Raw genomic sequence first — 59,506 nt, 5'->3', positions numbered from 1 at the left:
AAGTGGCTGGCGAGGCCCGCGCGAGACGGAGGGCGTAGCCTAGAGGGCGATGAGGATTGGCTGCGACGCTAAAGACGGGCAGGCCCTGCGGCCGGTGGCAGGGGCCGTCGGCGGTGTGCCTCCCGGCAAGGCAGCAGAACGCGGCGGCCGTAGGTGGCCTCAGACGGCCCGGGCGGGGTAACCTGGTGCTGTGTCGTAGAGGCTGGCCCTTGGACCTCGCAGCGTAGAAGCAGGACCTCCAACTCTGGCTGTGAACATGGGCCATCGCAGCTGAAAGACTCCTGGATAATTTTACATTCCTTCACTCCCCGCTATTTCCTTGCCAATGACACGGAGAAGGCAGACTCTCTGAGGTCACTCAGGCTCGTCCTCTGAAGCTCCAGGTTGTTGTGAAGATGTGGACACAGGTGGAATTCTACCCATGAGCTTTGTGGCTTTCTGGAAGTGTTGGACTTTTCTGATTTCGAGCTTTCTCCTTTACGGGATCCAGTGACATCCCCATCCGGCCTGCTCCCGGATAAGCCTTTTGTGAATCAACTGAAAACTAACCACTATCTCATGAGGTCAAAGCGACCACTGGCCATATTTTACTGAAACCAGAGTGCAGAGAGGTCTAGGTCCTCACCCACAGCGCTTCAAGTGGCTGAACCTGGAGGTGAATTTAGAGCAGCCTGCTCTTCGGAAGTGGGGTAAGACAGTGTCAGGGAAGAGCCACCAGGGGCCTGAGCGATCTGGGTCAAATCCATGTCCAGCCACTGGCCCACTACATAACCTTGGGCAAGGTGGTTGTGGATCGGTTTCCTCAGGGACAATGATCCCTACACCTTGATCTTTCCTCTTTTGGGCTGCTCCCCTGGGAGAACTTATATCCTAGCCCTTGCCTTGACCTTCTGGTGAAAGCATTTGACCCTCTGCAGGACCATCTGGCCTGTGAACCTCAGCTTCTCCATGAGGTGAAGATCATGGGATTCTTTGCAGACAGATGCCAGCAGTTTAGAGAAGACACCTGCCATCCAGTGCCCCGCTGTGTCACTAGCACTCCTCCCAAGTCCACCCACTTCTCTGACTCACCAAGTGCACTCTCTTAATCTCCAGCGCAGAGAGGGTTACAAATGTTCCCAGATACTGACTCTTATTTCCTCTAGGTGCTGGCTAGGGTTGGTGGAGATCAAGTTCAGAACCAGGGAATGCTGGGAGGGAGCAAACCGAAGCTAGGCCTTAATAAGGGTTCACATTTCAAGGCTGGGCAAGCCCCCTGTGCTTAATCCACCACATCTCGAAGGGCTCCCGGTATGGAGGACTGGAGAACAGGGAAAACACTGAGGCTCACACTGTCGATGTCACTAGACTGAGGCCACCATCTGACAATATTCCCATGATATTCCCACCTGGGCCTCTCTCCCATACCTCCCTGCTTCCCAGGTTTGCTTCCCAGCCAACTTCCAGGCCCTGGTCTCCATTCTGCTCCCTGGACAAAAGGAGGACACTGAAGTCTGCTAAACACCTAATGGGTGTCAGGTCCTTACTGGGCCAAATACCATCTCATGACCTGATTTCCAGATGGTGGGGGGAGGGGACAGCACCTACTCTGCCAATGAGAAAACTGATCCTCATACTATAAGTGTTTCTTGCTCAAAGGGCCGGAGGCTGGGTTTGAATCTCTGCTGTTTTTTACTTGCTGGCCACCAGACCTTCAGCAAGTGACTCAAGTTCTTTGCCTCAGTTTCTCCAACTACCTCCCAGGGTTGAAGGCAGCACTAACGAAATGAATGGAAGTAAAACACTCACAACTTCACTGGTCCACAGCCAGCACTTGCTGAGTGTTGGTGATGGATAAACTGTTCTCGGGGCCTGGTTTCCCTTTCTGTAAATAGCGCTTCATGGAATGTGGACATAGACCAACTATGGGTGGGGTTTGCCACCCAGAAAGGGAGATATGCTACAGAAGTCCCTACCCACAGCACCCACCTGCCAGGCCCTGGGAGGGAGGCAGCAAGCTCCTGGAAGGTCCCATGGTACCCCTAGGGACAGTGCCAACTGAGGCAAGGGTCAGGCAGCAGCCCAACACCAGGCTGCCTCTCCTGAGGGTGCCAAAGACACTGCCTGGGCTCTGGCTTCTGTTTGCTTGTCAGCATGCTGGCGCCGGTCAAGCTCCCTGCTGCCTTCCAACAATGGCCAGTAATGCCCCTTGGCATCAGCAACTGACACCCCCACTGTGGGCACTTCAGCTGTGCCTGGCCAGGGTGTCTGGGATCCCAGCTCTTCCGAGTCAGCCTGGCTAGCTGTGGGCAGGACACTGTCTCTCTGCCCCCCAGTCTCCTCTACCTCTCAGGGATCCCTGGAATCATCTGACATGATGGCTATGGGCCAGGCCTGGGCAGAATGACAGGGCTTAATCAACAGAGGCCAGAGAGCCATTTGCCCAAGGTCAGGTTAGCAACGTTGGCAAGAGAGGAGGGGCGTGGAGGCAGGCCAAGCTGGGTTCTCATCCCACTGTGGCCCCTCAAAGGCCGGCGAGTCTATTTCTCATCTGGAAAATGGGGTTCGTAGGCCCTGCCTCTCAAAGATGTGTTCATAAGCCAGGACTCTGGGTCCTTCCCTGGTTGGAAGGATACCTGCTGAATTCAACAGTGATGTCAACCAAGCCCAGCTGGTTTCAAGGCAGTTTCACTCAGCCTCCCAGAGACTCAGAGAGGCTGCGTAGCAATAGAGGCACAGCCTGAATGTGCTGGCCCCTCCCTTGCAGCGGTTTTCTCCTTGGCCCTAGTTTCCATGTCATCAATGAGGATGGCAAGCACTCAGAGAGGGGCCGTGTGCCTTGCTGGGGGCTGTGGCCCTGTGTAGCAATACACTTAACCTATTTTCAGGAGAGGCTGAGGTTCACCTGAGGTGGCAGAGCAGGGACTGGAACCCAGGTTTGGCCAACCTCAATGATATGCCCGCAAAACCTGGGGATTTCCAAGCAGACCCTGAGCCACGCCCACTGACGAAGCCCCATTCTTTGGATTAAGGTGGGAAGGACTGATAAGCTAGAGCCCTGCCTCCCCAGAGCAGCCTGCAGCTGTAGGAAGGCTGGCCAGGAGCTCAGGGGAGCAGAGCACTTGGCCTTCCCTCCAAACCACCCCTTTATTATTTAGGTGTATATTCAAAAACATTTACAGGAAGCTGGAGCAGAGCAGGGAGACAGGATGGGCAACTGATGGGCAGTAGGGGACAAACACAAAAGCACACAAGCAAGGCGACTTCAGATAGGCTCAGAGCTCAGAGACACAGCACAAGAGGTGATGGGACCAGAGCACCAGTGAAGGGGAACAGAAGAGGATCTCCCCATGGAAGCAACATGTGAGCTAGAACCTGGTGCCAGGGAGGAGCCTGCCATGGGGAGGGCTGGGGGAAAGGTGGCTCCATGCAAGGACAGCATGTGCAAAGGCCTTAGCAGGGGAAGCTGGTGTGGCTAGAAAGACAACTAGAAGAGAATGTAGGGAAGATGAGGTTGGGAGGTGGGCAGGGCCTGGAGGACAGTTGGTTTTATGGAGAGGGCAATGGGGAGCCTTGGGCAGACTGAGAGCAGAGCTGGGGCAGGAATTACAGGAAGAGCACCTCAGGCTTCCCCAGAAATGGGCTGGCACCCCCCCATCCCATGAGACAGAGGATGATACATGAGGCTCACAGGGCTTACAGACTACCCTGAGGTCACATGGGTGGCAGAAGTCAAGGCAAGGCAGCCTGAAGCAGGTGCAAGATCCTTTTACAGGCTGGGTGAGTTCCTGGTGGGGAATGACTGGGTCAGAGGTTCATGTCAGCCCCCCTGAACTGGCAAGGCCCTCCCAGCCAGGAGTAGGGAACAATTTGCCACCACGGGGAGTTAGGACCAGGGTGATGCTACCCATCTCTGCCAGCTATTCACATTAGCCACGGAAATCAGGAGCCTTCTAGGAAAGGGCTTGAGCTGATATCAAGGACCATATTCAGGCCCTCCTCAAGCTAGGGGAGATGAATGACAAGCAGCGGGCTGGGTATTCCAAAAGAGGTGAGGGGCTCCCAGTGTGTGGGCTGGAGAGGTCAGGTACCGTGCCTGGAGCCCACGAGGACTCTTGAAGCTACCCAACCCTGACTGGGCCACATGGGATGCACAAGCTGCCAGGTGACCACATGACCCCCAAGTCCTGTAAATGCAGTGTAATGCAGAGGAGCGCTGGGATTTGCCAGGCACAGCTGCCTAGGGACCCCCAGAACACTTTGGGGGTACAGCGGGGGTATCTGGGGCAGCAACAGTGATGCCCATACTACAGATGGGAAACTGAGGCTCAAGAAGGAAGGCAGGCTGCCCAAGCCACCCGGTGAGCAATGACCTCAAGCAGCCGGGCAGACAAGTACAGGATAGTCTTTTTAGGGTGAACGGAGGTGGTGAAGCTAGGACAATCGGGTGCCTCCCATGGGCCCAGCTCTGCTTGCACACCCCTCAGAGCAGGTTCTATTTCCCCTCTCCCCATTTCACAGAGGATCAAATCAAGGCTCAGAGAGATTACGTCACTAGCTCAAGGCCACAGAGCTGAGTGACACATAATCAGAAACAGTGGCCTTGGGGCTGAGGCCCCAGGTGTGAACCACAGCCCCAGCAGACTGCCTGTCTGGGAGTGACAGCAGATCATATATCCCAGGCTGTTCTCAAAACCCCTTTGCTTTCCTCAGCGACCCCATGGCCTCCCCAGACGTCTGCCCCTCTCCCATTCTCTGAGGCCACTTGGAGGCAGCACCCATACTCCACCGCGCTATGGAAGAGATCCCTCCATTGTTCAACTAACAGAGTCTTTTATTACTGGGCAGTACTGGCTGGCCTGGGACCCCTGGAGGCAGAAGAGCTTGGTCCCTGCCCTCTGTCCAGCAGAGCAAGGCACCTACAACCCATATTACAAGTGAGAGATGAGCAAGGGAGAAAACAGACTTGTAGGAGCCGAAGCAGGGTGGACCCATCCTCCTATGAGACCGGCCAGTGTGGATCCCACATTTCAGTTAGCATTTTGCTCCCAAGCAATACTAAGGAGGCCCCTCTGGTAGGAAAGGGAATGGGGTGGTAGTGGGAGGGCAGGATGGGTAATGCCAATGCTGTCAGCTGGCCTGGAGAACAAGGCGAAGGGAGGCCAGGACCCAGGGGCTGCTTTCTGCTGTGTAGACACTTCACCAATGCTCCTTTCCCACCCTAGCCTGTACCTGGTACCCATCAGAAAACACCCCTCACTGAGTGCGGGAGGAATCCAGGGACTAGAGTGGCAGGACACGGACCTCCTCCCTGTTCCTGAGTCACATAACTCACCCAGAGCCATGGCCCAGACTGAGCCTGAGGTCACGGCGCCAGGTTGCCCTTCTGGCCAGTCCACAGCTCTCGCAGCTCGACACAGCAGCCAAGGTCCCGCAGGGCAGCCTTGGCCACGTCCTCGCAGTCACGGTGGGTGGCACGGGCCCGCAAGATGAGTGCTTCAGCCCCCAGGTCCAGGATGGGCTGTGAGAAGGCCTGGCTGCGGGCCACCAGGTTACGGATCAGCATGCAGGCCTGTTTCTGGGAGGGAGAACTGAAGGTGAGGGGCTGTGCACTGGTGGGTGGGGTCCACTCTGACCTCAGGGCCCCCATCATAACGTAACAGGTAAAGGTGATCACAACCAACATAAGGTAGGCGCTTACGCTGTGACTCATCAGGCTAGATTCATCTCCCCACTTTACCCTCTCAGTCGCCCTGGGAAGCAGGGCTAATTTCCCCAACTCCTAGGTGAGGAAACTGAAGCTCAGGGCAGTCAAGTGCTTGGCAGGTGCGGCTGATCACTCAGGTGTGGGACCCTCAGTCTCAGAGCAAGATTCCCCTGTGGCTGGCAAGAGCCTGGGCAGGGGTCCCAGGAAAGGAGGGCAGAGAGACAGTGGGAAGAGAGGGTTGTGCACAGGGCCCATCTGTCAATTACATCATCACTCGTTCATCAACACCTGTGCCCTGTTTATCTGCCGTGTGTGGGTGCCACAAAGCACCCCACCATTGGGAGACTAGAAGAGAAGTAGGTGAGGTGTGAGGGGCTGCCCAGCCAGGGTGGTGAGGAATGGGCAAGGTGATGGGTGAGCCAAGAGCACAGTGTTCCAGAGGAGACACCATCAGCAGCAGAGACCCCTAGTGGGACAGAGCCTGGTGTGTCTGAGGACCAACAAGGAGGCCCCTGTGCTGGGAGGGTGTGCGAGGTAGGAGTAGGGGAGGCAGCCCACGGATGGCAGGGAATCTTCCACAAGTCCCAGCAGATCTCCACCTGCTCTCCTCCAATCTCCTCCTCCTCCTCCTCCTCCTCTGCTTCTGAAGGAACTGTTAGGAGAGGAAAAAATCAACACCGCAAGAGCAAAGGAACAGGAAGACAGCCGTGGGCAGAACTGGGTGCACTTTCAAGGATGGAAAGTAGATACCTTAGGGGGCTGGGAAGGAAGAAGACTTCGAGAGAACTGGGCTGGGATGGGGACAGGGACAGCGACAGGGAGGGCTTGGGTCCTGCCCCGCCCTCCTGCCCCCAGGCCCACCTGCACTCCACCCTCTCGCGGGTGCGCCTTCATGGCCTGCAGTGCCACCAGGGCCCCGCCACCCTCCACGATGACCCGGCTGTTCTCCGGCTTTCGCAGTGCTAGGACACACAGGGCCGCACAGCTCTGCTCGCAGACCTGTTGGGGGGGGGGTCACAGGGATGGAGGAGACAGTCAGAGATGCCCATCACCCGGAGGGCCTGCTGTGGCCACCACCGTTAATTCCCCGGGTGAGTGCCCTGCAGTTTCCCCTGGAGAGACCGCTGCCAGCCCGTGTATAAACCAGATCAGTACTAATAGGAATGATAAAAACCTCAACCATGCTTAGGGGGGACGGTCTCCACCGAGGCCTCTCGCAGGCCCCACCCCAGCCCTAGCCCTGCTTGAGGAAATGGGGAAGAGCACCAGGAGAACCCACATACTGATTTGGGACTCCAGTCACTGTGCCCCACTTCATGCGCCCCCTGCCTGGGGTAGGTACCTGGGGGCTGGCCAGGTGCTGGGTCATGGCAGCTATGATGGACTCTGTCCCGCCAGCACGGACAATGGCGTCCTTCACATCATCGTTGCCTGCGATGGCCCGCAGGGCACTCAACACTTGCTTCACAAGGTCCTACAGGAGGGTAAGGTGGGGGTCAGCTCTGGCTAGCTCGTCCTCCTGCGCTGTGCCAGACACTAACTGCTTGGTTGCTGGTTTGTGGGGGTAGGGGTGGGGTCTTGAGGGAGGGTCTGTTGTTCCGCTGTCTGAACAACAGGTGGGGCCACCCTGGGGCATGCGCGCAGCCTGTGACGCCAGGAGAGGCTCAGGGAGTTGGACCCTGTGGATTAGTACACCTGTGCCCAGCCCAGGCATTTGGACAACCTTGACACCCACCCCTCACGCACGGAGGGGGCATGCGACTCAGGCCAGGAATCAAAGCCTGGGGTCCTCTGGCCATAGCTGAGTCCCCAGGTCCTGAGCTGAGGACAGTTGACCAGATGCTGCTGGGACTGCCGACCGCCCCAGTGAGGGGCAGAGCTATGAAAGAGAAAGAGAAAGCGGTGGGAGGGAAACCAAGCCTCCACCCACCCCCAACTGTCCAGGAGTACAAACAAAATGCATTCCCTCGTGAGCTTAAGCCAGTTCAAATGCAGCTTCTGGGGTTGGGGGTAATAGAACCATTGCTGCCACAGGACGGGGAGGTACTCCCGCGCTAGGCCAGGCATGTAGAGGGGATTAAGTGGCTGCTAAATGAAAGAACAATGAATAGGGGTCCCTGCCCCACTTTATGGATGGGGAAACTGAGGCACTAAGGATTTGTCTCACTCAAGCATCACACCCCTGAGCTGGGGGCTGGGCCAGCTCGTCAACACCCACTCGCATTCCTCCCACTGCTGGTAGAAAATACAAAGGTGTTAAAGGATAGTAAGAGAGGGTGGGTGGATTTGTTTTCCCCCAAAACTTTACTTCCTGCCCTGGGGTCAATGAGAAGTGAAAACTGCACTTTGCTTCCAGGGTCAGCAGACAGGGCGGGTATGTTCTGATTCAAGCTTGTCTGGGTGGCTGGGGCTCAAGGGGGGCAGAGTTCACTGGGAAGTCTGGAACCTTCCTGTGGCATCGAGAGAAATGACAAATTGAAATCCAAGTGAGGGGCGCTTCACACCCTAAGACAGCTCTGGACACCCACCTGGTGGTCGCTGCAGTTGGCCAGTAGAGCCACCAGGACACCGAGGCCCCCAAGGTCAACGACCTCCTGGCAGAATTCATTGCGGACGGCCAGGCGGGATAGGGTGCTGCAGAGCTCACTCAGGACACTGGGGTTGTCAGAGAATGCTGCGGAGAGGGAGAGGAACCACTGGGGGCAGGACAGGGAGAGAACCAGTCCCAGCTCGGAACCAGGAGCCAGCGGTCCTGGTACAAATCCTGTTCCACCTGGGAAGCGGGGCCCTTCTGCCAGGCAGGGCGGCCACACGCACCAGGAGAGCCCCACTGAACACCAGGGCCGCCCGGGCCTGCAGTGCTCCCTGCTGGCCGCAGGAGAAGACACGCGAACTCGCCCTCCCCCACGCGGTGTCCCAGATAAATTCCAGACCAACTGATGATCTCAACTAAAAAAAGAAAACCATAATAGTGCTATAATAAAACATCCAAGACTATTTTTATGTTCTTGGGGTGGGAATGACCTTTCTAAGTGCAACGGGAAACCCAGAAACTGTAGAGGGACATATGGATAGAGTTGATCTGGGCAAAATTGAACACAGATGCGGAAGATGAAGCTCAGAGGCCCCTCGGAGGAGAGGCCTACACTGAGGCTCACATGTGGGGGTGGTAGGGGGTGGAAGGGTGGGGGGGGAGTGGACAACGCTATTTTATACAGAGCTCTGTGACAGTCAGCTGGTATGTCCCCCTGGTCAGAGTACAGCCCCCAGCAATGCCATGAGCACTAATCTGGGGGGAGGTATTCTCTAGATGTGGTGACATCTATGAACAGCTGACTTCAAGATGACCCTTGATGGCCTGAGTGTGGGCCTCATCCGGTCAGCTGAAGGCCTTAAGAGGGAAACTGAGGTCTTCCTGAAGAGGAAGAAGCTCACCTGAGGACTGTGGTGTTGGCTCCTGCCCAAGCCTGCTCCATGGATTTCAGACTCACCAGGCCCTTGGCCACATGAGCCAATTCCTTGAAACACACACACACACACACACACACACACACACACACACACATCCCACTGGTTCTGCTTCTCTGGTAGAACACTGACTGATAGGAGCTCCGTCAACAAACGAGAAAGATGTAAACTCCCCCTCAGAGAAGCAGCTCAACTTCGAAGATGGCTGGGCCTGTTTTCACCCCCTCTAGAGGCAGGCCTGCCTCTCCGGAAGACAGGGCCAGAGTCACACAACCAAGCCTAGCTATATAGAGCCAGAGCCACAGGTAGGCTGGGAAGAACTCATTCTTCTAGCACCTGCTGTGCACCAGACCAGAGTCAGGCCTTTTCTGGTGGGTACAGTGGACAGGGGGCAGGGAATTTCGGGTCTGAACATCAGCGCTGTGATCTCCTATGGCTGGCTTACCTTGGTCATCCCAGTCAGGAACATGTACGTGCATAACAATTTGAGGCTAAGTATGAACCAAAGTGTAAACCTCCACCAGGGACCAGCCACACTCCCCCATCTTTGGGAAACACGCTTGTCCCTTTGGGGAGCTCTCCTTTCCGTGCACTCTCAGCCTGTGTGGGTGCACAGAGCCAAGCCCCTTCCTCAAATGGCTCCAGAGATGGGCACAAGATCTGGTCTCAGCCAATGAGCCCTGGCTTGGAACTCTCCTAGAGCAGCCAGAAGTAAGGACACCGTTCCACTAGGGCTGCCATGTGGGTGGTAGTAAGCCAAAAGAGGCAAGTGGAGCCTGGAGCCAGCCATGCCTGAAGCAGTCCTAATACCCAACTCTCATTCTCACACCTGCTCCTACCTTTGGTGGCCTCAATGAGCACCTTCAAGCCTCCATTCTCCTGCACAATCATCTTGGCATGGTCGTGGGCATGGCCAAAGGGCACACGGATATCATCGTCGAAGGTCATGACTCGGAGGGCCCAGCAGGCCTCCCGGACCACGTCGGCACAGCGACCATGCCGGGTGATGGCACCGGTCAGCAGGGGCAGCACACCAGCCTTCACCAGGCTCTGCCGATTCTGCTCGTGCTTCAGGCTGGCATGGCACACACAGCGGATCCCAGAACAGGTCAGATCAGCCGCGTCAGCATTCTGGGCCAGGGTGACCACCAGCAGCTGCAGGCCCTGGGTGTCTAGGAGATCGGGCTGGCCATCGGTCAGGGCTGACAGGGCGTTGAGGGCCTGGAGCAGGAGGCCCTGGTCACTTGCTATAGCAAGCCTCCAGGCAGTGAGAAGGATGGGGTAGGCCCCCTTCTGGGCTGCCAGGAAGCGGCAAGCCTTGTGCTGCTTGCACTGCTCAAAAAAGCGGGCAAGGTGCGCGGACACCTCCTGGGGGCGAGAGTGGGCCACGGACTCCTGCAGGTCATCCAGGGCCTAGAGGACACGGGAGAAACTTCAGTGTCAGCTCAGCCCAAAGAGGATCCACAGTGACAGTGCTGCCCCCCTGTGACATTCCCTCTCCTGGGATCTAGGCCTGTGGTGGAAATGCAGTCCAGCCGTTGTAGCTTCCACACTTGGGCTTTTAGGAGCTTCGAGCTTCAGAGGCCACATAGAGATGGAGAGACCCAGATCTCTCAGGGTCCCTCCACGGAGCGACACACGTGAGGGCAGACACAGTCAATGCTCCGGCCCTAGCAGCCATGGCAAGATGCTCCAGGCCAGACGCGCGGAACCATCTGGCTCAGCTCAGTCCACCCAGCCGAACCATAAGGAACAAGAAAATGGCCATTGTTTTGGGTTGCTTACCATGCAACTATAACTAATCAACATACCCTCCAGCGGCCACCTCTCCAAGGAAGGTAAAAGTTACCTTTGCCAGACCGGCCAATACCAGATGTCTCCTGTTTGTCTCTCTCATTCATTCCACAAATATTTATCTGCCAAATGAAACCACACCTCACACACTGTTGATTTACCCAAATTCAATTCAAAGTCCTTGGGGGGAAGAACAGTAATAACGAGAGGAAACAATCTGAAAAGAGCATCCAAGTCTAGCTGCCGTTCAATTCCATGCTCCAGACCTGCCTTCAGCAATGGGCCCAAGATGAACCCAAGCCTCCTGGGGCTTACAAAATCACTGGTCCCGGGCCCCAGGAGGGCAGCTCTACAGATGCCATCAACCCAAGCCAGAGGGCTGTGGTTTAGCCACACTGCCCTGAATGCAAGGATGCCTGTTGGCTCACCGTCCCTGAGCTGGACTTAACTGAGTATATGTTGCAATGACACAGAATATTAATAGGCTAAAAGCAGAGGATGTGCCTTGAATGGACATTTACCAAAGAAAATACACTGGTGGCCACTAGGCAGACAAAAAGATGGTCCACATTGCTAATCATTAGGGAAATGCTCGAAAAAGTAAACATGGAATTACCACATGATCCAGCAATACCACTTCCAAGCATCTACCCAGAAGAACTGAAAGCAGTCTTAAAGAGATGTCTGTATATCCATGTTCATAGCAGCATTAATTCTAGTAGACAAAAGCTGGAAGCAACCCAACTTTCCATTCATGCGCGAATGGATAAACAGAATGTGGTCCATCCACGCGATGGAATATTATTCAGCCACAACAAGGACCACAATTCTGACCCAAGCTCCAACATGGATGAAGCCTGAGGACATTATGCTGAGTGAAAGAAGCCAGCCACAAAAGGACAAATACTCTGTGATTCCACTTATAGGAGTCCCTAGAGGAGTCACATTCACAGAAGCAGGAAGAAGAACTGTGGGTGATAGGGATTAGGGGAGGGGAATAGGAAGTTAAGTGTTTAATGGGGACAGAGTTTCAGTTTGGGAAGATGAGAAAGTCCTGGAAATGGATGGTGGGGATGGTTGTGCAACAATGTGAATGTACTTCGTGTCACTGAACCATCCACTTAGAAATGGTTAAGATGGTGAATTTGTGTTATATTTTACCATAAACCAAAAACAGAGGACGTGGCATTTGAGCAGGAACCTGGCAAGAAACATGAAAAGCTGGCCCAAGTGGCCCAAGTGCTGTTAAGACGCACAGTGCTGGAGTTATAACACTATGGGTTTAGTTAGGTAAGAGAGGAAAAGATAATGGCCACAATCTGCACACTCGTCTCCATCCAGTTTGTGGGGAATCTCCTCTTGTCCCGGATGGCATCAGGAAGGCGAGTCTCTGCGCTGGCTGGCTAAGATGGTGGTCTTCACAGTCCCTAGGTGCTGCCCGAGACCCCCAGACCCCAGGAGTGGCTGAGGAGAGGACAGTTGCTAAAGTGAAGGTGGCAGAGTCAGCTGTGTTCCACCTGCGACAACTCGGCATGGTGACGGGGGCTTTGTCCACCAACCCGGGGGTCACTCTCTCTGTGACTGACGGCTTGGATTCTGAAACTCCTCGCACATAAACCAGTCTAGCTCACCTTCTCCTTAGAGAGTTTCAGGACTTCTTGTTTTGGTTTTTTTTCCCTACAAGTCTATGTGCAACAAATTTCCTGACTCTGGTAGACACATTTCAAAAGGCATCACAGAGTTGAATCTTTCTCCTACAGATAAGCACTGTTCACACGTCGGAGCCACGGCAGCAGAGGTCAATGCCGCCATGGCATGAGAAGGGGCTGGTTCAACTGCAAGGTGAGAGTAAGCCTGGGAGGATGTGAAACCCAATGTGTGTGGCGCCTCCCACACGGGAATGGAAAGAAGGGGTCTGATGGGAGAAACGAGACAAGGACTTTCAGATTTTGCTATAAACACGTGAATATTGCTTGAATCTTTTATGCCAAGAACACGTTCACGTTCTTCTTCAGTAACGAAACATAAAATTTAACAGTCAAATTAAGAAGAATAAAAAAGCAAAGGTTCTAAACAAAAGGAGTTTTCTGGACTGCTGGTAGAAGACGGCAGAGCTGTTCCCAGCCTGATTTCCCTGGGAGAAGGACCTGGGTCTGGGTCCCAGCTCTGCCCCTCACTGGTTGTGACCACAAGTGAGTCATTTATCTTTAGGGAACCTCAGATTCCTGATCAGCAAAATGGGCTAACAACAGATTGAGATAATATGTTTTATTTCTTTTTTAATTTTTTAAAAAATTTTATTTATTTATTTGTCAGACAGAGAGTGAGCAAGCACAAGCAGTGAGAGTGGCAGGCAGAGGGAGAAGCAGGCTTCCCGCTGAGCAAGGAGCCTGATGCGGGACTTGATCTCAGGATCCTGGGATCATGACCTGAGTTGAAGGCAGACACTTAATCGACTGAGCCACCCAGGTGTCCCATGTTTTAAGAATTTAGCACAATGCTGGGGCGCCTAGGTGGCTCAGTCATTGAGTGTCTGCCTTCGGCTCAGGTCATGTCCCAGGATCCTGGGATCGAGCCCCGCATTGGGCTCCCTGCTCTGCTGGAAGCCTGCTTCTCCCTCTCCCACTCCGCCTGCTTGTGTTCCCTCTCTTGCTGTGTCTCTCTCTGTCAAATAGATAAACTCTTAAAAAAGAAAAAAAAGAATTTAGCCCCAGCACTTGAGAAGTACTCAGTGATTACTAAAGACTATTGTTACTGAGACCCTTCATATGTAAAGAGCATCTACAAATCAATAAAAACAAGATGAACAACCCAATTAAAAAAACTGCCAACACAACAAACTCATTTCTTATTAGCAAATAAGTTAAAACAACGAGATAATTTTCTCAAAATCTCTGTGAGGCAGGAGATGGTGAGGGCCCTGAGAGCAGAGAGAAGTAAATACCTTGGCTTAGGCAGAGCTGGGTTCATACCCAGGGCTGTATTCTCCAACTTCCTCTTTTATCACTTTACTCTCTCTTGCTGTCAGGTAGATCATTTTTTTCTCTTTGGATTACCTATCTGTAAAATGGGAATAATAATCCCCACCTTGCAGGGGTCTTTGGGAGAATAACTGAGATAGCACAAAGAAAGCACCTTGCCCAGAACTGACTCCACAGTCAGTTCTCAATAAACACCACAGCCTTTTGCCTTTTTACCAACAGCTTATCACTCTTTGATGGGGGACCTTAAGGATAGCATTTAACCTCTGTGACCTTTACCTTCCTTGTTTGTGTGCTGGAGAGTGAGGGTAGGCTCTGGGCCTCTGTTTCCCCATCAGTAAGTAAGAGATGACACCACCTACCTCACAGGCCAGTTTTAGTGCTAAAGGGGCAGGCTATATAATGTGCTGGTGAACAGTCAGCGCTCAACAGGTGACAGCCCTATTGTGATTCCACTCTCTTTCTGTAATTCCTGTCCATCTCTGAGAAAACTTAGTGGTTAGGAGGCTCCATGGTGCCTGCCCTCTGCCCCAAGGCTGCCAACACTGGGGACAACCTGAGCACTGTCCATCCCAAAAGGGCTCTCAGATATGGACTCAGGGAGCCCTGGGTGCAAGCTCAGGCTCCCATGTACATGCTGGGTGCCTGCCCTTCAGAACCTGCATCTGTCATCTGGGAACCAGTGGAAAGGTGCCCCAACAGACTGTTAAACGGTGATGTGCGTGGAACCACATGTGTAAGGTCAGCCATGCCCACATGGGCTACCCCTTCCTACCTGTAGGATGTCATGTGTAGGCTCCTGGGATCCATCTGCAGAGGCTTTAGGTGCCAGCTTTATAATGTTGCTCAGATCAACCCCTGCAGCGGGTGGGGCGGGGGAAACAAGTGACAGCCATCATCCCCACAGGTCTTCCAGAACATACCTCACGTCCCTTCTTCTGGGACCACCCCACTCTGGAGGCCTTTGGGGGGTCTGCCCAGCTCCCCACCCCAACCCCTCCCTACCAGGGCCCAGCAGCCACATTCATACAAGGGATGTAGGATATGGAGGGGTGGTCTTTGCCCCTTGGCCCTGTCCAACCACTGGGAGCAGAGCAGTAGTGAGGCTGCAGGTCATCACCGCGGCAAGAGACACATCTACCTGGTGGGGTAGGTAGAATACCACCCTGGCTGCACATGCCACCTGGCTGCACCCCCACCCTCCCTGGCACCCCTAGGGAAGCCTCCACTGCAAAAGACACATCTGGGCACTCCTCTAGTCCCTGACCAGTATCTATATCCTATATCCCACTCTGTGCTGGGGACACCAGCCTCTGACCTCTGAGGCTGGGCCCCCTGAGGTCCCTTGCCCTCTTGAGTCTGACCGGGCTTGACCAATGGGGAAGAGGACTTCAGATTAGAAGAAATGGGAGGGTGGGGTATTTATTCCCAGCTCCCTGCCTCTGCCTCTGCCAGATGACTCCCCACCCCCAGCCATGGCCTGTTGTGGGGCTGGGGAGGTCTCCTAACCCTGCCCACACCACTGTAAATAAATAGTCCCCTCTTAACCACTGTCCCCCATAGCCTATTTTGAATATGCCAGCTGTTTCCATAGGCTGGTGACCAACATCCCCTTCTGCCTCCATGAACTCAAGCTGGAGCGCAGGTGAGGCAGGGAGGCAGGTGGCCCTGTTTCTTGGGAGGTAGTCGGGAAAAACCTCTTCAAGGAAGTGGCAATTAAAATGAGGCCCACCTTGAAGGATTCAGCCCTGCAGATGTGTGGGTGGGGGGTCAAGGCGAGTAGGGGGAGGACAAGAACAAAGTGGGAGAAGGTGGCCAGGCTGCTCAGGGAAGAGCGCAGGCAGGGCGATGGGGCCCAGGGCTACCACGCCAGGCAAGACAGAGCCATGGCAGGAAATCATTCTCACACATTAAGAGCTGTGGACTGGAAGTGACTTTTGGGGAAAGAGCCAGACCAGTGCTGGGACAGAGCCACTGTGCCCTACCTTGTGATTCAAACTGTTCCACGGCCTCTTTTACTGCCTCCTCTGACCCCATCTCGAACTCTTCAATGTTTTCACGAATGGCTGCATCAAAGGTCTCCTGGGTGATACGTTTGGAGGCCATCTCCATCTCCTGTGCATGGGGCGGCAGGTGCCTGCCTGAGAGACACCCTCAAACTCAGAAATCAAGGTAGGAAGAAAGCTTCACTGAGGGTGAGAGGACAACTGCGAGCCTGGCTATCCCTTAGGGAAGAGCTACCAGGGACCAAAGCCTAGGGCCTCCCAGGAAAAATTCTAACAACCTGGGTCACAGAGAAGGCTGATACCCCACCATCTGCAGAGCTTCTAAAAGTGTAGAAGAGGGCAGGTAGTTTACATTTTATCTAAGAAAGAGAAGATGTTAATATGTGTCCTTCTAGTTAAAAAAAAAGGATAAAATAATATTTTAACAATATTACACGTTATATGTTGTTACATGATCATAATGAAACAACATGGTTATAATGCTACATTTTATGTAAAGTGTTATTTACGACATGGATATTTGTCATAATATGTAATACTATATGTGGTATTTTATCATAGAGTTACGTTATTTCATAGAAAACTACGTAATAAAATTTACAGTGGTATGCTGTTATACCAATATAAGTTTTAAAATAAAAACTAATAATAATAAATAAAATGGAAAACTAAATTAAAAACTAATAGAAATACTTACCCTGAGGGGAAGTGGGGAAAAGGGTGATGAGGACAGAACTAGAAGCTGGATTATTCTCTCCAAATGTACCTTGCTTCATGGTTGCTGTTGTTTTGTTTTTTTTTTTAAGGATTTTATTTATTTATTTGTCAGAGAGAGAGAGAACAAGCAGGGGAACGGCAGGCAGAGGGAGAAGCAGGCTCCCCGCTGAGCACAGGGCTCCATCCCAGCACCCTGGGATCATAAGCTGAGCTGAAAGCAGACGCTTAACCGACTGAGCTACCCAGGCATCCCATGTTGTTGTTGTTGTGGTTTTTTTTTTGGAGATTTAATTTATTTATTTGAGACAGAGAGAGATATAAAACACAAGCCGGGGGCGCCTGGGTGGTTCAGATGGTTAAGTGTCTGCCTTTGGCTCAGGTCATGATCCCAGGGTCCTGGGATCGAGTCCCGCATCGGGCTCTCTGCTCAGCGGGGAGCCTGCTTCTCCCTCTGCCTCTCTCTCTCTCTCTCTCTCTCTCTCTGTCTCTTATGAATAAGTAAAGTCACAAAAAAAAAAAAAAAAAAACACAAGCCGGGGGAGAAGGGCAGAGTAAGAGGAAGACTGAGAAGTAGACTCCCCACTGAGAAGGAAGCCTGATGTGGGGCTCGATCCTAGGACTTTGGGATCATGACCTGAGCTGAAGGCAGATGATTAACCAACTGAGCCACCCAGGCGCCCCCTTTGTTTCATGGTTTTAAGTTTAGAACCCATGTAAATGCTTTACGTGGTTAGGAAAAGAAATAAATCAACATAAATGAAAATAAAAATGAAAGCATTCCCTAAAAATAAAGAGTAAAATGAAAGCCATGAATCTAACAATATATCTATGCAGAGTTTAAAATACAGTGATAGAACCATATATCCCTACCAGGATGTACAATAATAAAAAGAACTGTAAAAGAAAATCTTCAACACTTTTCAGTAATCATGTTATTGGAAATGATAATAGTAATGTTATTTGGAAGTCACTGTGGATATAGCAAATAAGTAATATCTTATCTCATTAGGAACTAACACAAAAGAAAAAAAGATTCTAACACACACACAAAAATCCAAAAAGTAAAAACTCAGAACTAAATTTGAACTGGAATTATCAGTACAAACTCATGGATGTATTTTTTCTTAGTCAAACAAAGAACCAATTTTTCTAATGATATCAGCTGAAAATGCCTAGAGGAAATAACACCACAGCAGTAGTGAACACCCTGAATACCACCAATGGTCTCTAAGTATCATTTTCCCAACAAAGAAGACAGGACTCCTGGTGGAATGGCTGATTCTATAACTGAGAAGAAAACAGGCCAGAGAAGCCGAGCCAGGAGCATCTTCTCAGACGAGAAAACGAGGAAGCTTCTAAAAACCATCAGGTTAAGTCAAAGGACTTGGAGCAAACCCTAAGAGACGCCCATGGGCCCAAGTGACAGATGAGCACTAAAACAAAACAACAAAACCAAACAAAACACAATAGATAACAAAATCTGTGCGTTCATAATAGTACTGAAACACACCCTGCTCATTTTGCTGAAAACTGGCAAATAAAGAATACAGCATTCATCCTACTTCCCTCACATAATTACCAGATTATAAAGAGGGGACAAGGAAAAGTTGTTTTGTAGACGAATTCCAACTAATTATCCATAACAGGGCAGATTAAGACGACAATCCCCACAGGCTGCAAAACTGTAAGGAGCAAACCTGATGGGGAACCTGACAATGAGGGGACAGTACCCTCGTCCACTGTGTGATTTCACATCACCAGAAGAGAAACCCAACACCACCTGCCTCCAGACAAGAGTGAAATGCACCTGTGAAGTCATCTTCCCAAAAACTCAAACCTAATCTGACCACGCATCCAATAGAACTTTCTGTGATGTTGGGATATTCTCTATCTGTGCCATATACGTGGGTTCTAGCAGTTGAAATATAGCTAGTGTGACTGAGGCACTGAATGTGTACTTTTTATTTTTTTTTCAATTTTATTTATTTATTTATTTAAATAAATATGCCCAGAGTGGAGCCCAACGTGGGGCTTGAACCCACGACCCTGAGATCAAGACCTGAACAGAGATCAAGAGTCAGCTGCTTAACCGACTGAGCCCCTAGGCACCCCTACCACTCTCTCTTTTCAACAAAGACAGAAACAGGCCTTAGGCCCGGAGCCTAACAGGGGTTAACAACTACTTTCATTTTGCTTCTTTTACTACATCTATTTTGTTTATCGCGGTAATACTTTTTCGTTTCCATTAAAATACATCACTTTTTCAATTTATAATAAAGTTTCAAGAAGAGTACAAAGAACACCTATTTCCTTCTAACTTTCCCAGTTGTTAACATTTTGCCAGGTTAATCTCTCTCTGTGAGAGTGCGTGTTCCTGCACACACGTCATGTGAGAGTATGCTCCAGGAATCAGATCCTTCCCTCCTAAAGACGTCAGCATGAATCTCCGAAGAAAAAGACATCCTCACACATCCAATGTGTAACTAAAATTTAACACAGGAGGGGCGCCTGGGTGGCTCAGTTGGTTAAGCGACTGCCTTCGGCTCAGGTCATGATCCTGGAGTCCCAGGATTGAGTCCCAGGATTGAGTCCCAGGATCGAGTCCCAGGATCGAGTCCCGCATCGGGCTCCCTGCTCGGCAGGGAGTCTGCTTCTCCCTCTGACCCTATCCCCTCTGATGTGCGCTCTCTCTCTCTCATTCTCTCTCTCTCAAATAAATAAATAAAATCTTTAAAAAAAAAATAAAAAAATAAAAAATAAAAAAATAGAATTTAACACAGGAAATTTAACAGTGATACATTACCATTTTCTAATATACACTCCATGATCAACTTTCTCCATTGTCCTAATGCTGTCTTTCAAAACAATTATTTTTCCTGGTCCCAGGTTTGTTATAGAATCGTGCATCACAGAAAATGTTAGGGGAACAAAGGCACAGGGAGTGTCAGGACAGCGGGAGAGGAATGTGGCAAAAATCCGAGGGCAAATTTGGGCTGTACGGGAAACGGGCCACTCAAGCCTGCGCTTCTGTTTCTGGAGGTGGCACAGGATGTGAATATTCCATCTGTGTTTGTGCAGATGGGGAGGAGGACAGGCTCCGGGGCCAGCAGGGGGCACTTGAATCCCAGGCCCTCCACTTAAACTGTTGGTCAACTCTCTCTTGTGTGACGTGGGGATATACAAAGAGAATCTTCCTCATAAGGCTGTGGTGAAAATTCAACCAGTTAATCCCTATGAAGTGCTTAAATAGGATTTGGCACAGAGTAAGAGCTCAATAAACATCAGCTATTGTTCCTTTCTTTTGTTGCTTAGAGGTAATTCAACCAGTTCAATTTGGGGGAGAGGCATAAGGGCATCAAACACCACACGTTGCTCCCTTGCAGGTAGCCCCCCTACTTCTTTCTGCCCCAGAACAACAAGGATCCGTTTAGGGGTTGCTAAGGATTTCCATGGTCAAAGGTGAAGGAAAAGAGTAAGGATTTTCTGTTTCAATTAAGAGCTTCTCAGGGAGCACCCAGGCTGGTATGTGTGTGCAGGTGTTCCTGACCAGTTCCAAGGGGCAGAACTTCCCAGCTGGGACTGTTGGAGGGACTCTGTTCCTGACTCTGCTACCAAATGATGCTTCCACCACCCTGACCATCCTTCAGATCTGAGTGGGTCAACAGTGAGTGGCCACCCTGTCACAGAGGCATAGTTCTAAAGGTGAATGTCAGTTATACCTACTTTACGGATGGGAAATCTGAAGCTCAGAGAGGGGAAGAACCTGTCAGAGATCACACAAGCAGTAAGAGGCCTGGCCATCATGCCACTTTCCTTCATTAACACTTGCCCTCCACCTGGGTTCTCCGCAGAGTTTCTGCTAGCTCTTCCAGGCCGCCTCCTCCTGGGTGCCTTCCCTGACCACTTAGAACCTGTATGTGCTCTCTGGCCTTGGCTCCCCCTGCCCAGTCCTGAGCTCGGGAGATCAATGTCCGGCTCTGAGACTACCTCTAAGGCAAGTTCTACAGGGGTCCCCTAGGTTGGGCACAGTGCTAGGTGGCAGAATGAAAGTACATATCTGGAGTTCATGAGAAAGATGGTGCCTAGGAATGGTCATCTGGGAGCCACCTGGGAACAGTCCAGGCTAGGAAAGGGGGAAAACAGCATTACCAGTCCCCATGATGGGTCCAAGGTGTGCTGGAGGAAAGAAAGGGAGTTGGCAAGACCCCAAATGACAGCCAGTTTTCCTTTCTAAGCCAGGGTTCCACTCACCAAGAAAACGGTGCCCTGACATGGCAGGGACTCCAATGACTCCTCATCTTCCTCCACCCGACACACCCACCCTGGTTCAGGCACAATCCTCCCTATGGGTGGCTTCCTCCCTGCCACACTCTGTACCTCTAGCCTCCACTCAGCAGGCAGGGAGAAACTTGAAATCACAGAGACCTCGCTGCTCAAAATCCTGCACTGGCGTCCCAACCCTCTCAACAAAATCCAGTCTACTTACCAGCACTTTTTCTATGTGGACCTTACCTAGGTCTCTTAGCTAGACCTTTCCACCTGAGCTTTCCCACCTCTTTCTGATCCTTCCCAGCCACCCAAGGGATGCTCTTAATAACCATTATGGTCAAAGCAGCCCCTCACTCATTTCGCATCATCCTTTTTGAATACTATATCTACCTGGAACGACATGTTCATCTATTTTATTTCCTTTTACTGTCTAGCCTTCTCCCCAATTAAATTTAACCGCCACGAGAACTGGGGCTCAGTCAACTTTGTTCACCACCTTCCCCCCTGCCCAGGATGGAGCCAGACACGCAGCAGGCACTAAGTACACAGGTTATGCATGAATGAATAAATGAATGAAAAGAAAGCCGAGGCCAGGGAAATGGGGGATTTTGTCCCGGGGCAGCTTCTGTAAGAGTCATTCCCCAAAACCAAGTCCCCGAGGGCGGCGCCACAGTCACCAGTCCGACCCCGCGGCGCCCACTCCCCTCCCCGCGCGAGGGAACTCCGCAGCCGCCGCTTCTCACCCGCTTTTCGCAGCCACGTGGGGAAAGGGTGGGGCTCGCGACTGTCACCAGCAGAACCACCTCTGGTCCCTTCCGGCCACCGTACGGGCGCAGGCGCGCTGGCGCCAACTCGCCTCGGCCTTCGTCAGCTCCACGGACAGCTCCCGGAGTGATCAAGAGTGACCGCGAGCGCAGGTAAAGCCAAGAGAGCCAACAGGTGTGCAGAGGCGGCGTCTTTGCCGCCTTTTCCCGGCCGTTCCCCGTTGCCGCCACCCTCAATAAATTAATCTTTCGCCTAGGGAGCGTCTGCCCTGAGAAGCGAGCAACGCGCCTGCGCAAGAGGACTTGGCGGCGGCCGCCTGCGCCTGCGCACCAGGGCTCGGCGGCAGCTTGCGCCTGCGCGGCGCGGCGCTGCGGAGACCGTTGGCTCATTTACATGTCCCCGCCTCGCGCGGCGGCGGCGGCGGCGGCGGCGGCGGCGGGTGAGGAGCCTGAGGCGGCGGCGGGGGCGGCTCCGCGCGCGGTGGGTTCGGGGTGAGGCCTGGGCTCAGGCGTCGTCTGTGGGCGGGCCCCGGTTGGGAGGCTCGGGTTCCGCTCCGGGGGCCTCCGGTCCCCGCGATGACGCCGCGAGCTCGGCCCTCGGGCTGCGCGTCGGCCGCATCCCCGCCGGGTCGGCCTGGGGGGCGGTCTTCGGCCTCCCAGGCCCGACGCCCCCTTGTCTTCGTTCTCGGAGGCGGGCCACGCCCGAAAGGGTGCATTCGTTCATTCATTCCACCCGAGCTGGAGCGGCTCCGTTCGTAGGGGGTTTACTGCGGCCGACCGCTGTATTGTGCTCTTTACCATTTTTTACCTGGCTGAATCCCCACAGCAGCCCCCGCTCTTAGCTGCCCGTTCTATGGATGGGGAAACGGAGGCGCAGAAAGGTTAGGTCACTCGATTTGATCCGGAGCCGCCTGACGGGGAGACCCTGCCCTTCGATAGCGGAGAACAAGGGGCGCTCCAGGAAAAGGGCTTAAGAATGAGAAAAGAGGGTGATGGTTATAAGAGATGGCTCGAAGGAAGGGCAGGTTTGGGTCTTGGGGTTGAAGGTTTCAAGATGGAAGGGATATTGTGGTTAAGGACGCAGCCACTGGGTTCCTCAGCGTTGCTTTCAGTCGTTTTCTAGTCAGTCTTCAGGGCTTTGTCCCCACTACCAGTGCCCTGTTTTCCAGGTTCCGGTCTGGGCTCTCTGACCTTGGGTGGGTCACTTAGTCCGAGTCTTTCTCTTCTTCTGTATAATGTCATTCCTAACAGGACCCGCTTTTCACTGGGTTGTTGGAAGAAGTAAACGAGATTGTGAGAGTCCTTTTCCTACAAGAGGACCTAGTACAGAGCGAGCTCTGTCACTGGTCAGGGATTCTAACGCTCACTTGTTGAGAGGCTGTTCTCAGAGGGCAGGTCAGTTGTCAGAGCCTCTTTGCGAGTCTATAAAATAGGAAAATAGAAACGGGAAAGATCGCGTCTCTCCTAAGCACCATTTGCGTGGGTTATGCTCCTCCCCTCCTCCCTGTTACATTCAGTTGTGTGTGTTGCTTCATTGCAGTTCTCCAGTAAACCCCAACAGATAGGGATTCTGAGGAAATAGGCTCAGAGAGGCAATATAGATTGATAGATCTTAGACAAGATCGCAGGGCTTGCTTTGCTCCTTCTAACCAACACACCTGTGAGCTCCGTGAGGGCAGAAGACCCCTTAAAATAATCTGGCCTCCCTCTGAAGCACCATGTTCAATTATAGATTACTGTCTCATCACTTTGAGGATTAGGTGAAATTGAGCAGGCTGTGTGAGCGTTAGTTGTCATTCTTAGTGTCTTTTTTTCCCCTCTCGCTACAGGTCAGAGAAACATGGCAGCTAGGCGAATTGCACAGGAGACTTTTGATGCTGTATTGCAAGAAAAAGCTAACCGATATCACATGGACCCCAGTGGTGAGGCCGTAGGTGAAGCTCTTCAGTTTAAAGCTCAAGGTGAATTAAAGCACTTGGTTTCTTTGGGGGGAGGGTAGCTATTGGGCATTCTTTTAGAGTAAGGGCAGGAGGATATCAATGCCTTGGGGAAACTATTCAACGCTGGCTGCCTCGCCTCGGATCCTACCTTCCTTATTTGTTAAGGAGAGATAAAGTTATCTGTTGGTCTACCTGTCAAATCATTATGCAGAAGTGGGTATGGTCATTATCTGAAGCTTCTCTGCCCCAGGCATCCTCCCCCACCTAAAGAAGGGTTCTTGAATCAATCTCCTGGCTTCATCCCCACCACCCCTGCCCAGATTTGAGCTCTTACTAGTTCTCGCCTGGATTATTGCAGTAATCTCCTGAACGGTCTCTCAGCTTCTGGTTCCATTCCCCTCAAATCGGCCTCCCCGACAGATCTACTAATGCCACCCTTTGCTGGGTCAAGGCCCTACTTGGACTCCTGAGGCGCCCCATTTTGGGGTTATATCCTCAGACAAGTGCAGGAACAACCAGGTAATAGTTAATAGTGTTGTGTACAAGACGAGGGCATGGGAGGTTGCCAAGTGTAGGCCTTGCCTGAAAACATTCCCCTTGGAAAGTTTCGAAATGTCAGGCCAGCAGCATCAAAAATGGTGCACACATTGTTTGCAGGATGACAGGGAGGTTCCTCACCATGCCACATAAGGCTCCTAGCCTTCATGTCCTGCCTTTGGGGCTCATGTTTCAGTGACACTGTGCTGCCTGTTTGTGCTTCGAATCCCTCCCCAGCCCAGCCCAGCCTGGTTAAGTCTCTGGGGCACTAAGACCCAGCTTGCACATGCCTTCCTCCAGGAAGCTCCTGCGGGCTTTGAGGTTGATTTGATTGCTCTTCCAGCCCCTGAGCACTCCCTTTTTTGAGGTGGGCCAGCCTCCTCCAGGCCTCCTTTGGGCCTGTGCTGCTCCCTGCACCAGCCTCTGAGCCAGTTTCCACTGAGGAAACTTCCTCAGTGTTGACTGAGTGAGTCTAAGTGCTTGGGGCAGGGATAACTTGTGTACTTTGGATGTGGAGAAACGAAAGCCTAGAAGCTGTTTTCAGATTCTAAATTTTTAAAAAATGCTTGAGTATTTTTACACAAAAACCTTCCCATTGTAAGGGATTGGAAGAATTAAGAAGTAGGAGTATGGGGCACCTGAGTGGCTCAGTCAGTTAAGCATCTGCCTTCATTCAGCTCAGTTCATGATCCCAGGGTCCTGGGATCCCACATCAGGCTCTGGTCAGTGGGGAGCCTGCTTCTCCCTCTGCTGCTCCCCCTGCTTGTGTGCACACACATGCACTCTGTCTGGCAAATAAATAAAATTGAAAAAAACACACAGTAGTTAGGAGTATAATGTAAAAGTCTTTAGGTGCTTCCTTACTCCTCAGAGGTAACCATATCCGTGGTGTTTTGTGAATCCTTCAGTTCTTCTATGATATGTTTATGTAATCCTAAATACTCACATATTGATACATGTGTACACACATGCTTATGTGTATGCATATATATTTTATATATATATATATACACACACACACACACACACACGCATATATATCTGGAGATTTAAATCTTGGTTTATTTTTATCTAGAGACTCAAACGTCAATATGTGTCTTAGTCTCCTCAAGAAAGATGGGGGGTAGGAGCTGTACTAGGAAACCAGCAGGATGCTAGATGGTTCCTGAACCACCACTTTGTCACAGGGCCTAGCCCTGTGAATAAGCAAAGTCCATCGATTGGCCTTTCACTGTGTCTGTTCTAGTCTGTATTGCTTTACAAGGCATCTGAAAATCCCCATTGTGCAGACTTCATCCACCACTCTTCCTAATGCTACTGCCCTAACCCTGCCAGCAATAGCCATCAATACCTGGATTATCCCCGTGGACTTTTTGCTGGAACATCCATATCCACTCTTGTACCTGGTGGTCAGTTCCCTGCACTAGCCTGTGAGGTCGCCCCTTTTCTCTGAACCCCTTCATGGCTTTCCATCTTGTTCAAAGTAAACTGTAGAGTTCCATTGAGGGCCTGACTAGATCTGTTACCCCCATTCTGTTCACATCCTCTAGCATAGTGGTTCCTTAACTTTGCTGCTTGTTGGAATCATCTGGAGACCCTTTAAGATTTTATTTATTTATTACTTATTTTTAGAGAGAGCAAGAGCGCACAAGCTAGAGAGCACAGTCATGTGCATGGGGAGGGGCAGAGGGGGAAGGAGAGGGACAAGCAGACTCCACAATGAGTGTGGAGCCCAACGTGGAGCTCAATATCATGAACCTAAGATCATGAGCCAAAATCAAAAGTCTGACACTCAGCCGACTGAGCCACCTAGACAGCCCCCTGGGGACCCTTTAAAAACCCTCACGCCCAGGACACACCCCATCCCAATTAATTAAATCAGAATGCCTGGGGATCCCCAAGGACTCTAGTGTGCAGTAGAGTTTAGGAACCACCTTCTTACCACTTTGCCCCCATTACTGTCTTCCATTCTGGCTACACTTGTTCCCTGCTAGTCTTACCCCAGGGCTTTGTCCTGATGCTCCCTCTGCCTGGAAGGCTTCCCCTGTAACTGCACAGTCTGGCCCCTGACACCAGGCCTCTCTGCACAGATACATTGTTGTCAGAGCAGCTCTCCTTGGCCAGCCTGTCTGAAAACGGCTCTCCCTCTTCAAGTTCCTGCTTGCTTGATATTTCTTATTGGCACTTTCATACATGTGATGGATTTTTGTTTATTTGGCTCCCTCAACTGATAAATCCGAAGAGTAGGGATTTTGTTGTCTCCTTTCCCTGCTATATAATTCCATTGGCTAGAGCAGTGCCCACACACAGTAGTTGCTCAGCGAGTACTTGTTGAACAAATAAATTGGGTTTATACAAAGCTTTAGCTTCTTGTGGGCTCTTGGCCCATTACTACTTCCTGGCCTCTCTCTCCCTTTTATTTGACTTCTTGACTAGGTAATATTTTGATTCATAAGCTAGAAAATTAGAACGCTACTCTGCAAAGTCTCCCTGAGGCCTGCTGTTCCCATGTTCCTGGTTTCTTACAGAGTTTATGTGTGAATAAGCAAAAACAAGTTTAGGTTCCTATTTTTCTCATTTCTGTTTTCTCATTTCTACACATACTGTTCAGTTTTCATTGTGGCCTCTCTTGCTGCAGGTTGTGTAGCTTTTGTGTCCTCTCTCATCTGTTTTAGTCTCTCTTTTTTCAGAGGATTGGTTGGCCCAGTGGACCTTTGCGGGGAGCCTCTCTGCCACCTTTCGGTCAGATGCTCAGCTGTGGTTGGCTGTGGTGGGTGTGGTGTCAGACATGGCTCCTGCCTTAGTGGCACTGTGATCTAACACTTTCTCCTCAAAGGCAGGGGGGGCAGGCAGCCTCCAGAGAAACTGTCTACTGTGTGCTAGAAGTAGAAATGTACAAGTGTTCCAGTTGTAATAAAGAAGCCCAGGTTATTTGGGGACCAGACACCCTTTCCTGAGTCAGAAAGAGGGCTTATAAAACAGATGCCTGGGCGCCTGGGTGGCTCAGTTGGTTAAGCGACTGCCTTCGGCTCAGGTCATGATCCTGGAGTCCCGGGATCGAGTCCCGCATCGGGGTCCCCGCTCAGCGGGGAGTCTGCTTCTCCCTCTGACCCTCTTCCCTCTCATGCTCTCTATCTCTCATTCTCTCTCTCTCAAATAAATAAATAAAATCTTTAAAAAAAAAAAATAAAAAAAAAAAAAAATAAAACAGATGCCTGCAGAGCCCGGACAAGAAGGCTGAGTGAGTGAGGAGCACCACTGCCCAGCCTCTGTACTATCATCCAGGCACATGCAGGCCCGGTGCTTGTAGGTATTCTGTTTTTAGAAGTTGTAAATCCAGATTTTTAAATAAAGCCACACACATTTTAAATGTTAGAAACAAACACAAATTTCTAAAATGCATTCTGGCAAATAAAGGACCCCTGCTGGTTGGTGGTGTGTGGACTGTCTTTTTGCGACCTCTGGTCTAAATTACCTTTTTGTTCCTCTTTGGATCATCTATTTCAGATCTTCTAAGGACGGTCCCAAGAGCCAGAGCAGATATGTATGATGACATTCCTAGTGACAGCAGATATACTCTGGCTGGATCTGTAGCCCACCCTCGAGACACTGGAAGAGAAAGCCTGAGAGGTGATGTGTTTCCAGGACCTTCCTTCAGATCAAGCAATCCTTCTGTAAGTGAAGACAACTACTTTCGCAAAGAGTGTGGCCGGGATCTGGAATTTTCCCACCCTGATTCCCGAGACCAGGTTTTTGGCCACCGGAAATTGGGACATTTCCGTTCTCAGGACTGGAAATTTGCACTCCGTGGCTCTTGGGAACAAGACTTTGCCCACCCCGTTTCTCAAGAATCCCCTTGGTCACAGGAGTATAATTTTGGTCCTTCTGCACTACTGGGGGATTTTGGTTCCTCCAGGCTGATTGAGAAAGAGTGTTTGGAGAAAGAGAGTCGGGATTACGACGTGGACCGTCCAGGGGAGGCAGACTCTGTGCTTAGGGGCAGTGCCCAAGTCCAGGGCAGAGGCCGAGGTCTAAACATCGTTGACCAGGAAGGGGCCCTTTTAGGGAAGGGAGAGACTCAGGGCCTGCTTCCAACTAAAGGGGGAGTCGGGAAACTTGTCACACTAAGAAGCGTGAGCACAAAGAAAGTACCCACTGTAAATCGTATTACTCCCAAAACTCAGGGCACCAACCAAATCCAGAAAACCACCTCAAGTCCTGATGTGACCCTGGGGACAAACCCAGGGACAGAAGATATCCAGTTTCCCACTCAGATCCCTTTGGGGCTCAATCTGAAGGATATTCGGCTCCCCAGAAGAAAGATGAGCTTTGACCTCATAGATAAGTCTGATGTTTTTTCAAGATTTGGGATAGAAATAATCAAATGGGCAGGATTCCATACTATAAAAGATGATGTTAAATTTTCCCAGCTTTTCCAGACTCTCTTTGAACTTGAAACCGAAACCTGTGCTAAAATGCTTGCTTCATTCAAATGCTCCTTAAAACCAGAGCACAGAGATTTTTGCTTTTTTACTATCAAATTTTTAAAGCACTCTGCTTTGAAAACACCCAGAGTTGATAACGAGTTTTTAAACATGCTTTTAGACAAAGGTGCTGTGAAGACCAAAAATTGCTTTTTTGAAATCATAAAGCCCTTCGACAAGTACATAATGAGGCTTCAAGACCGGCTCCTGAAGAGTGTAACACCCCTGCTCATGGCGTGCAATGCTTATGAGCTGAGTGTCAAGATGAAGACCCTCAGTAACCCCCTGGACTTGGCTATTGCCCTGGAGACCACCAATTCTCTCTGCCGGAAATCTTTAGCTCTTTTGGGACAGACTTTCTCCTTGGCCTCTTCTTTCCGGCAAGAGAAAATCTTGGAAGCCGTGGGCCTCCAAGATATAGCTCCCTCTCCTGCCGCATTTCCAAATTTCGAAGACTCTACTCTGTTTGGGAGAGAATACATTGATCACCTGAAGGCCTGGCTGGTCAGCAGTGGGTGTCCACTCCAGGTCAAGAAGGCTGAACCTGAGCCAACCCAAGAGGAGGAGAAAATGGTTCCTCCTGCCAAACTGGAAATTCAGGCCAAGGCTCCGAGTGGTGTGAGTGATGGTAAGGAAGGCACTGGAAGTTCCTATTTATTGTGATTAGTTTGTTTTTCATGTTTTCTTGTAATGTGTCTTATTTGAGATTTTTGCACAGAAGTTTTTTAGCCAACTGGAAACAGTTTTAGTAGAAAACTCATATTGGCCGGGGTGCATGTCTGCTATTCATTCTGAAAGCATATATTAGGAATCTTCTGTCTACCACAGAAGTCTTTAGACATTTCTGGGTCACAGATTCCTTTGGGAATCTGATCAAAAGCTGTGGCCCTTGCCAGGAAAAATGCACACATATTTGTACACAGTTCTGCCTGTGCTTTCTGGGGGGATTGTACCATCCTGCAGCCAAGGTTAAGAAGCCCTTGTTACAGAATCTCCCTTCCCCCACCCTAAGGTATTAGTAGAGGGGAAAGTAAACACTGGACACTGTCTCTGGGGAGTCCCCAGGCTCCTAAGGGACAGAAGTCACAAAACCCAGCTCCTCCTGTGCCAGGATTACGGGAATGGAAGAGACCCTAGCCCAGGGGAGTTGGGGAGGCCATGTTTAAGGGACCAGCAGAGATTAGCCATGTCAGCCCAGGTAATAGAAGCACCTTTCTACCCACTCACTTTTCTAGAACGGCTAAAAGTCGATAGATCAAGTAGGTACATCTGGTAACCTACAGTGAACGAGTCAGCTTTGGGGAGGTTCCAGAAAGGCCAAGAAAGAGGTAATACTAAAAAAAAAAACCCAGAGGTATTATAAACATTTGGCTGTTTGGTGTCCTCTCCCTCTTAGCACCCAGGTTGGATGCTTTCCTAGCCCAGACATCCCAGAGGTCATGAGCATATGTGGTGCCCATGTGACCAGTGATGAAGCACTTTCCCCCCCTTTACCTCAGGAGGAAGTCCCTTTCCCCACAAGGCAGGTTTCAGCTTCCATTGCCCCAGCCAAGTGGGAAAGCCTTGTTTGTCCCTGAATCTCTTCACTCCTCTACACCCTTATGCAGCCCTGATTACATCAGGCACTGGGTAGGTCCCACCGTGGATGGGCAGCCACACCTACTCCTGGAGAGGGAGCCTTCCAGAAGTGGGCTCAGGGCTGAAGCAGGACCCCTCCTCCCCACGCCTCTCATAGTGGGGGAGTGGAAAGTCAGTGTCATACTGAAGAACGTTGTTTGAAGGAGGAAAAAAACACCCATAACCTAAAGTTGCCCACCACTATTTCTGGTTTTGTTGCTATGCGAGTGCACCCACAGCAACAGTCTTGCTGTGTTGAAAACACTACAGTCTATTCTTTTATAGGATCATCAAAGGCCTTTTTCTGTGTTTCAACAGCATTTGCTGCATCATGATACTGACCTAACGTAAATTACTTCATCCTTCCCTTGATGTGGGACTGTGCTGCCTTTTACTAGAGGCCTCTGAGGCTGAGCAGAGCTGGGTTCCCTTGTAACTGACGTCTGCAGGCCTGGGCTGTCTGGACAGCAGGTAGATGGCACCAGTGCCCGTGTCTGATGGGGTATGCCCTGCCACTGCCTCCATTACTGTCTGAAATGTGGAGATGACATCTTCCATTGAATGTTTTGGTTACCACTATTGTTATTTTTTATTTTTTAGTTCTTCTCTATAGAATATGGTCAGGGGAAGAGGATTGTGGGGCCAAGACTGGGACACTTGCTAATGGTTACCTTCACGAGAGATGGTTGGAGTGATCCACAAATACGTTGTTTTTCAAAGCTTCCAACCCTGAACCTTTTATTCTTTGGTAAGATTGTGTAAAACCAGCAATTCTGTAGGATGAGAGCCGATAACAAAAAAAAAAAAAGTTTCAAAAGGGAAATAATTGCAATAGCATGACAATTGAAGAATCCATTTAGCCGGTGTAAAGAGCTCACACTGAGGTTTAAAATAAGTTTAAAGCTGGGTCGCCTGGGTGGCTCAGTCGTTAAGCGTCTGCCTTCGGCTCAGGTTATGATCCCAGGGTTCTGGGATCGAGCCCCACATCGCATCGGGCTCCCTGCTCAGCAGGAGGCCTGCTTCTCCCTCTCCCACTCCCCCTGCTTGTGTTCCCCTCTCGCTTTATCTTTCTCTGTCAAATAACTAAATAAAAAAAATCTTAAAAAAAAGTTTAAAGCTGCAACTCAAACATAAGCAAGGACTGGACAGTGCAGTTAACCCCACAGAACAAACTGGAAAACCTCTCCAGTTCAGGAGTGGTTTTTATCGAATGACTAAACAAACAGACCATTCTGTGCAATTAAAACTAGCAAATATCAGAAAACTAAACAGTCTTATTAATTGAGGGCCAGCTGCTCCTCTGTGTTGCCAGTGGCATTGTAAATTGAAACTCATTAAGGAGGGGCGCGTCTGGGTGGCTCAAACATCTGACTTTTGATCTCAGCTCAGGTCTTGCTCTCAGGGTCCTGAGTTCAAGCCCCTTGTTGGGCTCCACACTGGGCCTGGACCCTACTTAAAAAGAAAAAACACACACTTCATATTGAAAGAAATTGACACTTTAAGAAATGTTTTTCTTTTCATGTATTCAGCAAATATTTTCTGTGAACATCTATCCTAAGGCCACTGACTTTTTTGATTAGGGAATTTTTCTTTGCAAATTTATATGTATGTTTTCTGATTATAAAACACGTGCATATTTATTTTTTATAAAGCACAAAGAAAATGAAGTCTCTGCTAAATCTACCCATAGATAATATCGATTAACAGTCTGACATACTTCCTTCTTTTTTTTCTCCACGTGTCCGTATTTCTGTATCTTTTCTTCCCTCCTTCATATTGGGAATCATAATCTAGATTTTTTTTATGTATTTTATACTGAGTTACTTTTTTTTTTAAGATTTTATTTATTTATTTGACAGAGAGAGACACAGCAAGAGAGGGAACACAAGCAGGGGGAGTGGGAGAGGGAGAAGCAGGCTTCCCGCGGAGCAAGGAGCCCAATGTGGGGCTCGATCCCAGGATCCGGGGATCGTGACCTGAGCCAAAGGCAGACACTTAACGACTGAGCCACCCAGGCGCCCTACCAAGTTACATTTTATATCTTTATGTTTTTCATTTAATATGAACATTCCAGTTAAGCGGTACCTGACAAGCAGAACAGAATTGCTACTATAATTTTCTTCTGTAGAATATATGCATATATTTCTCTGAACAGTCGCTATAAGCTTGTGACTTTCTCTTCTAGTGGTTATGCTGTTCTGTCTTTTGGGATGCTATTTTGGGTATTGGTTTTTAGAATACCATGCTGCTCTCCTCTTTTCAATGCTGATTTCTCTTGAATGAGGATTTTGGTCATTGGTGCCTGCTTAGGTTCCATCCTAAGCCTCTGACTCCGTCCTGGCCATCCCAGGCCCCATGTGGTCCAGTGTGTTTCTCAGAAAAGCCCTTTTGTGTGTTCCAGCAGTCCCCCAGCGAGCGGATCACAAGGTGGTGGACACAATCGACCAGCTGGTCACTCGTGTTGTCGGAGGCAGCCTATCTCCCAAAGAGAGAGCCCTTCTCAAGGAGGACCCTGCTTACTGGTAGGTCTTTAAACGTTGGCCCTCTGAATCCCTCCCATAGAACACATGGCAAAATTTGTGTCTTGATGGTGTCCGACGCAGAGGGTGAGGTATTAATTTTGAGGAATGGTGTTAGCCAGTGGGAACAGCATGAGAGAGGGTCGGGTTCACCGACATTCAATTCCCAGCCCTGCTGCCACCCCCTGCCATGTGGCCTTCTCTTGTCCGGTCAGGGAGCCCCTTGTGCCTCTGTGCTGGCTTAAGGATGAGATGAGAGGTGCATGCAGAGAGCACATGAAGATAAGGGATGGGTTACAGCAGTTGTTCGTGACTTACTGCTACTGTTTGTTCAACTCTCTTCTCCTTTTGCCTTACTGCCTCTTCACACGAATAGAGCAAGTTTTTAAAATTATAGTTTTCAGGGGCGTCTGGGTGGCTCAGTCGTTAAGCATCTGCCTTTGGCTCAGGTCATGATCCCGGGGTCCTGGGATCGAGCCCTGCATTGGGCTCCCTGCTCAGCGGGAAGCCTGCTTCTCCCTCTCCTACTCCCCCTGCTTGTGTTCCCTCTCTCACTATATCTCTGTCAAATAAATAAATTAAAAAAAAAATTAAAGTTTTCAGCATAAATGCAGTATTTGCTTATTAGAGGAAGTTGAGAACAACAGAAAGTAGGGGGAAGCCCCTCGTATGCCCACCGACATCTACTGCCAGTTTTGCCTGTTTTTCTTCCAGTCTCTCTGCCGACTGAGGGCTATTTGGGTTTTTAATATAGCTGTGATTTTACTATGATATGATATATCCTGCTCTTTTGGGGTTTATGTATTTATTTTTTCTGCTCATTTTAGATAACACAGGAAAATGCTCGTATTTTTTATCTTTCATAAACATTTTCAGACAGCTGCGTTTATTAATCCATAGAGGAGGTGGCCAGAGTTTAGTTAGCCATCCCTCTCTGGTTAGACTTACAGAATGATTTTGATTGTATACTGTTTCAAACTGCTTCAGTGAATGGCTTAATGCAGCCTATTTTCTTGTGTGTTTAGGATTATCTCTAGATGGCTGCAAGTGGAAAATGTTCAGACTTTAACTTTTTTTAAAGATTGATTTTATTTGTTTATTTAAAGATTTTATTATTTATTAGAGAGAGAGAGCACGTGAGCAGGGGGGGAACAGAGGGAGAGGGAGACAATTTCCAGCAGACTCCGCACTGAGCACAGAGCCTGACGCAGGGCTCAATCCCAGGACCCCGAGATCATGACCTGAGCCAAAACCAAGAGTCAGATGCTCAACCAGCTAAGCCACCCAGGCGCCCCTGACTTTTTTTTAAATCATAAAAGTGGCATATGTCCTTTGTAAAAATAGAAAAAAGTACTAAGATAAAGATACTGTCACTCAGAGCTCCCCCACTTCTCCCTCTCAGTGTGTCCTAGGTTTCAAACCTAACATCACTGTCCCTTTAGCAGTGGGTACGTGCTCTTCCTTTGTACACAGGTACCCTAGCATACTCAACCATTGCCCATTGATGAGTTCTTAGATTCTTTCCAGTTTTTCCCTACCGTAAATACCATTATGATGAACAATGTTTTCTGTTTATTTCTGTCTACATTTCTAGCAGTTTATTAGGGTAGTATCTGGGAGTGAAATTGCTGGGTTAAGGAGAAAATTAACTTTACAGGCCTTTGATCTCTATTACTTTTTCTCAGCTGCGCATGATTGACCTTTGAAACTGGATAATCCTCTGGTGGGGACTGTCCTGCGCTTTGCAGGATATTTAGTAGCATCCTTGGCCTTTCCCCTTACACTGGATGCCGGTAGAATCCTCCATCCCAGACACTGGCCACTGGGGGCAGGAGTTGCCCCTGGTGGAAGCCATTGCTCTTTATCATCAGGTTACTTACTGTGGGTTATCTGTCCCAGTTGACAACGTGCTGCCACTCTGTAAGCATGCCATGCCCTAACCTGTGTTTTGACTTAAAGATAATTTCATGGTGTGAAGTTTTACCTCGTATTCGTTTGTTAATTAACAAAGATTTTGTTTCCTCATTATACGTCTAGTTGTAGTTCCTCTTTTTGTGTCTATTCAGGTCTTGTGTGATCAATATTGCACCCATACTGGACTCAGTATTCTTGCTGTTGTAATTAGTAAAAATGCTTGAAAGGCATAAATTGCCGTGTAACAGGGCTAGAGTTTTGGTCTTAACCAGCATGATTTACCACGGGGAAGGGTTGGAGCTTATATGGTTTTATTTTTACAGAATTCTCAGACTCATTTGTCCTATTTTCATATTTAGAATGAGGTGGGCATATAACCTAAAAGTTAAAAAAAAAAACAGCCCAATAAGCAAATCATTCCATCATAATTTATTGAAAACTTTATTATCAAACACTTTTTGCTTTCTCTGCACTTGGTACTATTCTCAGCGCTTTTCTGATTTAAGCACTAGCTGACTGAATCCTCCCTCATAAACCTTGTGAGGCAGGTATGTTGTCATCCGTATTTTACAGATAGGAGACTTGAGGCTCAAAGAGGCCTTTTACCTAAAGAGTGCAAAGCTAGTAAGATAGAGTCGAGATTCTCATCCAGGTTCTTGCTCTCAATCAGTGTGCGTGCTGAAGGAAGGAAGCTAGATAGCCTCAGATTGACAGGTGAAAGCAGAGACCAAACCCTCTTGGGTAAAGTACTCTCCAGACTTGAAAGGCCCAGGGGCAATTTCCAGGTGATTGGGCTGGAGGGAAAGGGGACCCCGAGAAGACTGGGGACATGTGCCTCTGCATCATGACCAACCAGGCTCATGATCACTGATGGGCAGTGTAACAGACAAAACCATAACCAGAATTGTACATATGGGAGGTGGGGTACAGAATTAGAAATAAGCATTGAGGGGCGCCTGGGTGGCTCAGTTGGTTAAGCGACTGCCTTCGGCTCAGGTCATGATCCTGGAGTCCCGGGATCGAGTCCCACATCGGGCTCCCTGCTCAGCAGGGAGTCTGCTTCTCCCTCTGACCCTCTTCCCTCTCATGCTCTCTATCTCTCATTCTCTCTCTCTCTCAAATAAATAAATAAAATCTTAAAAAAAAAAAAGAAATAAGCATTGAATTAGAAATCAAATATTTGAGGAAGATGAACATCATGAAGACAAGTCACCAAACTCAACAAATAGAGCTGACACCTGAGAAGACAGATTTACCATAAGAAAAAGAGTTAGTCTAAAAATATGTGTGTGTGGTTAACAGTCTTTGGTGGATGATAGTATATTGTATCCATGAAACAGGAGCTTTTTGTTTTTGGAAAAGAACTTGTTAAAGATCTTGGAAATGAAAAGTGTGATTGTTGAAATAAAAATCCTAGTGGTTGGCTAGAATAGACCCAGATGAAGAAGAGATTAGGGAGCTGGACTCAGACTTGACTCCCGGAAAACTCCTTCAGAAGGAATTACCAGAGACTATCAGAGGAAAAGATGCGGTGCCAAGAAAGAATGATAAGAAACTAGTAAGGTTAGGGCTTTGGTGTGTACATTAGAATTCTTAAAGGAGTTCGTGTATGTAGTTTATAAAAATCAGTTGAATTAAGAAAAGCAAAATGTTTCCGCTTTGACCAGTTCCCATGCCAGTTCTACTTCTCGCAGTCAGTCTCTTTTGGTATTTTAAACTTCTACATTATCTCTTGATGATAAGCCTGTGTTGCTCTTCCTTGATCTATCAGTTTTAGCCATCACTGTTGAAGCCCTACGAAGATAAATGAGGATTTAGCTCTCCCTCCTCTCAATCACTCATCAGAAAACCACCTTCTTGCTAGGCTCCAGTGCTGTGTTAGGTTCTTTTTATTAGTTAATAAATGAAAAGTTCAGATCTTAGGAAACGTGTAAGAAGGCTTTGCGTTTTCTCAGCCCTTCAAGGTACAGCAGAGATTTGAGATTTCTACCTCCCTACAAGGAGGAGCAAACACGGGTTTGTTCACAGCCGGGCCTTGTGGACAGAACTGGCCATTGCCGCTCACTGAGGCAGCCTGCACCTTCGGGTGCACTAAAATAACAGTAGTAGTGCAGACTCCCACTGCAGCTTTGCTTCCTTGTCAGGAGCACCAGTTCGCAAAGCTTCCTTCATTCTCCATGAGAGAGATTGCAAAGCAGCAGGCCCATAGAATGGTCCTAAGGATGTAAGATGTAGAAGTGAAAGAATATGTCACTTTGTTTTTCCCATTTTCTAAGTTGTCCCTTCAGAGTGGGATGGTCCTGACCCTTGCTGGACTATGCCTTCCAGGGACAGCCCACCATGTCCAAATGTTTACAGACTCGGGAAAAAGCAGGGGGGCTTGAATCCCTCTTGGCTGGCCCCAGCAGGATTGTCCAAGGGCCTCAAAGCAAATACAAGATCTAAATAATTGATGCTGCGGTGGGGGGGGGTGGACCCTAAAACCCCAGATAATCTAGATAATGTAAGGTGGTAAGTAGCAGGAAAGAGGTGGATACTAAGGTTCTTGTCTTGCTAAAAGTGAGGATATAGGGACGCCTGCGTGGCTCAGTCAGTTAAAGCATCTGCCTTTGGCTCAGGTCATGATCCCAGGGTCCTGGGATCAAATTCTGCTTCAGGCTCCTTGCTCAGTGGGGAGCCTGCTTCTCCCTCTGCCTGCCGCTCCCCCTGCTTGTGCTCTCTCTCCCTCTCCCTCTCTCTCTGACAAAAAAAAGTGTAAGGATATAGCTAGTGACTAGTTCTGAACATAGAAAATAATAGTTTAAATGTATATTAATCTGACTAGCCAGTAAAGACATAGAAGTGGGATTTATAACTTCCATACTACTATAGAGGGTGAAGTCAAAAAGAAAATGTATTCATCCCAATGAAAAGCAAGAAAGGGAAAAAAAATTAAAAAGGAGGGCAAATAGGCAATGAGTACAGTGGCGCCACCTTTACCAGGGACTTGGGTTTAAAAGTACCAACCATTGCTTCCTCTCAGAGATAAATAAAACAGAGTGGGGAAAAAAAACGGAAAATGACATACCAAGCAAAGGCTATCAAAAAAAAAAAAAAAAGTATGTAAAGGTCATTTCAGACAAAACAGAGAAAAGCATAAAAGGGGGCAAAGTAGGCTACTGACCAGGCACAGTCATCATGTAGTTCCAGCAGTTGGGAATCTTTTTTCTTTTCTTTTTCTTAAGTAGCAGCGTCCACACTTAGTGTGGAGCCCAACACAGGTCTCGAACTCACAACCCTGAGATCAAGACCTGAGCTGAAACCAAGTCAGACGCTTAGCTGACTGAGCCAGCCAGGCACCCCAATAGTTGGGAATCTTGATGCCTGAACTAGTAGCTTAGAGCTGTGTAAATAAACAACACTTAGAAATATAAGAGGAATTGATTGATCTGTATCATGGCAGGAGGCTTGAATATAATTCTCTGAAATGGGTAGATGTCATCTAAATAAAATATTTAGAACACAGTGAATTGGCATAAACAGGTAAAGATGATTTGCTAATGCTTATTGAGCAGTTAGTGAATGCCACACAGTATTTAAAGCATTTTCCTTACAATGAAAAGTGTGTAACTCAAGCCTCACAACAACGTGATGAAGTAATTTATTACTATCGATCCCTCTTACAGATAGAGGAACTGAGGCACAGAAAAGTTCAGAAAATCTCGTGGCTAATAAGTGGCCATGGTGGGATTTGAACCCAGCAGGCTGGCTTGTGAATGTTCTGTGCTCTTAATGTTATGTTCCACTAGAACCTGGGGAGACTGACATCCTCAGACTGCACTTGGCATCAGAACTCTCCAGGGAAAGGGGCTTGTATCCTGGGGCTCTGGGTCACCTGGGTGCTGACTCCGCTTTCTGCCCTGGGTGAGGGGTACCCTTGCTGGGGCTGCGTTTCACAGGAGAACCAGACCGTCTGTTCCTTTATGTGGGAACCCTTGCTTGTTAGGGTGCAAGATGCTGCTGTTGGCCCAGCAGAGTGTGTGGGGCAGCAGCAGAGCCGGCGTGCAGTCTGTGTCCTCAGACCCAGCCGGACCTTAACCGCACATGGCAGCATTGAGAGCTGCGCATGGAGCTGCCCCCCAGGGACCCCCCACGGTACGCCGTGCTGCCAGCACCCTGCTTCACGCAGCCGGCTGGCTCCTGTCACTGGTGATTGGGAACCGCACCTAGTAAGTGGCCTCTTAACGTCAGGGTGACTGAAGGCCGCCTGAAATGCCGCCCTGTCCACCAAACAGTAGTCATTCTTCTTGAACACAAATTGAAATTGAACATTCATGAACTCCTGTTACATGTGAGGTCCCAGAGAAACTCTCCACACATCCCAGGAAAGGAATATCACATGGGCCACATTACACGATGCATAAAAGTCAAAACTAGCAACAGCCAAAATAAAACTTGCTTCTAAGTAACTTTTGAGTGAAGGGGAATGAGAACTGACTTTAGGAACTCTTCAGAAGGAGGTAGCAGGGGGCTCTGCACACTGAATGCGGCTGTAGCCATATGTAGAGGAAAGTGCAACGTGGGACACGTTTGTCAGAAATGGAGTGAATGTAAGCATTCACCACATATGGCCCGAAGGAAATGGCAAGAAAAGTCCAGACCCTAGAAGGGAAGGATTAGTAGAGCTGAAAGAAGGTGCTAACGAAGTGGAAAACAAAGTAAAGAGTATGTGAGTTCCCTCCATGCCCCTTACTGTCCATTCCCCAGGGCTAGTTAGCTTTATATTCTTTCGGCCTCTGTGAGCACAGCAAATGCACGTGGATCTACGTACACAAAGCGGATTCATGTGGTCCACATCAGTGCTGGCGTTCTTCTGTAGCCTGCTGCCCTCTCTGGCTGTATCGTGGATGTCTTTCTGTGTCGGCACTCGGGACTCAACCTCCTCTTTCCTATACTGTTTTTTTTGTCTTTTTTTAAAGATTTTATTTATTTATTCGTTTGACAGAGCGTGCACAAGCAGGGGGAGCGGCAGGGAGAGGGAGAAGCAGGCTTCCCCACTGAGCAGGGAGCCCAGTGGGGTTTTGATCCTAGGACCCCGGGATCCTGACCTGAGCTGAAGGCAAGACACTCCACTGACTGAGCCATCCAGGCGCCTCTGTACTGTTCTGGATATGACTCTGACACCTGATTTCACAGCCATGGCACTCTGGCCTTGGTGGTGCAGTTGAAGCCAGGGTCTCTGAGTACTCTGCATCACTGGGCTCTTTGAAGGGTGTCACCTCCCAAAAATGGCACCCACAAGCGACAGAGTGGCAGTGTCTCTGTGGCTCCAGAGTGATTATGTTACGAGGCTACTAGGAGTTGTGAGCACCTTCACCGCTGGGGATTGTGAAACCCAAGTAGAAACTGACCGGTGTTGGATCAGAGCTGCCACTGCCTTGCAGTTACTGTGGGCAGGAGGGGACCTGGGTGGTCCATGGATCAGAGCCTCTCAGATGGCAGGGAGGCTGCCACTTGGAAAGGGTGTGAGAAATGGGATCGTAGCAACAATTCGGTACGTGGTATTGTTTTAACCAATGTTCTTCTGTGCCTGTTTTGTTACGTAGGTTTTTGTCTGATGACAGTAGTCTGGAATACAAATATTACAAACTGAAGCTGGCAGAAATGCAGCGGATGAGCCACACCTTGTCAGGAGCAGATCAAAAGCCGACAGCAGCAGAGTGTGCTGTCCGGGCCATGCTGTATGCTCGGGCGATCCGGAGCCTCAAGAAGAGGCTCCTCCCAGGCCGGCGGCGGGGGCTGCTCCGCACCCAAGGGCTCCGGGGCTGGAAGGTGAGGAGAGCAACCACTGGAACCCAGACCCTCCTCTCCTCAGGCACCAGACTGAAACACCATGGCCGGCAGCCTCCAGGTTCATTGCAGGGAAAGCTGTCCCAGCCAGATGGAAATGAAACTGCCAAGGACTGCCCGCCTGACCTGGCCGGACCCTCTCCTGGGGACCCCAGCCCAGAAGCCTCGGGCCCATCCCCCAAGCCAGCAGCAGTGGAAGTCTCTGAAGCCCCTCAGACCTCCTCTCCCTGCCCATCTGCTGACGGTGGGTGCTCACTCCCGTCCCCCTCTTCTGGGCCCCAGCCCTGACTCTCCAACCTCCAGGGGTCCCTCAGGGTTGGGGGTGGGAAACCTGGGTGGTCTGAGCCATCTGTGCAGCAGGCAGGAGCAACAGGGACCTGGCCAGGACAGGTGCACGTGGAGGCACTCTCCTCTTAACTTCCTAGAGGGGCTGGCCCTCTAGTCCTGTAGCCAGCTTCCTCCTGTCCAGGGGTCGAGCTGACTCACCGTGTTCCCCTGCCAGGTCCTCCTCCTGGCCACCTGGTTATACCCTGGGCATAACCTCAAAGCTTGGGGCTTTGAGTGCCTCCATCCATTTCTCACTCTGTTCTTGCCCCTCTTTACCTTCTGTAGGGCTGCCCTCATCTCTCGTTCTGCCTTTTCTTTCCCAAGGTCTCTGTTTCCTTCCTTAGGATTAGCTGACCTGCAGTTTTTTCTGGCCATTACCTTTTCTCTATGACAGGCCTGCCCCCGACCAGACCAGTAGTTTGCACTTAGCACTAGGTGGGGATGGAGAGGGGAAACAAAGTCTCCACCAATGCTACATTCTCTAGCTTTTGCTGTGTAAGGAGCCATTCTGAGCTGTGCCTTCCAAGGGAGTATCCAGTGCTCCAAGTCAGCTGAACTGGGCTGGGCCCACCCGTGTGTTTGTAGGCAGCAGCTGGTTGTGTGGGGCCATCGGCTGAGGTAACAGGGATGTCTGGGCCACATGCCTATCACCCCCTAGCAGCCAGCCTGGATTTGTTCACCTGACAGTCAGGGTTCGGCCTCCAGGAGGGCAGCGGAGGTGCTCAAGGCCTCCGAAGCCCGGGTTCCACACTGATGCCACCTTGTCAGTCAGCATGAGTCCCAGGGCCAGCCCCAGTTTTGGGGGGAGAGAAGAGAATCTCCCTCTGCTGGACAGAGCTACAGAGTCCCATGGCAAAGGGCAAGGATGCAGTGAGGGGACATGAGGGGCTGTCTTTATAATTAGTCTCCCTAACCACCACCCCTAAAGTTGAAATTGGAAGCAGCCGCTCAGAACTGACATGTGACAGTCACTTTGTTTTGTAGTTGACACGAAGACCATGGAAACTGCAGAGAAACTGGCCAGATTTGTTGCTCAGGTGGGACCAGAGATTGAACAGTTCAGCATAGAAAACAGCACTGACAACCCTGACTTGTGGTATGTAGCCATCGTGCCCTTTGAATTTGAGTGTGTTTACTCTATGAGTGTCCTGAGAGAGAGCCTGTGGGGTGGCCTGGCAGACACACTTCTGCCCCAGGAGGCACCTGAGGAAAAGTCATGGCTTCACTTCTGCCACGCTCAGGGCTGTGAGGGGGAAGTGTCTGCTTAGGGGTGTTGGGCAGTGCTGCCCTCATCTGGGGCATCAGAAAAAACCTGCCCTGGAGGGAAGTTTAAGCTGTATTTGAAGGTCAAGTGGGCTTTGATCAGGGGAAGGGGGAGAGAGCACCCAGCCAGAGAGCCTAGTCGGTTCCCTAGAACCTTTGCAGAGGCCAAGTGGTGTGGGGTAGTGGGAGGAGGAGGGTGGGGCACTGTCCCTGGTCACACCAGTGCTCCGGTCACCAGTGATGGATGGGGTCCTGGTCCAGCTGTGGGCAGCAAGCACTTCCATATAGTGGGGGCCTGGCATCCTTTTGCCAGGAGGGGGTGCTGTTACCCTTGCCGTTCCTCAGATGGGGTGCCTAGTCAACACCACACAGCCTGCAGGTGACAGAACCAGGAGCCTGCTCTGCCTTGTGGGGCACAGGTTCACCTCCTTTAGGGCAAGGCTACCTGGGAGCCCCGTATTCCTGATACTGAGCCATAACCAGGTGGGGTTCCCATGCTGTGTAAATTGTATCCTCCTGTTGGCTGGGAACTCTGGACCCTTGCCCTGCTCCTACCATGCTGGAGAGCCATGCCTAATTAAGACTATGGTTGAAAACTACACATGTCTTAGAGCATTTCTGGGACCCAGTAGTGTGACCCAGCATGTTCTTCCAGCTTGTTGGGGACCTTGAGTAGGTTCTGCACTGGGCATGCCTCCTGCTTCCTGTGAGACCCAGATCAGCCTTGGGGAGCACTGACGGCTTCATGGGGGCTCAGCCCAGTTCTGCCTTTCACAGGCCTGGTGACCTTGGGGCCAGCTGCGCCTAGCACGCCTCAAGAGTTGGGCAGACCCGGTGAGGGGGACAGCTCCGCTAAGGGCAGCCAGGAGCATTTCATCGGTTGTGGGTTTTTTGTTGTCCCCCCCCCCCCCCAGGAGAATTCTGCATTATCCTGGCACTGCCGTGGTTTGGGTTTATTCGTTACCGTTTCTGACAGCCTTTTCTGTTCCCTCCCCACACAGAGTCCCCCATTATTGTACAGCAACATTAGGTGGAGTGATTCACTCTGTCCCCCCGCGCAGTGCTCATAGAGCAGTTTGAGAATGACTGCATCCAACACCACACGTATTTAATAAAGGTCAAGGTGACTTTGTGTTTTTTTCTTTAGAAAAAGTATACCGCTAACGCTGTTTGAGTTGATTCCGTTTTTGTGTGTGGTTATGTCATCGATTTGACGTATAGTCAGGTTCATTTTTTCTACAGAGATTCCGTTTTAGGGCTGTTTTTTTCTATCAGCATTTGCATGGTTCTAAAGTAAAAATTACAAAAGGTAGGCTCAGAGAAGTCTGAGTGGGAATCCCCTCACCCATCAACAGGAAACCATTTCATTCCGTTCTAGTGGGTATGTGCATTTCCCCTTTTGTTTTTACACGTACCTTTTTTATGTGATAGACACTTTTGCACCTTGCTTTCTTCCCTTCACCACCTCCCCACAAGTCCCCTGTGCCTGTCCCACCTGTCCCCTCGTCTTGTCCTCTGTCGTTCTCCACGTGCGGCCGCCTCAGGGTCACTCCCCAGCTATTGGCATCCACGTGGTTCTTACAGCCCCATCAGTGGCCTCACGCACAATGACTCTGTGGAGAGAATCTTCATGTATCTTCCAGAAGGGGGACTGTGGGGTCCAAGGTCATTGCACATGTAATTTTGTTAAATAATGGAAATACCCCTCCCCGAGGGCGCATCCCAAAGCAGTGTCCAGAGTACCTGTCCCCATCCCTCACCTTTGGCGTGCCTTAGAGTCAGTAGGATTCATGAGAAATTTCTCATTTCCACCATGAAATTTTAGTTTTCATTTTTCTCATGAGTGAAATTGAACATCTTTTCATAAATTTGTGTCCTGTATTTTCATGTGAACTCTTCATCTGTCTCTTAAAACAAGGTTTGTCCTTTAAAACTTTGTTGTAAATAGTTTGCATTTTTTTGAATTTTGTGTAAATGCAGCTTTTTCTTGCTTTTTGTCTGGCCCCTTTATTCAGCACAGTTACTCGGATTCAGCCATGTTTGTTGCGTGTATCCCCAGTTCATTCTTCTTTGCTGCTGAGTTTGTCCCACTGTGTGGCTGGACCAGTTGTTTACCCGTCACCTGTTGATGGCATTAAGATGTTTCCAGTGTGGGGCGATTATAGGCAAAGCTGCTGTGAGCTGTTGTGGATAAGGTCTTTATCTCTTTCCAGGAAATACCAAGGAGAGAAAAGCCTGGCTCCATGGTGGGCCCACTGTTAACTTTTGAAGAAACTGCCAAGCTGCCTTTCCAAGTGGTAGCACCGTTTTGCATTTTTAGCAGCCTGGACGAGAGTTCCAGTTCCAACCCCACACAGCACTTGCTGGTGTCAGCTTTTTCATGTTAGCATCCCATTGCAGGGTGGGGGGGCGGTGTTGCACTGTGGTCCTCATTTCTCCAAGGACTAAATGGTGCTGAGTGTCTTCTAGTATACTTGTGTGCTTCCCATACTTAAGTGTCCATTTGGATCTTGGGTCCATCTTTTGATTGGGTCATTTATTTACTTATTAATCAATTTTGAGGGTTTGTTATACCTTCTTTATAGGAGTCCTTTGTCAGATGTATGATTTGCAGATACTTTCTCCTGGTCTATGACTGGTTTTCTCATTCTGGCTGTCTTTTGGAGGGCTCAAGTTCTCAATCTTTGCCCTTTTTTCTTATTGGGTTTTTTGGACTTCTTCTTTCTCAATTTTTTTTTTTTTTGAAGATTTTTATTTTGGGGGTGCCTGAGAGGCTCAGTCGGAAAGGCATACAACTCTTGATCTTGGGGTTATGAATTGGAGCCCCATACTGGGTGTAGAGATTACTTAAATAGGTCTTTTTTTTTTAAGTTTTTATTTTTAAGCAATCTGTATACCTGACTTCATCAGATACCGTGTTTCTGGCCTTTGTCTTGGTGTTTCTATCCATGTGTCCAAGGACTGGTACCACACTGTTGTGACTGTAGAGGCTTCATACACCTTGTAATACCTGATAAGGCCAGAACCCTTCACAGATTTTGTTTAGAGTTCTCCCAAATACCCTTACATATTTATTTTTCTCTATGAAGTCTAGAGTCATGTTCAAACCTAGAAAAAAAAAGATGCACTTATTGAGATAGGCTTATGCATTAATATTTTAATTAGGGAAGAATTGACATTGTTATGAGGTTGTTATTCTGGCCAAGAACAAGGGCTTCTTTCCTTGGGTCCAAGTGTATTTTGCGTCTTTGTGCATGTTTTCAGTTTCTCACACTAGCCACAGCCTTGGGTCAAGGTGGCCATGGGACTCTGAGGTTCTGAGAGGCAGTATTGCCACCACGTTGACTCAGCTTCACTGTAGAATGAGGGGCAGAAGGGACGCGCCTTCCTCGGTCTCCTACCTGGCAGTGTGAGAGGAACCAGGCAGTTACACTGAGCGCACGGGAGTCCCAGAGTGGCTGGTGACAGACTAGAAGGGGATGAGGAGAGGGCCAGGTTAGATCTCTGGCTGCAGTGTTGGAGCTTTTTCCAGCACATTCCTTGGTCATTTCTGCATACCTTGTTCCTCTGCCTCCCTCCCCGGAAAAGCAATGGGGCTTCTTAACGTTCTGGCTCCTTTGTTAAATGGCTGCTACTCCTCGGACTTCTCTGTCTCATTGTGAAGCTGCACCATCAGCCATAGTTGGTAGGAAGAGGTCAGGTTATTTGTTCCTCGGTTCCACTCCCAGCTTTGTTGGATCTCTTCCGGCTAATTTAGTAAATGTGAATGTTCAGAGGACTCTCTGATTCACCAGTGTCTTTCATCCTCGTCCCAGGTTTCTGCATGACCAAAACAGTTCAGCCTTCAAGTTCTATCGAAAGAAAGTGTTTGAGTTATGCCCATCGATTTGTTTTACATCCTCTCCACTGAACCTCCACGCCGGTGAGAGCGGTGATTCTCAGGAAAGCCCCCTTGATCCCATGGAAGGGGAAGGAGAGTTTGAAGATGAGCCCCCGCAGCACGAGGCTGAGCTGGAGAGCCCGGAGGTGGTGCCTGAGGAGGACGAGGAGGAGGAGGAGGACGAGGAGGAGGAGGAGGAAGAGGAGGGGGGCGAAGAGGGCGCCACTCCTAGAGGGGCCTCCAGGTCAGCAGGAGGGGCGGCCAAGTCCGAGGGCTCTGAGGGCAGCCCCCCCACCGATGGCCTCCCGAGCGAGGCGGCCGAAGATGGCCCACCTGGTGCACCTGCCCTGTCACAGGCCTCCTCGGGGGCCTGCTTCCCCCGGAAGAGGGTCAGCAGCAAGTCCTTAAAGGTTGGCATGATTCCAGCTCCCAAGAGGCTGTGCCTCATCCAGGAGCCCAAAGGTGAGTGCCCGACATTCATCATGGCTTCCCTAGCATGGGCTTCTGTTTAGCGCTGAAGGAGGAACCGTGCTGCTCAGTTGTGGACCAGGAAAAGTTGTGGAGACCAGCTGATGTCACCTGACTGTATGGAAGAATTTACTGGCCCTTAGCCCACGCTTAGCCACAAGATGACCAGCCAGTCCCTGTCCCCCTTCCCGCCTCTGATTACACCTACCAACCCGGATGTTACCTCCCAAATCCCTCCAGGGCCAACAGAACATGAGATTCTTCGGTCTTGTGTTTTTAACCTGAACTAGTTCCGGTGGTTTTGCATACCACTCCCACATGTTCCGTGAAGCTCACATCGCCGGCTGGTGTGAGGCTGGCAGTCAGAGGACGCGCCGCTGCGTCAGTGTAGCGGCCGCGTGTTAGGATCAGATGCTGCTTGGTGTTTCCGTCATTGCTCATGGTCCAGTGGAGGAGCCCCGGCTGTGGAGGGCACGGGCCTTGGTCATCTCCGCAGTTTCCCGCCCGTGACCTTGGGGAGGACCCAGCCTTCTGAGCCCCTGGAAGGCCCGGGGCACTGATGCCTGCTTAGTGATGACGAGGAAGGAGGACACAGGTGGCACTGGTCTTGGGCAGTGGTTAGTGGGAGCCACGTGCTCTGTGCTCCGCTGCCTGGGCCATGGGAGGTCATCCCCTCTTCTTCTGTGGGGAGGGTTAAGATTCTTGAGCTACCATTTAACAGCAGTAACACGCATCCTTTTTTTTTTTTTTTTTTTTTTTTTTTTTTTTTAAAGATTTTATTTATTTATTCATGAGAGACAGAGAGAGAGAGAGAGAGAGAGAGAGGCAGAGGGAGAAGCAGGCTCCCAAGGAGCAGGGAGCCTGATGCGGGACTCGATCCCAGGACCCTGGGATCATGACCTGAGCCGAAGGCAGACGCTTAACCATCTGAGCCACCCAGGCGCCCAACACGCATCCTTTTTAAGGGGGGGACAGTTGAAGGAGTTTTGGCAATCGTGTACAGGCATGAATTCCTCCAGTGCAGTGGAGCTGGAGCCTTTCTCCAGAAACATCCGTGTCTCTCTGAGGTCCCCTCCCCATTTTCTGGCCTCATGGTTCTGCCGAAATTTTCTAGACTGTCAGTAGGCAGAATGGCATCATGTGCGGCCTCTTGACGGCCAGCCATGGCCCAGGTTATTCCTCGTGCCGCACCCCCCCCCCCCCCGCCGTGTCTCCACAAAGCCAGGCCTGGGCTTTGGTTCCTGCCGCCATACCTTCCTGTGAGGTGCCTGTGGCGAACCGTGCCCGGTCTAGTGTCACGTGGGTGCTCTACATTGTTGACAGTGTCACACTCACCCCCAGGAGCATCAGTTCAGTTTCCCCTGCTGACGGAACAGTCCTGTGACGGAACTGAGCATCAGTTCAGTTTCCCCTGCTGATGGAACAGTCCCCTGCTGACGGTTTGTGTCTGGGACCCTTGGCGTTATCACGGGTTGCCAGCTGTTGTACCCAATTCGGACGTCCTTCACAACTTCCTGCTGATGGCGGCAGCCTCTCCGAATGCCTCATGTCCCGCGAGGGGGAGAAATGGAGCTCCTTCTATTTTGGAAGCTCTGGGTTCCTTGGGTGGTTGATGAGGAAAAACACCGGCCCTTGCTTATCTCTCCTTCATCAAAAATAAAGCTGTAATGTGATTCAGTGCTCTGTATGAGAAGCATGGTTGCTTTACTGGAAAATTCTCTGCGGACTTTAACGATCAGTGCAACAGTTGCAGAGACACTAGGAGGGCAGGAGATTGCAGATAGTTTATTGAAACAAAACCAGTTCTTGCAGTCATGGAAAAGACTATCCATGCATTGAGCCCTTCGTCATACACGTGGGAAGTCCTACGTTAAAGGAGACTCTTCCCCACCGAGCAGCCCTCAGTTGGGCCTTGGTGTTCCCGCCTCTGTGCCCGCGGGCCCATGATTCCTGAGAGGCAGGCCAGCAGGCTGAAGGGGCAGTGGCTCCCTTCCTTTGGCTGAGCCTAAACTGCAGCACTCGCATCTTCTGAGTGATGTGTATGTGTACGAATATGTTTCTTGTGTTTTCCAGTTCATGAACCAGTTCGCATCGCCTACGACAGACCTCGGGGTCGTCCCGTGTCCAAAAAGAAGGTGAGCATGACAGTTCTCACGCGTGGCATAGTCAGTTGGAATTTGCCGGAGTTTTAAAGGACGCTGTGGCTTGTAACTACACTCGTACTTCAGACCGGCGCAATGTACAAAGCATAACAAACAGCCTTTCTTCTCAGGGATTTCTTGAAACTGTTTTCCATTGCCTGAAGCGCAGGAGGGTTATAATTAGTTTATTTAACAAATGGGTGAGGGCTGATACACTCAGTGTGTTGGGAGAGGCGGACGAGGCGATGTCCTGGCCCTTGAGAAGTTCAGATTTAGTGGCCTGTAATTATGGTTAAAGAGCACGCTAACTCCCTAGTAAGCCAAGGCAGTGCGTGGGCGGGTGCGCGTGCGCGCGCACTTCCTCTGTGCGGGGCCCCGTCTGCCCACCGGGAGGCAGCAGCAAGCACGGCCAACAGGGACAGGTTTGTGTGAGACTCTGGTGGCCCGTGTGCTCTGGGTACGGAGAAGCAGGTTGAAGGGAAATGGGGAATAATGTGGGGTTGGGGGTGCCATTTATTCAGAGAGGCCTGGGAGAGGCCCCAGGGTGGTCTTGTGTCAACAGGTAGCCCTCTGTGGCACCCACACGGGGCTGGGGAGATGAGGAAATAAAGGCAGTGAGGCCTGGGTCATATAGGGCCTGTAGACAGCAGTGAGGCTCCTTCTCTGGGGGAGGCCCGTGGTGGTAATTTGGGGGGAAGACGTGGCTGCTGTGGCTGCAGTGCTGAGAGCAGCCTGTCGGCCGGGGGGCGCTGAGGAGAGCCAGGGGCCGGGAGGGTGAGGACGCAGTCACTGGGACTTGCCGATGGACTGCGTGTGGAATAGCCAAGCCGAGTCCAGGGCACCTCCATGGTTGTCTGCCCGGGCAGTTGGGAGGACGGAGCTGCCACTGACTGAAATGGAGAGACCCTGTGGGGGGCGGGGGGGCGGGCAGGTCATCAGGGAGATGGGGTGCTCTCCAGACAGCTAGGTGGACATGTGGGGACAGGTAAGGCTGGGCGAGGTCACCTAGGACATATGTGGGGACATCCCAGCTCCTTAGAGGTCAGGGAAGTGAGCCGGGAACCAGGTGAGGTCTCTGCTGGTGTGGCGTGGTGAGGAAAGCCTGTGTGGTAGACTATTCAAGTACACTGTCGGTCTCAGTGGCTAGAGGAGGGGTCGGCGTATGCCCAGTTACAGCAGGGAGTGGGAATTTGCCTGGGCCCAAAGCTCGTGGTCCTAACTGATGTGCTCAGTTTGAATTTGTGCTGGCACCCGGCTACCCGTCTGGTGATCTGGGTGAGGGGGCAGCCGGGCTCAGTCTCATCCTGGCCACCTAATCTTGGTATGTAACTCCTGAGTCTCCATTTGTACATCTGTGACATGGGGCAGTCTCGCCTACCCTGTGGTTCAGAGGTGCCTTACAAATGAAACTAAATGCATGTTAACTGGCTGTGCAGCCGTGTCCTGCGAGCTCCAGTCTCTCCATGAGGTGACTGTAGGCCGAGAGCTTCCAGCTTTCTCCAGCTAAGCAGCTTTCCCGGAGGGGTGCAGATCTGCCCTTTGGGGACCTGTGGCCAGCCTTTTCCTTGCCTTCCCCACCCACTTCCCCTCCCACACTTGTTCCCTGCTCAGATCCTCAGACCCTCACCATTACCCCCCAGCACGAGCTGCCTTGATCAGGATGGAGGAGCCCTTTCCCCAGAAGTATATGCGGCCTTCTCAGCCTACCCAGGCTGTCCTTGGTGTTTAGTAAATGTCTTTTAAAAATAGGCTCAGGGGCGCCTGGGTGGCTCAGTTGGTTGAGCGACTGCCTTCAGCTCGGGTCATGATCCTGGAGTCCCGGGATCGAGTCCCACGTCGGGCTCCGTGCTCAGCAGGGAGTCTGCTTCTCTCTCTGACCCTGTTCCCTCTCGTGCTCTCTATCTCTCATTCTCTCTCTCTCTCTCTCTCAAATAAATAAATAAAATCTTTAAAAAAAAAAAAAAAAAAAAAATAGGCTCAGGTGGTAAGGACATAGGGTACTGATGAATATGCATGAGTAAATAGAAATATTTTGTTTCTGTTTTTAAGATTTTATTTATTTATTTGACAGAGAGCATGCGCACATAAGCAAGGGAAGCGGCAGGCAGAGGGAAAGGGAGAAGCAGGCTCCCCGTTGAGCAGGGAGCCTGATGTGGGGCTTCATCCTAGGACCCTGGGATCATGACCTGAGCTGAAGGCAGACACTTAACTGACTGAGCCACCCAGGCTCCCCATAAATGGATATAGTTTCTGCTCACACTGGGCAGGCTCTCCAGAGGCCCCCCCCAGGCCTTTTAACCCTATCTTCCACAGCCGGTTCTAAGCCCGTGTGTTATCCAGGGCTTCTTGCTCCTCTCTACCTGGAGGGTCTTCCCAGCTATACCAGCTCTCAGTGAGGTCTGCTTTGTGCTAGACGTGGACCCCAGAATCCTAGTAAAACCCAGTCTCTGCCCATGGGGAGCTCCCAGACCTGGGAAGGGGCAGCTGGATAGACAGACAAGTCATTCAGGTTTGCTGAGCAACGTCTGAGGGCAGCCAGAGAGGCTTCCAGGATGGGGTCACTGCTCAGAGTTCTGGAAGCCCATAGGCTTGTTCCAAATGGAGTGGGGGAGTAGGGAGGATCCTGCAAGCCAGTTTTTCACACAATCTCTCTCTACGGCAGTTTAATGGCCTGTTCAGCCCCGCCCTGCGTCAGCCCCGCCTCCCATCTGACTCCTGCACACCAGGGGCCTTCCTGCCTCAAGCCTGTGCCCTGGTTACCCCCAGCCTAGGGTGTACCCTCTGGTCATCACAGGTCACCACCGCTTAGGGCTCTTCCTGCTAACCCCTTGGCCCCAAGACCCCCCAGCCCCTCATAGGGTTTTCCTCATGGTCTTAGCACCACGGTGGGAGTGGTCACACTGGGGCCTGAGAGGCTGGTCTGGCGTGGTTCTGTGGGGGCATCTCTTTATTCCCCACCTTTTTTTTTTTTTTAAATTTTATTTATTTGGCTGTGAGAGACACGCAGTGAGAGAGGGAACACAAGCAGGGGGAGTGGGAGAGGGAGAAGCAGGCTCCCCACTGAGCAGAGAGCCCAATGTGGGACTCCATCCCAGGACCCTGGGATCATGACCTGAGCTAAAGGCAGATGCTTAACGACTGATCCACCCAAGCGCCCCTACTCCCCACTTTTAGAAGCCCCAGCCTACCCAGGGAATGTTGCCGGGAACTAGGAAGCAGCCCATGGCTTCGTCTCGGTGTCTGAGGAATTGGAGACAGTTGGGGGGTGGGGGTACTGGACTGTGTCAGGTGCAGCATGGGCAGACCCTTGCTCCGGGCACTTTGCTGCAAACCACTTGCCATAATCTTGTCTTCCCTCAGAAACCCAAGGACTTTGACTTCGCCCAGCAGAAGCTGACTGACAAGAATCTGGGGTTCCAGATGCTGCAGAAGATGGGCTGGAAGGAGGGCCACGGCCTGGGCTCCTGTGGGAAGGGCATCAGGGAGCCCGTCAGCGTGTACGCAGCAGGCGCTTGGGGCCGGGGTGGGGATGGGCAGCGTGCTCGGGGAGAAGAGGCTATCTTTGGGATTCTGGTTCTGAGTCCTTTGATCTGCAGCCTGATTTCCTGGCTCCCCTCCTGTTAAACATGGCTTAAAGTTGGCAGGGTTTTTTTTTTCCTCACAAAGGGAGTCTTCAAGTGAGGTGAGAAGCAGATCATTTATATATGCAGGTGTTCATACAGGCTCCTTGCTGCACTCACACAGACGATTTAAGTGGCTTCTGGGCCCTGGCATTTCAGCCACATTCCTTATTGTCCTAAAAGCTGAGTGGTAATTCTAGGTAGTCACGATAAAAATCACTTTCCTTTTTCCGAGAACCCGTACGCCAGCTAGCCAGGGTGGGAGGACGCGGCCCAGAGTTTGTTAGGCCTCATTAGCATCCAGCAGGCGTTTCATTTAAAACTGAGCTTAGCACCTGCGGGGGGAGGCTTTCTGCTGTACTCGGGCTTCTGAGCACGCGCCTCAGAGAGTCCGCACGCCTGTGCAGGTGAGTACCCCTTGTTCCGCGCTGTGAATCATCTTCACTTTCCCTCTCCTTTTCCCTCCTGTGTGTTCCGCGTGCCTCTGTCCCACTCTGACTCCTCGTGCCGTTTCCAGTCCCCTGGTGGCCGGGCTCTGCGCTCGGGTGTGGCTAACTCTCCATTTTGCTCCTAGGGGCACTGCGTCGGAAGGGGAGGGGTTAGGTGCTGACGGGCAGGAGCACAAGGAAGACACATTTGACGTGTTCCGTCAGAGGATGATGCAGATGTACAGGCACAAACGGGCCAGCAAATAGGTACGTGGGAGCCAGAGCGTGGGGTGCCGGCCGGGCCGGCACGCTGGGTAGAGACAGAGGCTCCAGAAAAATCAGCGTTCCCCGTCCCCCAGAACCACACACGAACCCCCCCCCACACACACACCCATGGAAACATTCCGCGAGGGTAACGAGCGTTTGGATGTGGATGTGTCCCACCCCTCCCCTTCCAGTGGGCCTTGGTGTGGGCCTCCTGGGCTCGACTGCCCGTGACCGTCCTGGGGACAGAGGCCGCCCTGGGAGTGGCCTGGTGTCCTGCGAGGGTGAGGGAGATCTGGAAGCCGGCGCTGCACGGGCCAGCTGCTTAGCCACATCCCTTTTCTGAGCATCTTCAAATCCTTTTCCTTCTCTAGGGCCTTGGGCCTATATAAACATCCCTTTCTTTCTCCTCTCTTTTTAGTTGCCTTCCCCACCTGTAATTTCCAACTCAGTTTTGAACAAAATCGTTCTCTCCCTAAATAGATGAAACCATTGGTGAGAAAACTAAGGCTCGAAGCAGCAATTACTCTTAAAGCGCCACCTCTGCCCCGGATCTGCCCTGGAGCCAGTGGCCAAGTAGGTTCGGTGTGTACACGAGAGGCGAGCGTCTCTGCAGCTCTGGTGTGGAGGGTCCGAACGCTGGCTTTTCTTCTTCTTAAAGGAAAAAAGAATGCAGCATTTCCGATCTGCTTTTGCCTTTCCCCCTCTTCCAAATGCTTGTGGCAGCCAGTCCCCTGCAAGTCTTTCCTGGTTTCCCCCTCGGAAGGTGGTGCTGCCCTTGGAAGCACCGGTGCCCTGTTCGTGCTCAGGAACCAGCTCTGGGCGGGTCTCCCGCCGCAGGGAACCTTGCGCTCAGAGGTGCTCTCTTAGCAAACTTGGTGCCAAAATGATGACAGATGGTGGCTTTTCGTTGCTTGCAGGCTGTAAATAGGGGATGTAATTCGGTATTAGCGAAGTCCGCTCTGGTCCACAGCCTGCGGGTTGGGCACGGGAGGTCTTTGAACAAGTAGAGATACTTGATTCCACGAACGTGGTATTTATGGAGGCTCGGCTCTTAAATGCCTCCCAAGAGACGTAATGGAAGTTCAGCGACAGGATGATAGAGCAGTATTCAGTGGGGAGGAATCATTACGTTGATGAAACTTCTCTCAAATTCACATGTCTCCCTAGAATCCACAAACTGCAGTTTGCTTTCTTAAAAAACCACATATGGAGTCTCTTCTACCAACGGCTGGGGGTGTAAACTCTTCAAGAGGCTTCATTTCTGGCCTGTGCAGCAGCGTGAAGAATTGTGTTACCAGGACCTTTGTACAGAACAGAAGCGGGGCGGGCCGGCAGCTGCTTGCTGTCTCTAGGCGCGTGACGGCTGCCCTTCATCTTCCCCCGGCGCACCCTCCTTGCAACTACGTGCGAGGTTCTCAGGCCGTGGGGGTCTCGGGCCTTTCTCATAAAGCAGCAGTGTGGAAGTTTTAAATCCATACTCAGATCTGGGGACCTTGGGATCCTGCTGACACTGTGAGCTCGGGGTGGGGGACGCACAGCAGTGAGTTACCGTGTTGGCCAATCTTCCCTTTGTCTTGTGGAGCCCACACCCACCGTCACAGGCCTGTGCTGTGTCTCTTCGTATCTGGTGGAGCCTCCAGGCTCTCCTTGCCCCTGGTTGCTCCTGTTGCGTGGGCACCCGGCAGATCTTTATGGCCAGGGCGATGATGGGAGTGCCTCAGCAAAGTCGAAGCAGCCTGCAGGGGCCGTGTGGTATAGGGGAACCACAGCTGTAGGGGTTCATCTCCTTTCTTTCCTAATCCTTCCAGTAACTTTCCTTGTTGGCCGTGGGTTGAGCGCATGGATGGAACTCTGAGCCAACAGACACCCCTTTGACAGACTGCCTTTGACAGAGTGCCCCATTGGCCCCGAGCAAGATGTGGACTCCCCCAATAGGTTCTCGCTCTTTCTCTGCAGCATAGATAGCTCTGACCATCATATGCACGTTGTGCTAGTATATTCGTTCTTGGCTCTCTCTGCTTTTATCTGAAAGTAAACTGCTTTAAGAATTCCCAGGGTATAAGCCCTGTCCCCACAGCCTCCTACCACTCTTCCTCCTGGGGACATCCCACTTTGAGCTGACCCTGGGAGCCTTTGGCACACGTCAAAGGGAACACTTCCTTCTTAATCCTGGAAAGTCCTGTGAGCACTCAGGTGATGCTTTTCCTGTGGGGCTGCAGTCACGGGAGCCGGGGCGGAGCCTGGTGGTGCGTCCTCGCGCCAGCTGTTGGCCAGGGACCAGGGCGCACAGGCCCTCCGCGCTCGCCCTTGTCTCTCCGGCAAAGGCTGCTCCCAGGGAGTGTGCGTGCGAGCGCGGTGTGCGGTTGCATAGCCTTGTCAAAGTCACAGTGTCTTTTCTGTCATTCTAGTTCCAGGGTCTCTTCCGTGAGGACAACAGGCATCCGGAAAGTGCTAACTCGCCACTTTGGGTGCTTACTGTCTCTGGCTTGTTTCCAACACTGGAAATCATATAGAGAATTTTAGCATTTTTGGTCCTTGGTAAAACCTAGAAGACATTTGTGATGTTACAAAACGGAAGTTTTTTGTTTGTTTTTTCTTTTCTTTCTTTTTTTTTTTAATCTAAGAAGTTGTGAATGTTGTTAATCATTTAGCAGTTGCAATAAATGTAGAGGAAACCCAATTTCCCATGGTCTCTGGTGGTGTGTTTTGAAAATGCGGCAGGTCGGGGACCACTTGACAGATGTTGAAGTACCTCCAGGGAAGCAGGTTGGACACACTGTGGCCTCCGAGGCTTGCCCTCTGCCTGCCAGGGCCTCTCCTGCCTGATCTCCCCAGCCAGGGGGCCCGTTCAGTTGCTGGGAAAGCCTGGAGGGTGCCAGAGAGCAGGTAGGCACCCGTGCCAACCCTGGGGCATGAGCATGTCCTCTTCTGAGTGGGGGGTTATTGCTGGGTATAAAAGCCACCTTTGAGAGCATCGGGGATACCTGCCCTACTGCAGACAATGCCCCCCTCAAGGCTTTACCCGCTCCCAGGGTTGGGGCTCCAGCTGTCAAGCGTTAAACCGGGGCCACCCAGGCCTCCCGCTGACTGAAGGGGCCTGCCTGGGGGGCATCTTCACAGCTCCCTGCTGTTCCCGTGCGCTGCCCCCACTCTGCATCTGATTCCTCCACCGACATCCTCTGGCCCTTTGGGGAAGGAATGAGGACAAAGGCTACAGCAAGCACGGACCAGACCTGCAGGGGCTTCCACATGAGGACAGAGCAATGCGGAGGAGCCAGGCTGCTTTTGGACCCAGGGCGGAGGGGGCCCAGGAAGGGTTTGGGGTGTCTGTTGGCCAGTTAGGGGCAGATGGAACGGGGCCCCCTAGGAGCTGATGTGGGAACCCAAGCCTCCGTGTTCCCTGCTGTGTGCTGGAGAACGCTCAGAAGTGGCAGGGACCCCTTTGACCACGATGGGAGCTATGGCCAGTCAAGTACCTCTTCTTGCCTTCATTTTCCCGAGAGCCCAAGAGGGCAGCGTCTGACCACGGGCTTCAGCGCCCTCCCTGAGAAAGTCGTTCAGAACCCACAGCTACCCCACCTCATCTCCCACCCCTTCTTGGGAGACCGGAGGTAGGGTGTGAGCAGAATGGCTTTCCAGCAGCTGCCCCTAAGTGGCCGACACCTCCTTTTGTCACCTTCCCCGGGCCGGTGAAGGTCATATAGATGAGGACACATGGAGTGAGAGTCTTCGGCCTGGGACATCCATCTAGGCTTTGACCTTAGGCTCTGTTTCCGTTCTGCAATCTGGGAAGGATTTCTAGTTTGGCAGGTAAGATTTCCTCTGCTCACTTGCTGTTTAGAGCTGACTGGGACCTAAATATGCCTTTCTGGGCCTGGAGGGCCCTTCCCCTTTACTTCTCCCCAGCACCCTTTCCTGGAAGCCTTCACAGGGCCCTGAGAAGCCGAAGGCACCCTGGACATTGAAAGCAGCTTGTGGTTTTAAGGCAAGCTTTTTTGCTCTGTATGTACGTGACGTGGGTCCATAATACATGCAAACATGAACGTTCAAGCAACACGTGTACATTTCCTTTGTAAATGATGAAAGCAGATATGTGCAGAGTAAAGCATGAAGTTGCCCCTCTCCACTCCCACATAAAAATGAAATATAAAATAATCTCAAATAAAAACTTCTTAAAATAAGACACCCAGTATGCTGCCTGGAGACTTGTGTCCTCACGCGACTGGAGGGCTCCACGGTTTTTTCACGGGAATAAAAATTTCTAGTACTGTTTGTGAATAAGTAACACCTGGCCCAAAGCAAAAGGTACAGAAGTATGTTCTGTGGAAAAATGTCTCCCTGACCCCCAGCTCCCAGATCTCAGATCCCTTACATGTAGATATACAGGTATATTTTAGGTGTAACCTTTAAAATGCAAATTCTGCACATTCTTATCTGCCTGTTGCTTTTTTTCACTTGAAAATTTTCCCCAGAAAATTTACGTGCATATGTAATGGACTGTCAAGTTGCCCACCTAGAGGCATTTGAGTTGTTCCCAAGCCCTTGGCTCCCACATCCCAGCGCTCTCTGTGGATAAAGCCTTAGAAATGGCACTTCTGGGACCAAGGGGGTGCTCCTGACATCTCCCCACCTCACTGTCTCCCTCCACAGCATTCCTGTGCCATGCATTTTTTGGGGTGACCCTGTTAGCACCCCAGTTTTTCCAGCTGTGCCTGTCTCTCCAAGATGTGGGGGGCGTGGTCCCCAGAAGAGGCAGGCTCTGCCCTCAGGGCGGACTGAACCACAGAGCATGGGCCCTGACCCCTCCAGACCCAGTCCCCATGCTCTGTTTCAGATGCGGACCCGACTGCCACCCCTCTGCTTCTTCCAGATTCCCCCACTCTGAGCCCCCCAACCTTGACCTTCCTGCGGGTGACCCTGTTTGGCCTGGGCAGAGGGGATCCTGTCTCTTTAGGTCTTGATGTCCCCTTCTGTCCAATGACTGTCTGGTGCCCACCCACAGGGGTGGGTCTTGAAGGCCAGAGATAGGCCAGCAGGGAGGAGGCCACAGCCAACCCTCCCCACAGCTGGTGAGCAGTAGGACTTTCCAAGCCTTGGTTGCCTTCCAGGGAAATGAGGCCTTGGGCTTGCAGGGTTAAAAGCAGTAATCCAGGACCGCTCACAAGAGAGAGGGTTTAGGAGGGGCTGGTCCTCATTTTGAGGCCTGTTTCCCCTCCTGGGAAGCAGACCTTGTACATGAGGATCCCCAAGGCCAGTCACGGTGCACCCAGGCCCCACTCCCCTGCCAGCTGGAGGGCGGGGTCACACCCCCAAATTAACCCCGTTTAATTAGAGGAAGGTTTGAGGCCTAGGGTCAGCCAGAGAGGGGTAAATTGTGGAACTCCCATGTGTGGGGGGTGGAGAGTTGTGGGGTGGAGGGAGGGTGACAGTGCTGGAGCTGGAGCCAGATTCTTGCCCAGCTACCACTCTGCCAGCTGCCCCCCCATTGTACACATGGGGAAACTGAGGCCCAGAAAGAGGAAGAGCCTGGCCCCCGGCTGCACCAGTTCTTCGAAGCCTTCCAAATCTCCACAACTGCTCCAGCCTTAGTTTCCCCATCTGGGTGGGACTGGCACCGTGTTGCAGCAGGCAGCAACCTTTCCAGCCAGTGGTGGGGACTTACAGTTGAGCCCCGGAGTCAGGTATCAGTTCCTACTCATGAATGTCAAGTATTGAGGAGGCTCCTAAGCCACCGAGCTGGCCAACAATGGGGGTGACGCTTCACCCTGCGCCCAGGCCCCACCATGCCCGTGGGACCTCCGTTCAACCTCCAAGGCCCACTTGCCACCCTGCTCTCTCCAGACAGAGGCCTGGCTGCCCCTGTGGCTTCCGGAGGCCTGTCCCTGAGCCCCTGAGCTAAGGTTGCCCAGCTCTGTCACACCCGGGCCGGGGCCTCCTCCACGGGACTGCATCGAATGAATGTTCAGTGAAAGGACCATGAACAAGTGAACCGTGTGTTCAATGTCTAAAGTCCCATCCTTACAGATGGGACCCACCTTGGGATGGACAGGTAGACCATAGTCATGTCTCAGCTTGGGGGGGGTGTAACAACAGGTGACCTTGAGCAAGCTCCACGCCCTCTGGGACTCCATTTCCTGCGTCCTTAACATTGGATAATGAGGTATGAGCTAGAGGAGTCAAGGAGGCCCCATTAATTGAAAATCCACTTTTCTACAGTATTTACATCACCATTTTAATATACTGTATTGGACTCTATAGAAATAGAAATACAGGGCACCTGGGTGGCTCAGATGGTTAAGCGTCTGCCTTCGGCTCAGGTCATGGTCCCGGGGTCCTGGGATCGAGTCCCGCATCGGGCTCCCTGCTCCTTGGGAGCCTGCTTCTCCCTCTGCCTCTCTCTCTCTCTCTCTCTCTCTCTCTGTCTCTCATGAATAAATAAAATCTTTAAAAAAAAGAAATAGAAATACAAACTCAAATCTGTAAATGCGTGGTCACGAATTCTGGAAAACTCCACACCCACCTATTAACAGATGTTCCTTTGGGAAGCGGGCTGGGTTGTGGGTGGAATAGTCACTATTTACTGCAGA

At 50.9% G+C, this 59,506-nt stretch overlaps 2 protein-coding genes across 11 annotated transcripts; one reads left to right on the top strand and one right to left on the bottom strand.

Moving 5' to 3' along the window:
- Positions 1–4,807: 4,807 nt before the first annotated feature.
- Positions 4,808–21,799, bottom strand: ARMC6 (armadillo repeat containing 6). Of its 2 annotated transcripts, none has more exons than XM_027583673.1 (8): positions 21,665–21,799; positions 15,915–16,070; positions 14,705–14,787; positions 9,994–10,567; positions 8,215–8,360; positions 7,029–7,160; positions 6,548–6,685; positions 4,808–5,557 (listed from the first exon to the last, which is right to left on the bottom strand). In XM_027583673.1, exons 2-8 carry the CDS (start codon positions 16,039–16,041, stop codon positions 5,345–5,347), a joined length of 1,413 nt encoding a protein of 470 aa, XP_027439474.1. In that variant the 5' UTR covers positions 16,042–16,070; positions 21,665–21,799; the 3' UTR covers positions 4,808–5,344. The 2 variants fall into 2 exon arrangements, with proteins under 2 accessions (XP_027439474.1, XP_027439476.1); XM_027583675.1 differs by having other exon boundaries at positions 15,915–16,066; positions 21,665–21,790.
- A 147-nt stretch (positions 21,800–21,946) lies between these two features.
- SUGP2 (SURP and G-patch domain containing 2) lies at positions 21,947–55,599 on the top strand. Of its 9 annotated transcripts, none has more exons than XM_027583671.1 (11): positions 21,947–22,125; positions 23,515–23,646; positions 27,670–29,274; positions 32,665–32,785; positions 40,282–40,769; positions 41,837–41,948; positions 45,931–46,457; positions 48,537–48,598; positions 51,965–52,101; positions 52,799–52,919; positions 55,328–55,599. In XM_027583671.1, the coding sequence occupies exons 1-10, from the start codon at positions 22,080–22,082 to the stop codon at positions 52,917–52,919; spliced, it is 3,351 nt and encodes a 1,116-aa protein (XP_027439472.1). In that variant the 5' UTR covers positions 21,947–22,079; the 3' UTR covers positions 55,328–55,599. The 9 variants fall into 9 exon arrangements, 2 of the variants coding, with proteins under 2 accessions (XP_027439472.1, XP_027439473.1); XM_027583672.1 differs by lacking the exon at positions 55,328–55,599 and adding an exon at positions 53,400–55,321; XR_003518017.1 differs by having other exon boundaries at positions 32,668–32,785; positions 51,965–52,919.
- Positions 55,600–59,506: the final 3,907 nt, after the last annotated feature.

The sequence above is a fragment of the Zalophus californianus genome, chromosome 1, assembly GCF_009762305.2.
Source record: "Zalophus californianus isolate mZalCal1 chromosome 1, mZalCal1.pri.v2, whole genome shotgun sequence".
Taxonomy (NCBI): Eukaryota; Metazoa; Chordata; class Mammalia; order Carnivora; family Otariidae; genus Zalophus; species Zalophus californianus.
Note: the sequence above shows the minus strand (reverse complement) of the source record. Positions and strands in the feature narration are given on the sequence as shown.

Bases quoted from the DNA above. Each gene is read 5' to 3' on its own strand.
- ARMC6 (XM_027583673.1), bottom strand. From the start codon at position 16,041: ATGGAGATGGCCTCCAAACGTATCACCCAGGAGACCTTTGATGCAGCC. The intron at 14,788-15,914 runs GTAGGGCACAGT...CACCCGCTGCAG, and splicing joins GGAACAGTTTGAATCACAAG to GGGTTGATCTGAGCAACATT. The intron at 10,568-14,704 runs GTAGGAAGGGGT...CGTGTCCTCTAG, and splicing joins CTACACATGACATCCTACAG to GCCCTGGATGACCTGCAGGA.
- SUGP2 (XM_027583671.1), top strand. From the start codon at position 22,080: ATGTCCCCGCCTCGCGCGGCGGCGGCGGCGGCGGCGGCGGCGGCGG. The intron at 23,647-27,669 runs GTGAATTAAAGC...CATCTATTTCAG, and splicing joins TCTTCAGTTTAAAGCTCAAG to ATCTTCTAAGGACGGTCCCA. The intron at 32,786-40,281 runs GTAGGTCTTTAA...TTTGTTACGTAG, and splicing joins AAGGAGGACCCTGCTTACTG to GTTTTTGTCTGATGACAGTA.